General features: G+C 43.9%; 1 protein-coding gene across 3 annotated transcripts; it reads right to left on the bottom strand.

Moving 5' to 3' along the window:
- Nucleotides 1-11,059: 11,059 nt before the first annotated feature.
- LOC120926817 (myotubularin-related protein 9-like) lies at nucleotides 11,060-54,329 on the bottom strand. Of its 3 annotated transcripts, XM_040337045.1 has the most exons (11): nucleotides 54,087-54,329; nucleotides 53,757-54,005; nucleotides 50,168-50,327; nucleotides 45,637-45,762; nucleotides 45,378-45,551; nucleotides 37,978-38,195; nucleotides 37,452-37,613; nucleotides 36,380-36,521; nucleotides 30,287-30,507; nucleotides 12,020-12,171; nucleotides 11,060-11,941 (listed from the first exon to the last, which is right to left on the bottom strand). In XM_040337045.1, exons 2-11 carry the CDS (start codon nucleotides 53,951-53,953, stop codon nucleotides 11,853-11,855), a joined length of 1,641 nt encoding a protein of 546 aa, XP_040192979.1. In that variant the 5' UTR covers nucleotides 53,954-54,005; nucleotides 54,087-54,329; the 3' UTR covers nucleotides 11,060-11,852. The 3 variants fall into 3 exon arrangements, with proteins under 3 accessions (XP_040192979.1, XP_040192978.1, XP_040192980.1); XM_040337044.1 differs by having other exon boundaries at nucleotides 53,757-54,329; XM_040337046.1 differs by lacking the exon at nucleotides 53,757-54,005 and having other exon boundaries at nucleotides 54,087-54,328.
- Between the last annotated feature and the right edge of the window lie 16,976 nt (nucleotides 54,330-71,305).

Genomic DNA, 71,305 nt, shown 5'->3' with positions numbered 1-71,305 from the left:
GTCGGTATATGTATGGGGAGGGCTTGCAATAAGTATATGAATTTGGGTAGAATGGTCATCTTCAAAATGTTGCACCTACCTAACCAGGAGTAAAGACCGGTGGTCCAGCGACTTAGCAGCTGCTGGACTGTCCTAAGCAGTGGGGGGAAATTGAGTTTGAAGATATTAGACAGTCATGGTGGAATTTGTGTTCCCAGATACGTTAGTGCCGTGTCTGTCCATTTTAGATGAAAGACTTGTTTAAGTTGGGTCAGTTGTGGTTGAGAGATTCCCACCCCCATCGCCTCTGATTTCGATAGGTTGATTTTTAAGTTTGATAGTTTGCCGTAGGAGTCAAATTCCCGCATCAAATTTGGGAGGGATGATGACGGATTCGTCATGGAAAACAGCATGTCGTCAGCATAGGCCGAGACTTTATATTGGTTGTTTCCAACCGTTATACCCGTAATATTCGGATTCCGCCGTACTTGTCGCAGGAAGGATTCTAGAGTCAGCGCGAACAGGAGGGGTGATAGCGGGCAACCCTGTCTAGTCCCATTAGTAATTGGGAATGGGTCTGACAGCGTACTATTTGCCCTCACTCTAGCCGTTGGATTCGTGTAGGCCGCTGTTATCCATCGCATCATTTTCTGTCCTATCCCTACATGACTCAAGGTGTCAAACAAAAACTGCCAGCTCACCCGGTCAAATGCATTTTCGGCGTCCGTCCCTACAAAAACACAGGGGGTCTTCGTCTTATTAGCTACATGAAGCAGGTTCAATACTTTGGTCGTATTGTCCCTGGCCTCTCTGGTTGGGACAAAGCCCACTTGATCCAGGTGTACAAGACCAGGGAGATACTTTTGAATTCAGTCGGGCCTCGTGCTTAATGAGAATCCCTCTTACGACCGCCTTGTGGGCTTCCCATACTACCCCCGCGTCGCTGTCTTGGGTGATGTTAGAGTCTAAATAATGTCTCTCTTCCTCAACCACCTCCGTCATGGTATCCGCGTCCTGTAGTAGGCTCTCATTACGTCGCCAGGGTCGTTTCTGGGCTGCATGGGCTTCTGTCAAGGCATATACCAGCGTAACCGGAGCGTGGTCGGACCAAGTAATCGATCCAATCGACACGTCCTCAACCCCCGAAAGGTGTCTGAGGTATCAGGAAGTAGTCAATCCTGGAGTAGGATACATGGGTCTTGAAGTAGAAGGTGTAGTCCTTGTCTCCAGGATGGAAAAGATGCCAGGCGTCCACTAGTTGGGCCATGTGCAGCGACGCCTGTATGCGTTTGCGAGAGTCTCTGGAGGTAGAGGAAAGTCCCGTTGAGATGTCTTCAGCTGGAATTAAAAGAATGTTAAGATCACCTCCTATTATTAGTTGGCCTTCCGCGTAGTGCGCCAACTGTTTTAATTGTCTGGACAGGAAAGCATCTTGGTGCTCGTTTGGGGCGTAGAGGTTCGCAATGGTGACCTGAGTCTGTCCGATTTTGCCCTTCAAAAATAAAAAATGCCCCTCCGTGTCCAATCTAGCATCTCCATGAGACCAGGGGACTCTAGCCGAAAGAAGTATGGAAACCCCCCTGGATTTTGCTGCCGTATAATTTGAATGGTATACCGTGGGATAGTGTCTATTTTTCAGCATGGGTATATTCTCGTCTCTAAAATGCGTCTCCTGTAGCAATACTACATCCGCGCCTAAGCGGCGCATATCATTCAGGAGCATGAATGATATGGGATCTGTCATTGGTGTTAAATGCTCTAACAAGGGCTCCTTTTGAGCCTTTGCATGAAGCTTCCCTGAAATGGATTTCCTTAAAGATTTCCTTCCTTTTGGCTATTATGTCAGGAAGAAGGATTTCTGATCTACAGTCCCTTTCCTGTAGAGTCCCCTTCCTGAGAATTCTAGAGGACAAGGTAGTGATTAGGCCTGATCCTTTCTATTTGCATAAAGTATCTTCTAACTTCCATAGGTCCCAGGAAGTAGTCCTACCTAGTTTCTGTACCTCTCCCAAGAATGCAGAGGAGGAAAGATTTAGTTTTTTTTAGATGTAAAGAGATGTCTGCTTTACCTAGAGAAATCCAGTAGGTTTAGGAGTTCCTCCCAGCTGTTAGTATTGTTCAGTGGCCCCAAGAAGGGGTCCAAAGCATCTAAAAGCTCTATTGCTAGGTGGATTAGGGAAGCTATTTGTGAAGCTTACAAAGCGTCAGGTCGTATCCCTCCTTCTAGAATTATGGCTCATTCTACGAGATCCATGGCTACGTCATGGGCAAAAAGAGCGGGGGCATCATGGGAAGAAATTTCTAAAGCTGCAGTCTGGTCCTCCTCTCATTTGTCTAACATTATAGAGTTCAGATGCTTTTCAGCCAGGACCTAAACTTTGGTAGGAAAGTGTTTCAGACTGTTGTCTCTCCCTAAGGTATAGTATCTTGCTTATGCTCTCAAGTAGCTGTCCTGGACAGTGAGGGGGAAAACCCCTGTTAGTCTTACCGGTATGGGTATTTCCAGGGCAGCGTCTATATTCCCACCCTATTCTACTTTCACCCAGTGGTGGTGTTTTGTTGTTTCTGTTTTTTCCTCTGCCGAGCGCACTTTGGTGGAGGTTTGCTTGATCTTCTAAACAACTGAGCATCAGAGGCCTTTTAAATTGTATCTGATTTGTGTTTCATGTAGAGGGTGGAGCCAATCATCTCTCAAGTAGCTGTCCTGGAAGGTTCCTGGAAATACTGTTACCGGTAAGACTAACGTTTTTTTCTTTATCGTACATCACGGGACACAGAGTCTTAATCATTACTATCTGGGTTATATTCCACCATCAGGTGCTGGACACTGGTGTAATCAATTAGAACAGGAAGTTCCCTCCCTATATAACCCCTCCCATACTGGGAGCACCTCAGTTTTTTCACCAGTGTCTAAGGTGTTGGTCACGAATTAACATGTGCTCTGAGGAGCTCCACTGGAGGGATCCATGCTGGATGTAAAAAGCCTCCATAAAATCCGGATCCGTCCAAGGTGCTTCATAGCCAAAGTGGACGGTACCCGGGCCTCGGTACGAAGAACGAGGTTTTGCCTATAATGCTTCTCTCTGAGAGCTGGACCCTGGGTTCCAGTACATTGGTCGATGTCAAAGACCAAATATTTTTTCTGTTGCCAGGGTGCTATATAGGTCCAGGGGAGAGGTGACCTGCTATGGACCCCAGTCCCTGAAGGTCTGAGACGAAGCCCGCGTTGAGGGGTGAAGGCTGGGCCTCTTGCTTTGCAATACCCTGCAGCGTGGAAAGGTAAGCGGAGGTACCTACGGGACTTGGTCTAACAGTGGGTTCTCCATTGGGGATTATGGGTCTCGCCTATTTTATGCTTCTATGCATGGGCAACTTAACCACAAAGTCTTTTGAGACAGGATGGCTCTGGCACCCATATACCTCCCCTAGTGGGTCCTAGTCCTCCGCTGAAGGGGCTATTGGGTCTTGCTTATAATGCATGTGTGCCTTGGCAAAGAAACCACTATGTATGTTGAGACAGGATGGCTGTAATACCCATAGATCTCCCATTCAGGAGGTTGGTACCCCTACATGAGTATGTCTTATCTGTTTTCCACGAAGGGCCCTAAGAGGACATGCCGGGTGTTTCGCTTGCCATGCTTTCCAGAAACGGAAGCTCAAGGTTAGCTGATCTAGGGTGCGGCCTACTGCCTCTGCTTCAGGCTCTGCCACGATGGGGGGGGTCCCTCGTAGTCTCTACGGCTCCTTGGGGGATCTCCCTCTCCCCCCGCCTCCACCATTCCCCTATGCACGCGTGCGTGAGAGGGGCGCGCTTTGAAGGCGGGGGGACGATGTGGTTGCCGCTGGCGCACGTGCGCCGGCTCATGGTGCAGACGCAGGGCGGCCCCTTCAAAAGGCCCAGACGTCAGAGAAGCCAGGGGGACACGGTAGCTTGAGCACGTAAGCACCTTGTGGAAATTGGATACAGATTCATTTAAGACACCTACTCGGCATCTAGCTGTGTTAGCAAGCACTATTTGCTAGACTAAGTTCAGCTGTTGATGCACCAGGGTTAAAGTTCCTCTGCTTTTTGCTTAGGAATCTTTTGTCTCCCCGTAAAAGAGGGTTCAGGGGTAGGAAGGGGTATCACCACCTAAATCTGGTGGTCCTTTTTATCATGCTTGCATGATACTATCCTCCCCTGTAGAGACTTAAGATAGCTCACATAATTAGCTATCAGCCCTGTCAGGCGTGAGCCTCCCCCAACATTGCAGCACTCTGCATATGTTTTGTTGCATTGCATGTATAGGTCTATAAGAGGTTAACTGCTATATTCACAGCAGCCTCACAAGCAGAAAACAGGGTGTGTCCCTTTCCCTGCTCTAAATCCTCAAACAAGGGATTGAAAGACCTGAGGATGAAGGTTCACTGTCAGAGAACAGATAACAGGTGTTAATGAGGAGAAAACTATCAGAAGCCCCAAAAGCTCTGGTTGCAGCTGCAGTCTTTTCAGAGATCCAAGCTGCATATAACTTCACTTAGCCTAGACGGCCAGAGCCTCTGTCTCTTTAAAGTCCTCATCCTGGTGTTGGCTTCAGGCTAACCGAATGCACAACAGGGGGGGTGCACATTTGCTGCTGTGCACATGGCTAACGTTGCAGGTTTGCGGAGACGCACATCTGCAGAGCATAACTGCCTCTTTACAGTCCACATGTTTGCATGAAGTACATGAGTTTGGAATGTTCAAAATGCATGTGGGGTAAAAACCGGTAACAAAGCATGTTTTATTGTTGATCACATAAAGAGACATGTTATTTTGTTCGTATGATTTTATATGTTCACATAAGGGTGTTTAATCACAGCAAAGTGCCTAAAATCGCATAAAAATGCTTAAGTGCATAAAGATGCGGGATCTCACATGGTTACTTGATAACCCAGGTCCTTGATTACCCAAGGTTATTTAGGTCACACAGAGAGGCTTGTTTCCACAGGAATGCCTAAAATCGCATAAAGATGCTTAAGTGCATAAAGATGCGGGAGCACACATGGTTACCTGATAAACCAGGTCCTTGATTACCCAAGGTTATTTAGGTCACAGAGAGAGACTTGTTTCCATAGGCATGTCTAAAATCGCATGGAAATGCTTAAGGGCTTAAGGATGCGACATCTCACATGGTTATCTGATAACCCGAGTCCTTGATTATCCAAGGATATTTGGTCGTACGGAGAGGCTTGTTTTATACAGGAGTGCCTGAAATCGCATAAAGATGCGGGATCACACATGGTTACCTGATAACCCGAATCCTTGATTACCCAAGGGTATTTGGTCACACAGAGGCGTGTTTCCACAGGAATGCCTAAAATCGCATAAAGATGCTGGAGTGCATAGAAATGCGGAATCACACAGGTTTACCTGACAAACCACAATCCTTGATTACTAGGGGTGTAACGGATCGTCACCGATCCGTGATCCGAACGGGCCACCCCGTTCGGATCGGCACACCCCGCGATCCGCGGAGCGCTCCGGAGCCTAGGCCTAGGAAAGTCCCCGGCTTCGGCCTAGCTCCGGAGCGATCTTGCTCCACCCAGTCTGCTTGCCAGAGCCCAGCGTGACACGCCTCCCCGCCTCCCCGGGGAGGCGTGTCACGCTGTGCACTGGGCTCTGGCAAGCCGACATGGAGAGGGAATAGTAGCAGAGAAGCACTAGTGTGAGAGGAGGAGGGGGGGGGGGGGAGAGCACATTTCACGGGTGGATTAAAGAGGAAGCAGGTGAGGCTGTTTGGGACTTGTTAAAAGTACAATCTTGATGTTTTTACAGCTCTATATATATGAGCTGTAAAAACATCAAGATTGTACTTTTAACAAGTCCCAAACAGCCTCACCTGCTTCCTCTTTAATCCACCCGTGAAGTGTGTGTGTGTATGTGTATGTATGTGTGTATGTGTATGTATATGTATATGTATATATATATATATATATATATATATATACACACATACATACATACATATATGTATATATTACACACACATTTTTATTTTTTTTGCACTGATCCGAAAATGATCCGATCCGTGACTCCTGATCCGAGGATCGATCCGATCCGTGAGTTTTTTGATCCGTTACACCCCTATTGATTACCCAAGGATATTTGGTCACACAGAGAGGCCTTTTTCCACAAAAAGGTCTGAAATCGCATAAAGATGCTGGAGTGCATAAAGATGCGGGTTCACACATGGTTATCTGATCACCCGAGTCCTGGATTACTCAGGCATATTTGGTCACACAGAGAGGTTGTGTCCGCAAAAATGCCAAAAATCGCATTAAAAGGCTTAATTGCAAAAAAATAATTGCTGGATCGCACAGTGGTGCTCGATCATACAAGAATCCTTGGTCCCACAAGGGTACTTGTCCGCACAGGAGTGCTTAAGATGCATAGATGTTGGATCGCATGAAAATTTGCTGAATCGCATAAGAATGCATGTTTGCCTAAAGTTTGACTTAGGAGGCATTATAATTAGGTTTCCTTAATTATACAGGATTCCTTGGCCTTACATAGGCGCATACTTGCTTGCAGGATGCTTGTTCATAGCTCACATGCTATATGTATGCGTGTATACAGCACGCCCCCTTTTTTGTGTGTTTGCGGAAAACATATTCTTATGAACTCACGCTTCTATGAACACACGCTTCCATAGAGGCATATGGCTTTAAAGGTTGCCACATGCACATAGGGGGAGCTATTTGCATGTGTGTTTATTTACAAGGCTGCTAGGGCCCGCCTCTAGCAGGGCTAAAGGCCCAGAGTTTAGCAGTAATGTCATTCCGAGGCAAACCCGTGCTGACAGATCAGTCAGTAGCATGGCTGGGCCTAGGGGAGTCCAGCATGATTAATTATCTGGAACTCCTGGGTTGGGATCCCAGTCTAGAGGGAATATGCTGTCTTTATTCAAACACAGTTCCCTATGCTCAGTTTTATTCAAGGCTGATATAAACTTTGCTCTGTCGGCCTGGAACGAGTGGATCCTAACTTAGCATTATCCTAGGAGTCTTGTCCCAGGGATATGCTGGAATTTCAGTTTAGGGTTCTTAACTGAATGATTGGCAGAAGGGAATATCCTTCATACCCGTTACCTGGGAGCAGGTTGCGAGGACTGGCCTCTAGGGATAGAATCCAGGCCTGGAAGAGACCAAGGCACAGGGAAGGTGGTCAAGCTCCTAGGGAGCCTTATCTGCTAGCTTTCTAGAGCTACAGATGGAGCATCCGGCTTAAGGACCTGAACGTTTAGGTTACAGGGTTGCTCTGTCTGAATACAATCTGACTATGCCTCTCTAGTGGTTTACTTTGGTTACCAGAGAAGAGCTTGTGCCTTGCCTTTTGTCAATTGTCATTTCATGGAATGCTAGATTGGCAGGCGATTCGCTGGAGCCATCAACAATCGGGTCCGGGAGATTGGCCTCTACCCCCCGACTTTTTTCTGACCAAATGTCACAGAAACGTTACCCTGCACATAAAGGGTGTTGACGTCCAGGTTCAACAAGAGATTGAACAACTTTGTGTCAAGGCCAAAGGATCCACCCGCATGCGGGACAGATTTTTTAGTGACCCTGGGGGCCCAGTTGTCGCTGGTTTATGTGTTCTCTCCCCCCAGGGCCGCAACCTTCGTGGCTTCCATGCTACATCAGAAGAGAACGGAAGCTGGCTTAATTGCTCCAGCATAGCCCATACAACCTTACTGCGCAGGGACAGCAGAACTGATCGTAGAGGACCCAGGGTCCCTTACAGCTTGTCCAGGCCTGCTTTGCAGGGTTACATCCTGTCTTGCATACATGGGTATTAATGGTCTGGCTGTTATAGCCTGCATTCTTGAGGATCGGGGCGTACAGAATCAGCGGCAGTTACCTTGATTCATACAGGACAGCTGGCCTCCAGGACCAGATATCCTAGGATATGGAAGGTCCATATTCCTGGTGTGAAACCAAGGGGTGGAATCCTTGGTAGTAGGTCCTAGGTAAAATTCTTACCTTTCTACATTGGAAAAGATATGGATCTGGCCTTAAGTTCCATCAAGGGTCCGATCTCAGCACACTTTTGATCTGGGCCGTTATACAAGGGGTGACGGGTATAAGTCCGCCAGTTAAGGCGCCCTTGTGCTCGGAGGATTGGATCCAGTATGCTGGCTTACAGAGTCAGCACCTTGGGCTGATGCACCATAAATATTTCCCTTTATCCTTCTAAAGAGGGAATTGGTGTTCTTGGTTGCGGCTGCCTCTGCAAGAGAAACTTTCTTTGTATAGAGCCATACTTAATTATTTGTACAAGAAGGGTGATGTTAAATACTCACCCAACCTTATTGGCTAGAAGGATCCAGTGTTCATTTGAATTAAGATATTCTTGCCTTCCTTTTCCTTTTTTTCAGGACCTTGATCCGCGGAAGGAGAGGTTATTGCTTTCTCTTAATAAAGATAAGATCAGTTAAAGATCTATCTGAAGTCTTCAGATATAGAAACCTAACGTTTTGTTGCCAGAAAGCCCCTAGATGGGGCGGGCAGTGTTCAGATCGGCTATTAAAATGGCTATGCGCTCTCTCGTTATAGTAAGAGAGGTCAAGACCTATCTGAAGCGGCTGCTCGGATACGGAAGACTGATGTTGGTGCGCTACCAGGAGGCCCCAGCAAGGGGCAGGCAGCGTCTAAATCAACTATTGTCAAATGTTGATTCATCAGGTTATTATTCAGGCTTGTGGTTTATAGAGAGGGCTTCCCCCTGTTTCTTTTTGGGGTACACCCTACCAGGATAGTAAGCACTTCATGCGGGGTGCATTACCAAGCCTTTATGACTCAGATTTGCCAGACCTGCAACTTGGTCGTTTGTGCTTACGTTCACTAAATCCTATCAAGTGGACATAAGACGGCAGGAGGATGCAGCCTTTTTTTGTTGGCACAATATGCTGCAGGCAGCATTAGAATTCCTCGTGTCTGATGGCAGTCTGCATTGTTGGTGTCTCCCTCCCCTCAGTAAGCATTGCTTTAGGACATCCCAGATAGTAATGATTAAGACTCTGTGTCCCGTGATGTACGATAAAGAAAATAGGATTTTTATAACAGCTTACCTGTAAAATCCTTTTCTTGGAGTACATCACGGGACACAGAGTCCCCACCCCTCTTGTTTGGGGATATTGGGACACTTATTGCTTGGGACAAAAACTGAGGTGCTCCCAGTATGGGAGGGGTTATATAGGGAGGGAACTTCCTGTTCTAAATGATTACACCAGTGTCCAGCACCTGATGGTGGAATATAACCCAGATAGTAATGATTAAGACTCTGTGTCCCGTGATGTACTCCAAGAAAAGGATTTTACAGGTAAGCTGTTATAAAAATCCTATTTTTTTTTTAAATTGTCTGACTTTTTTTGTTAAAAGCGCAAAAAATAAAAACCACAGAGGTTATCAAACACCACCAAAAGAAATCTCTATTTTTGGGGAAAAAAAACATCAATTTTATTTGGGTACAGCTTCGCAGGACCGTACAATTATCAGAGTGCCGTATCGCAAAAAATGGCCTGGTCATTAAGGCCCCTTTCACCGTATGTCCGCTTTTTTCATTCATCTGTTTGCGGATGAAAAAGGGACATACATTGGTCCCTATGAGATTGCGGGTGTCAGCGGATGAACATCCGCTGACGCCCGATCTCGTCCGCCTCCGCAAAGATCCGATTTTGCAGATGGAAGAAAACCCTATTTTTCCTTCCATCTGTGGATCGGATCGGATGAAAACGGACATACGATCCGTGTTCATCCGATTCCCCCCATAGGGGAGAGTGGAGAAAAGACAGGGACCGCCCTGTCATCCGACAGCTCAGCGGGGATCAACGGAGCGATCCCCGCTGATCATTACTGATCCGCCCCGTGTGAAAGGGGCCTAAGAGGGAAAATCTTCCAGGGCTCAAGTCCATTCATTCCAAAATCAAATGTTAAAAGCAAACAAATGTTATAAGAATGTGCTAAGTTTTTTTTTCCATTAATTTTCCAAAGACTTTTCTTTAGAATTTTTATTTAAAATTGTATCCATCTAGGGCCAGCTGTATACATGGCTTCATTAACCACTTCAATACAGGGTGCTTTCACCCTCTTCCTGCCCAGGCCGTTTTTCAGCTTTCTCTCGCACTTTGAATGACAATTGCGCAGTCATGCAACACTGTACCCAAATTAATTTTGAATCACTTTCTTCACACAAATAGAGCTTTATTTTGGTGGTATTTAATCACTGCTGGGTTTTTCTTTTTTACTAAAAGAAAAAAGACCGAAAATTTAGAAAAATAAAATTTTCTTAGTTTGTCAGTAAATTTGGTAAATAAGTAATTTTTCCCCTTCACTGATGACGCTGATGATATGTAGCACTGATTGACATCACTAATCGGAACTGATTGGTGTCACTGATCTGCTTTACTGTAATCAGGGCACTTATAATCGGTGCCCTGATTACTTGTCCCAGTGTCCCCTGCGAGGAGATGCCATTGATCAGCTCTCCTCACCATACACTCTGTCAGTGTGAGGAGATGAGGCGATTACCGGCACTTACGCATTTGCATGTGACTGGCTGTGATCGGACACAGATGATCACATGGTTAAAGAGCCGCGTCAACGTCATATGACATCCTACCAGAACGAGAGCCACTCCTCCGTCATTTGACGGTTGGTGGGCGGAAAGTAGTTAAAGTGATTGTAAATGATCACTTTGTAAAAGGACTCATTCTGTTTAACATAGAAATGAAAGACAAAACATCTGTGTATGGATATAAAAAATAAAACACATTCTTAATCTATTTTTCCCCTTTCTTGTAAATGATTACCTTTCCTCCCTCAGTTCTCAGCTGCATGTGAGCTGGAAGAGGAGAAATAGCAGCACACTGAGCTTCACAGTGAAAGGCTGTGCAGGAGGGGGGCAGGTGTCAGGCCAAGTCTGATCATTGGAGGAGAGCATATGGCGTTTCCAGCACAGCCAGAGAACTGATCACTGTGTGCTCTCCTGCTTAGTGTGGTTGTAGTTTTAAATTGGAAAGCAGAGGGATTGGCAAGAACACCAGAGATTTCACAAAAAGGATTGAATGCAAATCAAACAGGATATTTTTATATTCAAGTACATGGTACAGAAGGCACAGATCAGGAATATGAAATGTTTGGGTAACAAATAAATGAGGTAGTTGACATGCAAAAACCCATAGGTAACTCGCAGGTAAAACAAAAATATGATCTTAGTGCTGCTCTTTTGGCATGGACCCTGAAAGCCATTTAACATTGACAAGAAGGCTTTATTGTTTACTGGGCCCAAAGCACAGCACAGACTAATCTTTTACCTCCAACTAACAGTACACATGCTTTTTCTAACAGAGCTTATGCTCCCTTTAAAGTAAATCAACACCCAAATGGAAAATACAAATGTTGTCACACTAGGACAGAACGTGTGTTTTTAGCAGGTTAACATGAGAAAAAAAATACCTGAAAAACAAAATGAATGCAGCTACTACATCTGAAGACTGGTAAGTAGCTGCATTCATATACTGTATTGCATTTTTGTTTTTGAGTTTTTAATTACATTTTGGTGTTCTTTTCCTATAAAGACAGCAGTTTTCATCCATAATTGACCGCGGTTCAAAGTTTTAAAAAAAAATATATATATAAATATTAAATACAATTACATTTTGTAGAGAAATTTCACTCTTGTGACCATATCTATATTGGCGTGGAGAAAAAAAATAGGGTTTAACGGTAAACACAATCTTTTGTACATTTGTACTGCTTTTTTTTTGTTTGTTTTTTCCTAGAAATGTAAGCAGCATCACAGTGTCAATTTCGAACTTTAAGGAAAGGTGACGACTTAGGTCTGAGAAAATGACCTATTTGTGTTCTTCACCTAAGAGCTCTTGAATTCTTTGCCACGCCATTTCTTTGTGTTCTGTCGGCATTAAATGGCGAAGGAAGAAACCTATAAAGATATTGGAGAATATAATTCAGCATTCAGAAAATTTTCATAAAATATTTGCTATTGTGCTTTGCTCCTCACCTTCCCACAGCTGTAAGCTTTGTGGTGCGACCGATGGCCAGATGACCAGTTGATTTTCTTTGTAGACAGGATTCAAAAAGTTTTTCCTCACTGCAAAGTTATTGAGATATCCCCAAAGAGAATGAGTCTGTTCTCGAACTTTACAAAGAGACCTGTTGAAAATAATGTTTGTAGTTAAAGATAGACAAATCTCTCCTTTTTGTTGCATCACAAAGTTTCACTTTTCTTAAGCAGGTGAATGCGTGTTTTCTCGTTTGTGTAGAATAATAGTTTAGGCTTCTTAATCATACAGTGCTTCAAAGATTGGTCAAATTAGTATTTAGATATTTCTGTACTTCATAAAAAAATAGATTTATCCAGATTGCAAATTATTTCCTCACCTGAGTAATTTCTGATATTGTGACACAATGTCACCTGTTCGCGTAGCTTTAAAAATGATTACTGTATATAGATACTTAAAGCTGAACACAAGACAGATGTAAAATACACTTTATTGCAGCTCAGTATTCATTAACCAGAAAATACTTTTTTTTTTTCCACTTTTTTTTTTCACTTTTTTTTCACAGGTTCACAAATCCTATTCTAGATTAGACTACTTCATTGTCAACAAGCTTCTCCTGCCAAAGATTGTCAAAGCTTACATCCCCAATATAACCTGGTCCGATCACGCACCAATCACACTTGAAATCAACAAATGGCTATCTTGCTCTAATAGCTACATATGGAGGAATCGCACCTATATTTTTTCGCAGGAGAATCACTTGTTGGCTCTGAAAAAAAACTTGGAAGAATTTTTTGCAATTAATGATAAAGAACCGATAAATAGCACTACTCTATGGTGTACACATAAAGCCTATGTTAGAGGCCTCCTTATACAGGCAGCAACAAGAAAAAAAAAAAAAGAAAACCAATACGAGAAATAATATCTTAAAAGAAATAACCAAATTAGAAGAATTACACAAAAAACAATCCCAAGATATTAACCTAGATCGCCGACTTACTCAACTAAGATCTGATTTGAGAGCCATTCTGATATCAGATCAAGACAAAATTTTTAAAAGAATGAAAATTAACTATTACTCCCAGAACAACAAAGCAGGGAAACTACTAGCCTCCCAACTCCGCCAACGCCAAATAAAGAATAAAATCCATAAACTAGCACACCACACCTCCGGTAAAGTAGTAATCAACCCTCAAGAAATAGCAGATACATTTGCTCAATATTATGAGTCACTATACAATCTAAAAGAGGAAAGCAATACCCCCAACCTAACCTAGAAAATATTGCAAAATTCCTATATAATATAAAACGACCCAATATTGACCCTATAGACTTAAAACAATTGAATAAACCAATATCACCTGAGGAAACCCTTAAAGTAATCAAAGAATTGCCCAAAAACAAAACACCAGGAGCTGACGGCCTATCAGCGGAATATTACATAGCCTTTAAAGAAACTCTAGTTCCATATCTAACTAACATGTTTAACCATCTAGCTAACTCTAAATCTTTTCCCAAAGAACTATTGAAAGCAATAATAATAACAATTCTGAAACAAGGCAAAGACCCCTCATCCCCTCTCAATTATAGACCAATTTCATTATTAAAATTCTGACCTAAAAATGTATGCAAAAATCCTGGCCAACAGATTGATAAACATAACCCCCTACCTAATAGGACCAGACCAAGTAGGATTTACTAAGGGGAGACAAGCACTAGACAGCACTAGAAGAATCCTTAAAGGGTCACTAAAGGAATTTTTTTTTGCTGAAATGACTGTTTACAGGGTATAGAGACATACAAGTTAACTGATTCCTTTTAAAAATGATTACAAATAGATAAAAAGCAATCATATAATGTGCCTGCAGGTTAGTTTCACTTTTAAACTGGTTTCATGTTCCTGTGAACTAGCGAGACACACAGAACAAAAACAAACAAATCCAGGGCAGTGTTTTGTTTTTAAAATTAATCTGATTTGTTATGTTAAGTTTTAGACACACAGTAATGACAGCTTAGACCACAGTGAAAAGCTCCCAGTACTGTGGTTATAAGGAAACAGGCAACCAGGAAGTGTGGAGATCACAGCAGAATTACAGCAACTTCAAAGCAAAAACAAACAATAAGGACATGAAACCAGGACTGCAGTAAGGTAAAGGAAGCTATTTAGCTAAAAAAAAAATTCCTTTAGTGATCCTTTAACTTGATTGACCAAATTCACACTGATTGAACTCCATCCGTACTTTTAGCATTAGATGCTGAAAAGGCATTCGACAGAATGCATTGGCCTACATCTCCAAAACTCTAGCCAAATTTGGATTTCATGGATTTATCCATTTGGCAATTATGGCGCTATACTCTCAACCTACGGCCAAAGTATTCACATCAGGTATAATCTCTAAAACTTTCTCCCTTACTAACGGAACCAGACAAGGTTGCCCATTATCCCCATTAATTTTCTCACTAGCAATAGAACCACTTGCGGAATATATAAGATCAACCCCCGACATCAAAGGTATAACTATAGGACGATATGAACATAAAGTAGGGCTTTTCGCAGACGATATTATACTTACATTATCTAACCCTACTTCTTCCCTGCCAGAAGCTCACAAATTTCATAGAAAGATTTGGTGAGGTGTCGTATTACAAAATAAATCAAAACAAATGTTATGCTCTGCCTATGAACATTCCTATGACGCTAATTGATACTTTACGCAAAGAAAATAACTTCAACTGGGACAACTCCACAATTAGCTACCTGGGAATACAACTCTCCTACCCACCAACCAAAATATACAAAATTAATTTTCCCAACCTCTTAGAAGTAGTCAACAAAGACCTACAAAATATACAAAAAACACAACTTTGCTGGGTAGGGAAAATAGCCGCATTTAAAATGCAAACTCTCCCTAAAATATTATACCCATCCCAATCCCGGACAAATTTTTCACGCAACTGAACACACAACTTAAAATGCATATGGAATGGGAAAAAACCCAGAGTGGCATTCTCCATTTTAACTACCAGAAAATCTTTAGGAGGAATGAACCTACCGACATCAAAAACTACTACTTTCCTGACTGACTCCATGGCAGCCTACGTGTGGGTTAATCCCGCCTCCTCTCCATTGATAGGACCTCATACCCATAAAGGTTTACTCACCGCCCAGTACTGGTGTTCCTTTTTTGTCCTCCTCCATGGACCCTAGGAAATACAGATTTGTGCAAATAAGGACATACTTGAAATGGATAGCACACTTTAAGCGGTGCAGCTCGGATCCCAGCCATGGGCGGGTGGAGAGCTTTGCAGCAACTTCCCCTCCGCTGTGCGGTCGTGGCTGCGTGTGCTGAAGATCCGGACTTCCTGGCTGGCAAGGTCTTATTTCTATTCCATGGCAGTCACCTATGTGTTGTGTGTTTCCCATGTGTTGTTTTTTCTGCCTGTATGGCGGCTGGAGCGCTCCTGCGTTCCAGCGCCGTTTGTTCTCTTCCTGGTGTGAGCACCAGAGCCCTTCGCGCATGCGCAGTACCCAATCCCAGAGCGAGGCTTGGTTCGCGCATGCGCAGTCGGACGGGACTCGCGGCGGCCGCGCAGGCGCCGTTGAGCCATTCACCACTGCGCAGGCGCGTACGTGGGCAGCGTCTGACGTCACCGGCGGGGGATTTAAAAATCAGCTGCTCGCCTGTGTACATTGGGGTTCTTCCTGACAGGCGAGCAGCTGATCCTGTGACACTCTATCAGGTTAGTGAGGGATCTGCCTATGCTATAGGCATAGATCCTCTCTGTCATTTCTCTTGCTTAAATGCTTGGTTGGTATTTTTAAATGCTGCATAAATTAATTTTTTAAATATATTTTATTTTCTTGCGTAGCATTTTAAAAATTTTAAATTTTTTCTATATGGTTTTTTAAAAAAATGTTTTTTCTTAAAGGGGCAGTACTCTTATATTGTTACTTTTTATCTGGCATCTTAGGATCTCTTCAGTTGTTTGGATATATATATCTCAAGTACTATGCAGGTCCAAGAAACCACGGACCAGTCACCGTCTACAGGTGGCCAGCCCTCACGCACAAGGTATGTGCGGGTGAGGGGGGGCATAGGGGTGGAAGTCACACTTTATATGTTTTCTGTCTGACTTATTCCCCCTATACATATGTCTCATTTTTTCCTTAGCCCTTCCGGTCCTGATCCTTATGCCGCTATCCAGTCCGCAGACCTTGCCAGGCCACATCAACGTTCCTCTTCAAAATCTAAATCAAAGAGTAAACGAAGATCTCCGTCTACATCTTCCCATCAGAGGAGAAGTTCCCATTCCTCCTCCAGACACCGCTCCCACCGCCACGAAAGTCGCTCTGATCGCAGAGCTTGCTGGGGATGTGATGCTTATGTCCCGGAGGGCAAATCATTATGTGACCAATGCTACGCCCTGGCGGTTGGGGAAAAGGAGACTGAAGATCGTCGTATCGAGTCTCTTGTGGAACGTGTGGTTCAAAAATCTTTGAGAGAGAATGTCTCCCACACGCAAAGTCAAACCGGTACCGTCAGGTCTGGTTCTCCGGCCATTGAGGTCCTTGAGGATCCCGGTCCTTCCCAGCCTCGTGCTGCTTCTCCAGATTCCCAGGAGGGTGAACTGGAAAGCGATGAGGAGAGTCTAGAGTTCGACTTCTCCCAAGTGACACCACTTATCAAAGCAATCAAAGAGGCTCTCTTGTGGGAAGAGCAATCTACTTCTCCAGCTAAACAAAAGAAATATTTCAAACGCCTGGGGAAGGAACGCCCAAGTTTTCCGTTGTTAACCGAATTAAAGGGCATCTTTGAAGAAGAATGGAGTAGAGTGGACAAGAGGTCCTCTATGGCCAACAAGGCCTCCAGATTGTATCCCTTCAAAGCAGATGACGTTAAACACCTGGAGAATATTCCTGTGGTAGACGCAGCAGTGACACGACTGGCCAAACATGTTACACTGCCACTGGCTGATTCAGTGTCCTTCAAGGACGGTCTTGATAGGAGGATGGATCAAGACCTCAAAAGAATCTACGGTCTGGCTGGTACAGCCTGCAAACCTGCTTTGGCCTTGGCAGCTTTATCCAAAGCAATGGAGGCCTGGACGGAAAATGTGGACTCCTTCCTTAAGGGTGTCTCTGAAGAGCTGGCCAGAAGTTCTGCTACTTCAGAACTTAAACTAGCAGTTGCCTTTCTGGGGGAGGCATCCGTTGATTTAATTCGCCTATTGACAAGAATTATGCTGTCCTCTGTTACAGCCAAAAGGGCCTTGTGGTTGCGCCCCTGGGTCGCTGACCCATCGTCCAAACAAAATTGGTGTAAGATTCCCTTTGAGGGATCATCCTTGTTTGGCAACAAGCTGGATGACGCCATTGCTAAAGCTACAGGTGGTAAATCGGGTTTTCTCCCCCAGGACAGGCGTCAGTCCGGTAAGAAGAAACCGCAATTCAGAAGGTATAGTCCGGACCGCACTAGAGAGGCTCGCGCCTACAGACCTGGCGGAAACTTCAGAAGAAACTGGGGTAGAGGCCGTGCATCTTTTCGCAAACCAGCGTTTTCTAACCAAGCGTCGAGTGGACGCGATCAGCCTAAGTCCTTTTGAAACAACGCCCGCCCAGGCGGATCGGGTGGGAGCTCGACTGCTCCTCTTTCGGCACGTTTGGGCGGCCTCGATCACGGACTTTTGGGTCATCAAGACAATAACATCAGGCCACACATGGTCGTTCTCCAGCATTCCTCTTCCAAGGTTTATTTCCACCCTTCTCCCAAGGTCAGCGGAACAGAGAGAGGTTCTTCTAACTTATGTGGATCTACTCAAATCCCAAGGAGCAGTAGTATGCGTCCCAAAGGACGAACAGTTTCATGGAGTATACTCCCCCCTCTTCTTGATGCAGAAGAAAAGCGGTGCTTGGCGTCCAGTCATAGATTTGACCTATCTAAACAAATTTATAAAACACAGAAGGTTCAAGATGGAAACTCTGTCGACAATCCAGCAAGCCATACAGCCAGGCGATTGGATGATCTCGATAGATCTGAAGGACGCTTATTTCCACGTTCCGGTGGCAATCGAGCTACAGAAATATCTCAGGTTCCACGTTGGGCAAGAACACCTTCAATTCGTGTGCCTACCCTTTGGGCTGACAACCTCACCACGAGTCTTCACCAAAACCCTATTGGCAGTGGTGGCCTTTATCAGACTGAAAAAGATAAGACTTTATCATTATCTAGACGACCTCCTTGTCCTAGCCCAGGACAAGACACAGCTCTTAGCGCAAAGAGATCAGGTAATCTCGATCCTGTCCGAATTCGGTTGGCTCCTGAACCTAACGAAAAGCCATTTAGAACCAACTCAATGCCTAGTATATCTGGGAGCCCAGTTCGACACAGTGAAGAAAACCATCTCTCTTCCGGTGGAAAAGATCCCTGTGGTTCAAGAGAGGATTTCTCGAGCGTTAGACACCCACCACCTGAAGGCATTCCAGTGTCTAAGAATCATCGGAACAATGGTTTCCACAAACCCCATGGTGAAATGGGCATTATGGAGACTACGTCCCTTCCAGTCCGGCTTCCTCAAGCAGTGGAAGTCAGGCAACAAGAATCAGCAGATTCGCATCTCAACTTCCATGAGGAACAGCCTCTTTTGGTGGCTTCAGCCAAAAAATCTACGGAATTGTCATTCCATTGCCCCGGTCTCCTGGGTCACAGTGACGACCGATGCCAGTGGCTACGGCTGGGGGGCCCTGTGTGGTACAAACATGGCACAGGGCAGATGGGATGCTCGCCTCCGCAATCCGGGCTCGAACATCCTAGAGCTTCGAGCAGCCTGGTGTGCCCTCCAGTCCTTCTCCCAACTCCTGAAGGGAGAGTCGGTACTGTTGAGGATGGACAATACCACAGCAGTGTCCTATGTCAAGAGGCAAGGAGGGACACGGAGTTCGTCTCTTCTACGGGAAGTCAAACCCATCATGAAGTGGGCACAGGAAAACCTGGTCAACCTGACAGCAGTCTTTATTCCCGGAATACAGAACTCCCAGGCAGACTTTCTTTCTCGCACTCAGGTGGACATCAACGAGTGGTCTCTCCACATCCAAACATTCCAATGGATCTTGTCTCTGGGAGTCAGTCCCCAAGTAGATCTTTTTGCTTCACAGCACAATACCAAGATGGAGAAGTTCTACTCGAGAGGTCATTGCAGTCAGGCGATCGGGACGGATGCCTTGACGGATCGGTGGAGTTTTCAGAGAGCATATGCTTTTCCCCCGATCCCAGTAATTCTGAGATTTCTACAGAGACTTCAAGCAGAAGAGGTCGAGGTGACACTAGTGGCCCCCTACTGGCCGAACAGACCATGGTTCCCTCTCCTGGTCCAACTGAGCTATCGGGACCCAGTACCTCTACCAGTCAGACCGGACCTTCTCTCTCAGGGTTCACTCCTACACCTCTGTCCGGCTCTGATGAAACTGACGGTCTGGTTCTTGAGAGGGAGAGGCTGGAATCCCTTGGTTGCGCCTCTGGAGTGATCTCCACGCTGATGAGCTCGAGAAGGGCAAGCACGAATAAAGTCTACGGAAGAATTTGGGCTAAATTTGTAGAATTCTCTACGGTCTCAGGCAGGTCCTTCAGGAATCCAGAAATCCAAGATGTATTGAGTTTTCTCCAAACAGGGTTAGATCTTCCCCTATCCGTAAGTTCATTGAGAGTTCAAATCTCGGCTCTATCAGCCTTCTCTGGAATTTCGTGGGCAGTACACCCACTAGTCAAACAATTCTTTCGAGGGGCATCAAGGTTGAAACCTCAAAGGAAGCCAAGATTTCCCAAGTGGGATCTCCCACTAGTCCTGGATTTTCTGAGTGGGCTCAGTACGTCGGGGCCTTCCCCGTCCTCTATAAAGGACTTTTCAGCTAAAGTGGCATTCTTGGTCGCTATCACCTCGGCCAAAAGAGTGTCGGAGATCGGGTCTCTTGGTCACAAAGAGCCATTCCTGACCTTCTTCCCGGATCGAGTGGTTTTGATACCCATGCTGGGTTCAAATCCGAAAGTTTCTTCTGTCTTTCATGAGAATCAAGAAGTTGTCCTTCCTACCTTCAGGTCTTCGGATTCCAATGAGACTCACCCTCTAGACATGGGCAAGATCCTTTCTGAATACATCCAGATGACGTCCCCCTTTAGACGTTCAGATCATTTGTTTATCCTGCACTCAGGCAGTAACAAGGGGAAAAAGGCTTCTGCCAGAACAATCGTGGCCTGGATCGTTCAGACAATTCAGCAGGCTTACAGGGCGAAGGGCTTGGCTCCTCCGCAAGCGGTGACAGCTCACTCTACCAGAGGGATGGCAGCTTCCTGGGCGGCAGCTCGTCACGTGGCTCCAGATGTCATCTGTAGAGCGGCCTCTTGGTCTTCTATACATACCTTTATGTCCCATTACTGTGTTGAGCCTGCATCTCTTTCCTCTGTGAATTTTGGTTTATCAGTTTTGTCAGTTGACGGGACAAATTAAAATTTATTTTTGTTCAGCATACCCACCCGTGTGGTCTGGCTAGTTATTTCCCACACGTAGGCTGCCATGGAGTCAGTCAGGAAAAAGGAAAATGTATTATCATACTTACCGTAATTTTCCTTTCCTGATGGACTCCATGGCAGACGGAGTTCCCACCCTGAAATTATGGAGTCGGGATAGTTACGGAACACCAGTACTGGGCGGTGAGTAAACCTTTATGGGTATGAGGTCCTATCAATGGAGAGGAGGCGGGATTAACCCACACGTAGGCTGCCATGGAGTCCATCAGGAAAGGAAAATTACGGTAAGTATGATAATAAATTTTCCTTTATGCAACCCTATTAGATCAGATGAGATATTGGTTCAACAATATGGAAGATAAACTATGGCTAAACATAGAAAAACAAGTCACAAAAAGAAATGACCTGTATGCCCTAGCAATAGCTTACGCTATACTTCCAAAGATTAACATTCCCAATTTACTTAGTATCAGATCCACATTAATAGCTTGGAAACATATACTTTCAAAAACTAAAAATATCCAATATAAAATCAAATTGATGATACCGACAGGTGCATTTAACTATTGTAGAATACGTCTAATTGTAGATGTATGGGTTAAGGAAGGTTTTCATCTTTACGGAAATCTACCCTTGCAATACAAAAAGATCACTCTAACCAAACTGAGGAAACATACCAGACTAAAAGAGTTCAATCCAACTGACCCTGTAGAAATCCCCTTAATTTTATGGCAATTTTTTACCCGCCAAAATCAACAAATAATAAAAGGAATCTCTCTCTTTTACGATCTACTATCTACCCACCCATTTGACAACAAAAACGCACACATGATTAAGTGGGAGAAAGATTTAGAACAAGAATTTTCCTGGGACCATTGGAAAAAAGCAATCCATAAAGCTAGCAAGTCATCAGCATGTATTGAACACTGGGACAATGCACAAAAAATAATAAATAGGTGATACCTGACCCCATATAAATTAACGAAAATATATCCCTCAACGTCTAATGAGTGTTGGAGATGCAACGATCAGATAGGAAACCTTTTACACATATTATGGAGCTGTAAAAATCTACATAACTTCTGGAATGACAAGAAAAGGGGGCAATTTTACCCCCCTTTTCTCCATGGGAGAGCGACGGGGAACAGTGGTTCTTCCTGGGGAAGGGGGGGGGGTTTGTTCCCCCCCCCCTTCCTCCTGTGAGGAGAATGGCCAGTGGCCTCTGGGTGACCTTTCCTGGGCTGAGTAGTTTGCCCGGGAAAGGTCGGTTTAAATTTAGTAACTTGCCCTCCAGGTGACCTCTCTCTGAGGGAACCTGGCGGGCTTTTTTGAACTTTGAATGACCCTCCTGGGCTTCTGGTCAGAAAGCCCGGGAAGATCCAGTTTAAACTGGTCGGAACCTGTTGGATTATAGCCCGTTCTGGGCTATTTAAAGCGGGTTCCGTCCAGTCCAGGCTCATTCGCCTCAGAAGACTTGGAACTGTGGTGTTCTTCTTTGAGCAAACAGCGTCTTCTGAGGCCGGAAGAATGAGCCTGCTTCGTCGGCTGATTGAGAGAGCGGGAGAGGACGGAGGAGAGGACTGGATCCGCCGGTGTCTGGACCTACCTTCGGGTCAAGAGGCTCCGGTGGGAGCCGCAACGGTCAGCGGAGGTTCCGGTTCGTCCGTCGCCGATCCGGAGCGGCGCTCGCTGGAGGTCCGGGATCCCGCCGAGAACCAAGAAGAAGCCATGCCGAGGATGGAGGTCGAGGTTCCGGTCCGGCGGCAAAGAAGAAGCGGCACCCCCGTTCGTGCTCCGGAGCCGGCCAAAAGAACGCGCACTCCGCGCAGGGTATACTCTCCCTCCCCTCCCCGTGCAGCCAATTCTCAGAGAGCGGGTCCTTCTGAGGACCTTAACACGAGTTCCGGAGGCAGGGCCAGGGGCGGAGCTAGAGGCAGAGCCAGGGGGGGGTCCGCGGGAATTTCAAATTTTTTCCCATACAGGAATTCCGGGTCTCCGGTTGGTGAACCGGAGGAAGATCATCAGGCAGATGGGCTTCCTCACAGCCATCGCCAGCACCACAGATGTCACCTCAGAGGACGACGGGGGCTGCCTCCAGTTCTATGGCAGCTCCTGCTACTGATGCCGGAACAGCGCAGAATGTCCCAGTGCCTGCTGCTATCCTGGGTCCTTCAGATAGACCAGGTATGAACGAACCTACTAACACTCTGTTGTATAATCTTGCTGATTTGTTGTCACAGGTTGCTAGGGAACTGAAGGCGAATCCTCAGGCCGCACAGGGTACTGCAGCTAGTGAGCCTTCTGCTATTAGCGTATGGTCGCCATCTAGTGGCGTTTTACCTAACTGCGATCAAATTTCACAAACTAATGTTAACCCTGATTTTTCTTTCAGCTAGATCCCAAAATTTACCTGAAACTTGCTTAAAGGAGACTATGGCATGTGAAATCTCTCCGCTAGGTTTCCATTTATCCAGTTCAACAAAGGAAAGGATATGGCGGGGGGAGTTCATAGACATATTGTCTTTGTTACCATCTGCAAAAGAATTTGTTGCTAAGTCAGATAAGAAAGATGAGGAAGAAAGAAGAAGGCCTGTCTCCAAAAATTTTAACAACTGGTTACAGGCCTTCTGCATTTTTTCGGGGACTTTATGTGAAAAGTTCCCGGAAAAAAGCGCTGGGTTATTTCAGCATCTAGATATAATCCTAGAGGCTTATAAAAATTTTGGTGGTATCTCCTGGTTTAATTACGACGAAGCCTTTCGTCAAAAACTGTCAGTTCACCCTTCTCTAAAATGGGGAGTAAAGGACGTAGGTCTTTGGTTGAATCTTTTTCTCCCCCAAAGACCAGCCTTTAATAAGTCAAACGTCAATGTACAATCCAGTAGTACAAGCAATTCCGGTTACAGAAAAGGGATTTGTTTTAACTACAATGACAGCCAGTGCAGATGGCCTAACTCATGTAAATACAGACATGAGTGCGCCTTTTGCGCAGGGGGTCATTCAGTCGCCAAATGCTTTAAAAAAATGTCTGCAACCAATCAGCAGTCAAGTATTTACAAAAGCAGTAACCCCGGTGATTCTGCGAAATATGTACCCATGGCTCAGCCGGTACCCAGACCGGTTGAAGGCTCAGCTCCTCATTGAGGGTTTTAGAGATGGTTTTACGCTCCCAAGTTATTCCGGGCAAGGTTGCTTGTTAGTAAATAATCTTAAATCAGTTGATAAGTATCCAGAGATAGTTAAAAAAAAAATTGAGACGGAAATTATGGAGGGAAGAGTGGAGGGTCCTTTTTCTGCTCCTCCTTTCAGAAATTTCAGAATTTCCCCGTTAGGTGTTGTCCCTAAGAAAGACAAAGGTTCCTTTAGGATGATACATCACTTGTCTTTTCCTAAAGGAAAATCGCTTAATGATCAGATTGATGACGGGTTATCTTCAGTCTCATATGCTTCATTTGAAGATGCCCTAAAAAAGTTAAGAGGTTTAGGTAGGGGGGCTTTGTTGGCTAAGGCCGACATTAAGTCTGCCTTCCGTTTGCTCCCGATAAATCCAGGTTGTTTTAATTCGTTAGGTTTTTACTTCAGAGGGAAATTTTATTTTGACAAATGTTTGCCCATGGGTTGTTCCCTGTCCTGCTTTTATTTCGAATCTTTTTCGTCATTTCTGGAGTGGTCTGTCAGTTTTGAATCAGGTTCGGAACTGATAGTCCACTATCTTGATGATTTCTTATTCTTAGGCCCCCCAGATTCACTGGTTTGCTCCAAGCTGCTGGACACATTCTTTAAAATTTGTACTAATTTTGGTGTGCCATTAGCTATGGAAAAAACAGTCTGGCCAGCCACGTCTCTAGAATTCCTGGGTATCAATATTGATACAGAATTGATGGAATTTAGACTTCCTGATGAAAAAATAGATAAGCTTAATCGATTATTATTGTCATTAATTCGGAAAAAAAAAGGTTATTTTAAAAGATATGCAGTCTTTATTAGGTATGTTAGCCTTTGCCACTAGGATTATGCCAGTCGGGAAGATTTTTTCCAGAAGACTTTACATGTCAATCTCTGGTCTGAAGTCCCCCTTCTCTCATGTGCGTGTTTCTCACGACATGAGGGAAGACCTCTTAGTCTGGCTGCAATTTCTCATGCATTTTAATGGTCGAGCTGTTTGGCAGGGGGACTTCATTCTAGACAGAGAATTTTTTCTTTTTACTGACTCTGCAGGATCGGTGGGTTTTGCTGCAATCTGGCAGACCCACTGGTGTGCGGATCTTTGGCACCAGGATTGGAAAATAAAAGGTTATGTGAAGAATATAGTTCTGTTGGAACTATTTCCAATAGTGGTAGCCCTGGAGATTTGGGGGTCCTTTTTCAGTGGGAAAAGGATTTTAATAAGAACAGATAATAAGGGTGTTGTTTATGCCATCAACTGTTTAACATCCAAGTCTCCGCCGGTCATTGTCCTTTTGAGATATTTGGTTTTCAAGTGTTTGAGTCTAAATATCTGGCTCAAGGCTGTTCATGTAGCAGGGAAGGACAATGACCTGGCGGATTCGTTATCTCGTCTGCAGATGGACCGGTTTTTCCAGCTATTTCCAGAGGCGGATCGTGTGGGATCGGCATGCCCTCACAATTTATGGGATCTGGTGTAAGGCCCATAGCAGAATACATAGCTAATTCAGTGGCTCCATCAACCTGGGCGGGATATCTGTCAGCCTGGTAGCTTTATTTAAGTTTTTTGGAATCTGTACATGAGCAGGCTGAGGCTTCTTCTGAAAATTTAGCTTTACGTTTTTTAAGTTTTTTATTCCAGAAACAGTATTCTTGGTCTTATGTACACAGAGAACCCTCTCTGGAATTTCATTTTTTCTGAAGCTAAATAATCTTCCTTCTCTGATGCAGTACTTTTCGATTAAACAGGCGTTGAAAGGGTATAAAAGAGCAAATTTCTCAGCTGATTCATGTAAGCCCATAACCCCAAAGGTTTTAAGTGATTTGTGCTCGGTAACAGATAGAATCTGTTTTTCTTCGTTTGAGTCTGTTCTGTTCCAAGCTGTTTTTTCCTTTATGTTCTTTGCAGCTCTGAGAGTTTCCGAACTAGTTGCTATCAGAGCATCAGATGTCATTATCACAGAGAGATCTGTTGAGATCCTAATTGGGAGGTCAAAAACTGATCAATTAGGCAGAGGTAGTTGGCTACATTTAGATTCTTGGGATAACTCTAACATATGCCCAGTCCTGCTGATAAAAAAGTATTCTAAGATTAGACCTGCTGGGAATTCAAAATTCTTTTTGCATGAGTCAGGATTGCCCCTAACAAAGTTTCAATTTGTTAGTGTCTTTAAAAAATGTTTAAAGTTTTTGAAGTTGGATCACCTTCAGCTGTCATCTCACTCCTTTAGGATTGGGGCAGCAACTGAAGCAGCCAGATTAGGTTTGGAAGTTAACAAAATTAAAAAAAATAGGCAGGTGGAGATCGGATAGTTATTTGTTATACGTCCGTCCTAATCACTCTTTTTAATTTTTCAGAAAACCCTCGGATCATTTGGATCGTCGGTCACTCGTTTGTGCACTGGGCGCAACATAGAGCAAAACACAGAAATTATTCGGTTAATTTAGGCTTAGATTGTAATAAATATAAGATTTTTTGGAGTGGTAAGAGGGGCATGGTATGGTCTGAGTTATGTGTAGAATTGTCCCAACTTTGTCTTCGTTTCCCCCCACCTGACACGCTAATTATTCATCTTGGGGGAAATGACCTTGGAAAACGCAAGACTTTGGATATAATTTTCTCTATCAGAGATGATTTACAAAAAATTAAAACCATATTTCCAAAATGTGTCATTATTTTCTCAGAAATAATACAAAGACTGGTATGGCTTTCTCCTCCTTCCATGCGTCCTGTAGAAAAGATCAGGAAAAGAGTAAATAGGGCAGTGTCAAAGCTTCTGGTAGAGGTAGGAATTTTTTCCTTTAGGCACACGGAGCTGGAAGGAGGCATTCCGGGTCTATACAGATCCGACGGAGTACATCTTTCTGATATAGGCTTAGACATATTTAATGCAGACTTAGGCTCCTGTGTGGAATGGGCCGCGGTATTGGGGTCTGTGGCTGGTGGTTTTGAGAACCACCCGCCTTGTGGGTAATTGTGTTGGCAACCTGAGCTGTAATGGCAAGGTTAGCTTTAAAAGCTTTATATTGATGATTATTTATTTACACGTTGTTGATATTAATTATCACAATATTTTGAAACCAATATTAAATAAACCGCGGCCTTTAAAATCCAGCAGTGGTCTTTGTCTCTTATTTATTTATTTATTGTTTACTTAGTTATTGAAGTGTAAGGTTATTCCGTCTGCTATCCCATGACAAGAAAAGGGGGCAATTTTACCCCCCTTTTCTCCATGGGAGAGCGACGGGGAACAGTGGTTCTTCCTGGGGAAGGGGGGGGGTTTGTTCCCCCCCCCTTCCTCCTGTGAGGAGAATGGCCAGTGGCCTCTGGGTGACCTTTCCTGGGCTGAGTAGTTTGCCCGGGAAAGGTCGGTTTAAATTTAGTAACTTGCCCTCCAGGTGACCTCTCTCTGAGGGAACCTGGCGGGCTTTTTTGAACTTTGAATGACCCTCCTGGGCTTCTGGTCAGAAAGCCCGGGAAGATCCAGTTTAAACTGGTCGGAACCTGTTGGATTATAGCCCGTTCTGGGCTATTTAAAGCGGGTTCCGTCCAGTCCAGGCTCATTCGCCTCAGAAGACTTGGAGCTGTGGTGTTCTTCCCCCCCCCTCCCTCCCCCTTTTTTGTCAAAAAATACCTTGTCGCGGTTATTGGTATGTGGTAGTGTCACCTTTGAAAAAAAAAAAAATTGTTTTATATATATATATATATATATATATATAATAAAGTGTTTTTAAAAAAAAAAAAAAAAAATCTTTAAAAAGCAAAGGGGGACTAGCTATGCTCATATTATTTTATCCAGGAAAGTTATCTGCTATAAAGTTGGGCACCGTTGTTCTAGCTGGGTAATTGTGTTGGCAACCTGAGCTGTAATGGCAAGGTTAGCTTTAAAAGCTTTATATTGATGATTATTTATTTACACGTTGTTGATATTAATTATCACAATATTTTGAAACCAATATTAAATAAACCGCGGTCTTTAAAATCCAGCAGTGGTCTTTGTCTCTTATTTATTTATTTATTGTTTACTTAGTTATTGAAGTGTAAGGTTATTCCCGTCTGCTATCCCATTCAATAACTTCCTTTATAGCAGATCTCACAGGCATCCTAAATAAACTAAACCCTGCCACAGCTTTACTAGGTATCAATTTGGATATCTATCCCAAAGAATATAGAACAATTGTATTCCACACACTAGTAGCAGCAAGACTCACTATAACCAGCCTGTGGAAATCCAAGGACGCGCCCAACTTATCGACAGTTATAGCAAGAATCAAAATACAGGCCCAATACGAATTAATGCTGGCTTATAAAAATTATTCCACTACTACATTCAGAAAGAAATGGTTAGCTTGGATCACCCATCCTAGAGCATCCAAATACTTAAAATAGTGTAATATTTAATCTATAGTCAAGTTTCAAATACGTCAAAGTCATATATATGCTTACCCCAGATGTAATGTATTATCCTGGACCTATTTTATTGATCTGTGTAGCAAGTTTTGTTAAGTTCATTTAATTTCTGTGTGTGTATATATATATATATATATATATATATATATATATATATATATATATATATATATATATATATATATATATATATATATATAATTAGACATGTGCACAGAAATTTTTTTCGTTTTTTTTGTTCTGTTTCGTATCGTTCCGTAGGTTCGTTTTTCGTAAGACGCCCGTTTTCCTGTTCGTTCCCGGTCGTTTTTCGTACGACGAGATTTTTTCGTATTCCGATCGTTTCGTATTTTCGTTACCGTTTTATTTTCGTACATGCGGGATGGTTCGTTATTCTGTTTAATTCATGTTTATTACTTGTTAGACAATAATTTTCGTGAATTTTCGTCAATGATTTGCATTCTGTGTTTTGGATTCCTTTTTCTGTTCGTGTTTTCGGTCGTGTGTTCGTGTGACATCTATGACAATTTGTTGTGGATGTCATGTGGGCATGCGACTGAAGATACGAACAGAAAAAGGATTTTCGTCATTTTGTACTTTCGTAAATATATCGCGGGATTTGCGGCACTTTCAACACGCGGCTCATCCATATTAACGATTGTTAAGCCCCATACACTTGGTCAGACTTTTTTAACAACAAACATAAAAACGTTCGTTTTCCGTTCGTTCTCAGAAAATTTGTTTGTTTTTAAACTCCATCAGAAAACCATTTTTGGGTTCAAAAGTCTGGCCAACTGATCTCCCTTCAGATGAAAATCCACAGAAAAGTTTATTTGGCTTTACTGTACTACTCAGCACAAAAGAGAAGCTGCTTTACTAACTACACTCACTGCCCATTCAAAAAAACGAAAATGACATCTATAATAAAAGATTTCTATTCTGTATTTTGGGTCCTTTTTCTTTTGGTGTTTTCGGTCGAGTGTTCGTGTCACATCTGTGGCAAAAGATTTGCATTCTGTTGAATCCAAAATACAAACAGAAAAAAGGAATTCAAAATACAGGGTGCGGGTCTTTTGTTGTGGATGTCGTGTGAGCATACGACTGAGGGTGCGAACAGAGAAGGGATTCAAACAGAATACAGAATGCAAATCTTTTGTTGTGGATGTCGTGTGAACATACGGCTGAGGATACGAACAGAGAGGGGATTCAAACAGGATACAGAATGCAAATCTTTTGTTATAGATGTAATTTTTGTTCTTTTGCCGTTTTCGTTTTGTCGTATTTTCGTCAGATCGTTCGTTCGTATTTGCGGTTGTTCGTTATGCAGCTCATTCGTAATCCTGTCGTTTTCGTATTTTGGTGCTTTATTTTTTTCGTATGTACACATTATTCTGCGGGTACGAAATTGAACATTTTCGTACGAAAATAACATTCGTACGAACAGGAATGCACATATCTAATATATATGTGTGTACTGTATGTATGTATATATATATATATATATATATATATATATATATATATATGTGTATATATATATATGTGTATACATTTTATGTTTTCTTTATGATTTTTTATATACAAATAGTTAACTCAATTGGAGGCCTAACCATGCCTACAGATTGAACCCGATAGGGGTAGGCTGGTACAGGCTACCAAGTACTGTATTGGCATAAGAACAATCTTATGAACCAAGGTAACTCGGTTGGTTACTAAGGATTAATATGACAATTTTAACCTGTACTGTTAAGTAAATACTTTCAATAAAAATATATCGTTTAAAAAAAATGTGATTGGAGTTTCAACACAATACAAAAAAAAAGAAGATATTTGAGTTTAGATGTACAGTACATTGTTGGCCACAAATAGATTGATTGCTGTCTCCAAACAGCTCAGTTACAGCCAGTGCTAATTTTACTACAGGAGACCTAACTCTGTAGTGTGATTACTAAGGACATGACTTATAAAGCAGCAGTATGACAACATACTGATTTTAATAACATATGCTATGCTTTTATTATTAAAGTGGAATAGAGCATTACTGAATTTAAGCCTTGGGGAAAAGGTTTCCCCACTTTACTGAAAAGCAGATGTGAAGGCACAATTGTGCTATGTCGACTGAGATTTTCTGGGGGAAAAAAAATACTGATTAGCTATCAATCCTTACTCACCTTTCTTTTTCATTATTGCACAAGAAAGTGCCATACTCTGAACTGTATGCATGGGTTGCCAGCATGCACAAAAATGTCTCATTAAATTCCATTGCCCTAGGAAATTGGCGAGTAAGTTGCCAGCAGCAGTCCAGGAAAAGCAGAAAAGTGGGCGACTCCTGCTGAGCCCGCTCCTGTGACCACCCAGATCGGGCACAACGCAATTGGAATGGGTGTCCTGCCTGAAACCAAGAAAAGTGAATCAACATTATTCAGCATTTAAATGGAATACAGTTGAAGGTGCTACTCCATACTTTAGGTTTTGAATAGATTAGGGAAGATTTTTATCCTCTCAAACACTAGCAGCACACTTCTTGGTATGTGCGTATTAGGAGACTGGCTTGTGCGGATCTTTTGCCTACAGAAAACAGCTAAGAGGAATTGTATCTGGGCCCCAGCCATGTATAAGAGAACTATTAGAGCTGCCCTGCGAATTCGCGGCAACGTGCGTGCGCGCACCCGCGCGTCCCTTGGCGCCAAACAGCCTATTTAAAGGGTGCACTGACCCTAGCCTAGTGCTGATGGATCTCAGCGGTTCCGGTCCCTGTTTCCCGTGCCTGTTCCTGTGCTCCCGGTTACTGAACCTCAGCTTCCTTGACCTTGCTATTGGACTCGCTTCGCCTCTGACTCTCGGTTCCTGATCTCGGCTTCCCACGTGACCCTGCTTCCTGCCTGATGACTTTGTGCCTTGCTGCTCGCTCGCTGCTGAACCCGGTTTTCCATGTGACCACCCTCCTGTCTCCTGTTTTGCTCCGCTCAACTTCCCGGGTACCTGCGACTTCGTCCCTGAAACCTGCTGCGACTTCGTCCCTGCAACCTGCTGTGACTTCGTCCCTGCAACCTGCTGCGACTTCATCCCTGCAACCTGCTGCGACTTCGTCTCTGCAACCTGCTGCGACTTCCTGCCTTTCAAGATTCGCATCAACTGCTGCGGGCTTCCGGAGTTACATCTGCGGGCACTCGTGTCTCCCCTGGCCCTTGGTTTCCCCTGTCTCCACTCTCAGCGGGACTAGGGCCGGAGATTCAAGAGAGGCTGACCTCGTCACTTCAGACTTCACCCAGGTACGTGACACCATGGCTCAGTGACAACAGAGAGGTGTATCAGGAAGAAGAGGGTTTCCAAATCAATTTATCTGGTAGAGAGGAACCTCCATATAGCTCCCCTTGCACTATATCCCCTAGGTGTCAGTTCCTTGTGGCTCAAATTCCATTTACCTATCTGGTCTTTCTACTATGTCTGGGGCAACTCCCTCCAGTTCCTTTGTGTCAAGCAAGGAATTCTCATCTGCTATTACTGGGTTAGTTCACTAGTTTTCTGGCATCCTTTCCAGATTAGACTGTCTTGGTTGCAAATGGAAATGCTCGCTTTCTTCTCCTCCCTCCCTCCTAACAGAAGAGGAGATTACTAAAGACCCACCAGAGTGGAGAGCATGCCTCTTCAGTGAAATCTACTCCTGACCCAGTGTTAGGTGTTATCCTAGACCCAAAAAGCCTTTGTGGGCTTTGTCACAGAAGTTGTCCGGACCAACCTTAAACTCTTGCATGGGATTGGGACAATCCCCAATCTTTTCCTGTACATCCTCACTTAAAGAATATGTTATGGGCAGACTGGGTTCATCCTGATAAAAGGTTTAAGGATGCTTAGGAAAAAATGCGTGGAAGCTTTATTTAACCACTTGCCGTCATATGACGTCCTCAGGATTCTTAGCCGCTGCGCGCCCCCGGGGGCGCGCATCGCGGCGATCGTTGTTGCGGGGTGTCAGTCTGACACCCCGCAACACCGATCTCGGTAAAGAGTCTCTCACGGAGACTCTTTACCACGTGATCAGCCGTGTCCAACCACGGCTGATCACGATGTAAACAGGAAGAGCCGTCGATGGCTCTTCCTCACTCGCGTCTGACAGACGAGAGTAGAGGAGAGCCGATCGGCGGCTCTCCTGACAGGGGGGGTTCGCGCTGATTGTTTATCAGCGCAGCCCCCCCTCGGATCGCCACATGGACCACCAGGGATGCCCACCAGGGAAGGGCAAAACAAAAAAAAATGAGAAAAAAAAAAGTCAAAAAAAAAAAAAGTCAGAAAAAAAAAGTCTGGGAAAAAAAAAAGGATGCAAAAAAAAAAGATGCCAATCAGTGCCCACAAATGGGCACTGACTGGCAACAAGTAAATCAGTGCCGCCCCACAGTGTCCATCAGTGCCGCCCCACAGTGTCCATCAGTGCCACCCCACAGTGTCCATCAGTGCCACCCCACAGTGCCCATCAGTGCCACCCCACAATGCCCATCTGTGCCACCCCACAGTGCCCATCTGTGCCGCCCATGAGTGCCCATCTGTGCCACCTATGAGTGCCCAGTGCCGCCCATGAGTGCCCATCAGTGCCGCCCATGAGTGCCCATCAGTGCCGCCCATGAGTGCCCATGAGTGCCGCCCATGAGTGCCCATCAGTGCCGCCTATGTGTGCCCATGAGTGCCGCCTATGTGTGCCCATCAGTGCCGCATACCAGCGCCGCCAATCAGCGCCACCTCATCTGTGCCCGTCAGTACTACCTCGTCGATGTCCATCAGTGCCATCTCATCTGTGCCCATCAGTGCCACCATATCAGTGCCCGTAATTGAAAGAGAAAACGTACTTATTTACAAAAAAATTACAGAAAAAAATAAAAACTTAATTTTTTTCAAAATTTTCGGTCTTTTTTTAGTTGTTGCGCAAAAAAAAAAATCGCAGAGGTGATTAAAGACCAACAAAAGAAAGCTCTATTTGTGGGTAAAAAAGGACGCCAATTTTGTTTGGGTACAGTGTAGCATGACCGCGCAATTGTCATTCAAAGTGTGACAGTGCTGAAAGCTGAAAATTGGAAGGTACATAAGTGCCCTGTATGGAAGTGGTTAAAGCCTCTTAACCGATTCCCGACCGGCTTGCGCAGCTATACTGCAGCAGAATGGCTCTTCTGGGTGAAATCCCGTATATATACGGCTTCGCCCAGGAGAGCGACAAGAGGGTTCCAAGCAGAAGCCCCAATCCCAGTACCGTAAGAAGAAGACATGGACTTCCAGGACCTCTAGACCAAGTCCTCTTTGCAATGAAGGGGCAAGTGGATATTGGGGACGACTGAGTCTGCAACATAGTCATTTGAAGTTCCAAAATTGAATTTTACAGCTTTACCCCTCCATACTTTATACTTTCAAATGTTTCTTCGATTTTTCAAAAAAAGGTTGTCCTTTTTTGGGCACTTGATCATCTGCTACCTCGGTAAAAATTTAAAGGTTTCACGGTTTCTACTTGAAACGTTCACGATTCCCAAAGCTCACATGGATGTCCACCAAATTCTGTCTCTCAAGAGATTCAACAACTTTCTCTGGGTGCAGAAGTTCCAGATGAAATTGGGGCAGTCAGTGGTTGCCTACCTCCAGCAGGGAGATGTTCTGCCATCTGTGGATATCAAGCATGTCTATCTACACATACCATTCCTGTGATTTGCGGGGGAATACTGACACTTTTGTGGCCCTTACATTTTTTCTGTCCACTGCTTTCAGTGTATTCACCAAGGTGCTAGCCCCTAGTCTTGGGGCTCCCACAGACTCATGGTGCTCCTGTCATAGATTACATGGATGACTTGCATCTGAGGAAGCAGTCCCCTTCACTTCTGGAGCTCAATGTGACACGGATGGTGAAAACTCTAGAGCGGTTTGCATAGGTTCTGAATTTTCAGAAGTCAGCCTTAGTCCTAACCTAAAGACTGCAATATTTAGGTCTGTTGGACACGATTCACTTGAGAGTGATCCTACCCCAGATCAAGTGTCTGGCTTTTTTTCAAACTCTGGCAAATCCTTAAATTCTGCTTTGCATTAAGGTCATAGGAAAGATGCTAGCCTCTTTCGAGGCAGTCTCCTTTGCCCAGTTTCATTCCAATCCGCTCCTGGGACTGGAGAACATAGTCGTTCAGGATCCCCTGATGCAGTTACACCCCAGAAGGAGACTGTGTCTGGATTGGTGGATCTCCTTGTGAATGCTGGAAATGGGAAAATCATTCCTCCTTTTGTCCTGGAGAGTCCTGAGGGCAGATGCCAGCCTGGTGGACTGGGATGGAGTCTGATTCCCTCTTTGTGCTTCCTGAAGGAAGGGTCAGGCAGCTTCCAAATCTACCATTTCCTGATAGATTTGTCAGCTTAATTTTTAGGCTTATGGTCTAAAGGGCAAGGTTCCACCATTTTCAGTGATGGCTTTTTAAACTAGGAGTGTTGTGGCAATTTTACACCAGACTTTCATAGCTCAAAGGGGTTGTAAAGGTTTGTTTTTTTAGGTTCCTTGAAGCTAGGGCATTGTTGGTTCACTTACCTTTTCCTTCAATTTCCCTTCTAAATGTTTTTTTTCTTTGTCTGAATTAATCACTTCCTGTTCCTCCTCAGTAAGCTTGCCCCCATCATCTGAGCTGTTCTGGCTGGGGGTTAGTCAGCGTCCTCGCACCCTCCCTTGGGACTACATCCCTGTGGGGAATACAGCGTCTCCCCGCAGGGATGTAGTGCCAGGAGAAGGGATGAGCACGCTGACTAACCCCCAGCCAGAACGGCTCGGATGATGGGGGCAAGCTTACTGAGGAGGAACAGGAAGTGAGAAATTCAGACAAAGAAACATTTTTTTAGAAGGGAAATCGAAGGAAAAAGTAAGTGAACCAACAATGCACTAGCTTAAAGGAACCTATTTGGAAAATAAAAAAATTACCTTTACAACCCCTTCAAATTTTTAAGGCTGCTGCCTTGCCTTTCATACAAAGCTCTACCAAGTGGATATCTGAGCCTCTGAGGATGAAACTTTTGGTCAGGAGGTTTTTCAGGCTGCTGGTTGAGGTTCTAACCTGCTCTGGTTTGGTTGCCAATCAGAGAAGCTTTTTCCCTCACGGGGCGTGCTGGAGAGGAGTATATCTGTGACAGGTGTCATGTGTTCTAAAATCTTCGCGGGGTCCCCGTTCCAGATGTGGCATCCACCTTCAGGGTGCGCGCATCCATGGACCCCGCCGGCGCGGCCCACCTGGCCAAAATTGCAGACTACTTGGAACCTCATCTGGAGGTACAAGGGGACCCCAGTGACTTACTGGGTTCCCGGTTCTATTGAGAGGATCCCAGGCTGGGTGCCGTTCGATTGGGGAGTCAGTTTGAGGAGGACCCGGAGGCAGGTTGTTCAACAGAGCCTGAACAAACCAATTGTGGATCTGGTGACCAGAGTACTGACAGGTATGTTTGCTGTCATCTGGTGACCAATGCAAAAATCTACTGGGAGGATTCGCTCCATTTATCTATCTAGCTTAGTTATTGTAATTGGCCTGTGGCAGGGGGCCCTAGAGCCAGGTCTGTGAGAAAGGCCTGTTCCTCCCAGAAATCCTAAGTGACATCTCGGCTGCCAGGCCTGTGAGAGTGGGTCTGTCCGGGGGCACTTTACCCACTCCAGTTGGAGTGGCGACGAGTTACAAATTGGTACTATACAGAGCAGTACTGACTGCTCCATTTAATATCCAGGCCTGATACTGCAAGGTTCTCTCTCTCTCTCTCTTCATCAACCTTGTTCTTCCCAATTTATGTTGATGTTGGCTGTGTTGGCCTGGAAAAATAAAGCATTGGAAAAAACTTTTATTCACTGTCTGGACCTTCGCTCACTGTTTGTTTCTACAACTGCACCCCTGGGCCATATCAAGGTAACTCAATATGCCGATCCCAAAAACAAACCAGTGGCTCCTGCGGGGGTAGCGCTACACGGTTAATAGCTTGCTAAATAACTGAGACTTTTGCCTGGCTGGGAGGAGTTATGCCTTTGAAGGGATTTCCTGTCTTTTTTGCCAGTGTCCAATGTTCTGAAGGTGACAGCATGACCCTCTTATAATGTAATGTCCTATGATGCGTGACGCAGGACAGGAAATGAGGGAAGAGCTGCCCAATAGAGACACAGACAAAATAAAAAACAAACATTGAGGATCTAATTCTACCCCACTCTTTTCAAAACCAGAAGTTTGGTTGGAATTGCACTCTAATGAGTATAACATATGGGAGAATACAGCCTATATTACCTGTAACCATTCACGTTCAATAAGGTCCTGGAAACCAGCCAAGGTTCGACAGTTATGGGACAGAATCAGTTGAGCAAGGGAAGTCACCAGCAGGGTATTGTCAGTACCTTCATCACCATGAACAAGTACACAGGTACCCACTCTGTAGCAAAATAGGTAATTTTTAGAAAAAACAACCATATTGGTCAGCTAAATTAAATATTAGCATTTCCTTTCACAAATTTCTATGAGTGGATAGATATATAAACTTTTGTTTTTAAAATGTACTCTGAGACAAAGACCTTTGATGTTATTTGATGCAGTTTCCCCTTTTTCTGTATATGTATTGAAAAGCCCTAAATTAAAAAAATAATATTTAAAACATTTACTATTTGACATTAAAAAAATATTTTACTATTATAAACTATTGAATCAATGTAAGAAGGAGATCATCCAACGGTTCCAACCTGTTAGATTTTGCAGCCAAATGCAATCTATGATATAATGCATTTTATGGTCTCTGCAGATTAAAAATATGATTTCATGATGTAGGGGATATAGATGTGCTCTGCATATAGAACCCTATGATAATATCTTCTACTGTATTTGTGTACTATTCATCTCAGGAAGTATGCCTGCTTGCCAAAGTAAACCCAATATGACAGCTTATATTTTCATAAATTATAATAGCAAACAGATTGGATTTTTTTTCTAGTTAATCAGAAGCATAGCACAATTATTCAAAAACTATGACTTCCAATTTACAAGGCCTTGGCTAGAAACTGACACACTTTAGGTTGTTACAAAGGGGTATACTATAAAAAAAACACTAATATAAATGCCCATCCTATACAGTAGAATTATAAAAAGAAAACAATTTAAAGCACACATTTTGTTTTATTGCTATGATGATGGTACATGCATACGTCATGGTACAGTATATATACTTTCAAGCATAGTAGCTTAAAGCCTGAGTTTTGATAATTTATTGCCCATTTCTGTTCATGAATTCTACTTCCGTCTTTTTAACCATAGCTATTCCATGTTCATCCTTTATCTATCCCTTTACACTTCTATGCACCAACCACCTCACCTCTCTAAACATTCAGCAGCCAGACCTGCAGTGCTCAGAGCTTCTTTGACGTGGGTCATCCAGCGGGAAGTCAGTAACCTAGTAAGCCAGCGGTTTATTCCCAAACAAGGTTCATAACAAGCAGCAATGAGCCGCGTCAGGCTAGTCTGCAAAGCACGTCCCCTAAAAGTACAAAAATTGATTAGTTTCAGATGCAGGTTCTTACACTTGTTAGGTAGGTCATCAATGGTCCACAAATCAGGCTGTTTAGGACTACCTCAAGAGGAAAATTACAAAAGCTACCAATCATTGGAAGTGCTCATTACTGTTCACAGAGATTTTCTAGATCTATATGCAACCTGGCCAATCCTTCCCTTCTCTCAGTGGGGTGAAGGAAGAAAGACTTTACCTGCGTATAGGTCATATTAGTCCGTAAGGGGAATTACACTAGAAACAGTGGTGGGTTCTGATGCTACAGTCAATACCGGCAGGCAGGTGTCTACTCGCCCATCTTTGTAGGTAGGTATCTGGATATCCTTAGACTTACCTTTCCAATGGGTGGTAGAGCACCTTCCAGTCAGGGTACCGATCCTTGTTCTCAGTTCCACCTCCCATGCTTCTTGCTTGTCTGGCATCATGCTCACTGCGAATGTCAATGATAAACCCACATAACTGCCCTTCTAGGGTAACATTCAGCAGCATCTCATCTTCTTCACACTTACGATGTGTTGGACCAACCAGTGGCTGAGCAGAGCGTAACATAACCTAAAAATTGAGAAGAGAATAAAGAAGAGGTAAAAAGAACAGTAGATATGTTATGCTCATGTACATCTTCAAAATGCTATTGATTTTTGGGCACCAGTTCCCCAAAAAAGTGTAATTTAACTTGAAAGAGTGCAAAAAAAGGTTAACTATATTGTTCAACATGACATAGAGAGAGTACTAGCATTTTCGTAAATGTCAGCAATGGCGGTCTCTGTATTACTCTTAACAAATGTTTTCCATTGTACACTAATGCCGCGTACACACGGTCGCTTTATGTGATGGAAAAAAAACATCATTTTTAAAAATGTCATTTAAAATGACCGTGTGTGGGGAAAATGTCGTTTTATGTCTTCTGAAAAACGAAAAAAAAAAAATTCGAGCATGCTTCAATATGTTGTGTTGTTTTTCAAAACGTTGTTTTTTGTGTCAAAAAATGACAGTGTGTAGGCTAAAACGACATTTAAAACAACGTTTTTAAACCCGCGCATGCTCAGAAGCAAGTTAGGACGCGAGTTTGAATGGAACAGAGTGCCGTCGTATGTGCTAAACGTAACCACGCTTTGCTAGAGCTTTTGGGAAAAAACTATGGTGTGTATGCTACATCATTTTTGAAAATTAAGTTTGAAAAACGTCGTTTTTTTTCATCACATAAAACGCCGTTTTTTTCTATCACAAAAAACGACCGTCTGTCCGCAGCATAACTTTAGAGAAAAGTTGCCTTCATATACAAAACCTTCTGGTTCAATTCCATTGATTTTAGCCAGAGCTAAGTACAACTTGTATAAAATAAAACAGTAGCCTTAACTTCAGGTAGACATACAAGGCACAGAATAATGCAGCTCCGTATTCAATAATATATAATTAAATGTATATTTTCTTGCTGCAAGAGGCTTGCTGATAGGAGGAAAGAGCCGAATGACAGAGAGATGAGCTCAGTCTGCTGCTTCTCCTTTCACCATACATTCACAGCCTATGAGAGGGACTACACCTGTAAGTGTTACCTAAAGCAGTGTTCCACCCAAAATGGGGCGCTCCGCTTGTTTGCATTCCCCCCCCCCCCCCCTGCCACATTTGACACTTTTTGGGGGAGGGGGAGTCGGTACCTGGTTTTGACAGGTGCCCGCTTCAACTTCCTGGTAAGATCGCTGCATGGCAATCTGCATTATGTACGGCCCCTCCTCCTTCCCCTGCTGCCTTCTGGAACCTGTGTGTGTCCCAGAAGATGACAGGACCATTTAGAAAGCACAGCGTGACTCGCGCATGCACAGTAGGAAACTGGCTGTGAAGACTGAAAGCTTCACTGTCGGTTTCCCTTACTTGCAATGACGGTGCCTGCATCCAAAGCCAATGGACGAATCGGCTTGGGTGGCGATATCACAGGAGAATCTCTTGACAGGTAAGTCTCCTTGTATTAAAAGTTAGCAGCTACAGTATTTGTCAATATTGACAATTGCTCGGTCGTGCGATATGGCTCCCAAACAAAATTGACGTCCTTTTTTTCCCACAAATAGAGCTTTCTTTTGGTGGTATTTGATCACCTCTGCGGTTTAATTTTTTTGCGCTATAAACAAAAATAGAGCGTCAATTTTGAAAATAAAGCAATATTTTTTACTTTTTGCTATAATAAATATCCCCCAAAAATATATATAAAAAATGTTTTTCTCAGTTTAGGCTGATACGTATTCTTCTACATATTTTTGGTAAAAAAAATCGCAATAAGCGTTTATTGATCGGTTTGTGCAAAAGTTATAGTGTTTACTAAATAAGGGATAGTTATATTGCATGTATACAATTTTATTTTTATTTTTTTACTAGTAATGGCGTGATCAGCGTTTTTTATCGTGACTGCGACATTATGGCAGACACATCGGACACTTTTGACACATTTTTTGGACCATTGTAATTTTTACAGCAATCAGTGCTATAAAAATGCACTGATTACCTTGAAAATTACACTGGCAGTGAAGGGGTTAACCACTAGGTGGCGTTGTAGGGGTTAAGTGTGCCCTAGTGAGTGATTCTTACTGTAGGGGGGATGGGCTACACGTGACAAGACAGTGATCACCGCTTCTGATTACAGGAAGCGATGATCACTGTCATTGTCACTAGGCAGAGCTGGGAGATGCTTATTTACATCAGCATCTCCCCGCTCTAACTCGCCGTTAGAGGATCACAGGTATCCCCACGGTGATTAAGTCCACGGGACCCGTGGTTGGGCTCACAAAGTTCGTGGTGGGCGCGCGCGCGTCCACAATGCCGTGATTTTAAAGGGGACACACAGGTACGTCCTTCTGCCTGTCCGAGGCATGCTGTCGACGTATAAAATTGTGCGTTGGTCAGCAAGCAGTTAAACAAACTAGACCAGCATGACAGCCAGGCAGCTAGCAATAATTTTAGAATGCAATCTGTCTGCAATAGCAGCCTAGATATTTCCCTCACCATAAATGTCCTTTAAAGTCCAATTCTAGGAAAAAACAAAATCTTCCTTTGCAGCTGTTTCACACAGGCTTCAGTTTGTATAATGTGTGAACAGCAAACTTTGACAATGCATTTGCAGAGCTTTCATAAAGCTTTGTTGAAGCTTTTAATGTACCATTCAGCTCCAGCTTGTAAACGTTGAACACAGATGCGAATGGGAGTGCTGATTGCCATTGCCAAAGCGAGCGCTCACACAACCGCAGCCGCCCAATCTGCTCCTTTCCCTGCATCCTCATTGGCACGGAGAAGAGCGAGTTGCAGGAAGGACTCTACGAGCACTGTGGGGGGGGGTCTCAGTTACTAAAAAAAACAGACTGATTTCTCCCATTCTTAGGACAGGAGAACCAGCCTGTAAATTCCGAGAGTGGTGACTACAAGCTGAGCCGAGTGTCGGTCTATGACACTCTTTCACTCTCCTCACATACGAGCATGGAGGAATACAGATCCTCCTCCTTCCAGTCCTGCCCACACTATCCCGGCATGCTGTATCTGAAGAGAGGGGATGTGTGGGCGGTAACTATGAAAATCAGCAGCATTCCTGGCTGTGTGTGAATGATGCCTGAGATTCTAGCCTAGGCTGTGGGTAAGTGTGTGCACTGATGTGCAGTAAGTGTGTGCACTGTCTGGAAGATAGTGGGCTGGGAGAATCAAATCAGCAGATGAATATTTATGCAGCCCTGGCCAATCCCTTGAGAGAAGTGCCTAGATGGTGGCTGGGAGAGTGCATACAGTAAATACTCTGAGACCTGGAGCAGAGAGATTATTGTCCTAGAGGAGAAGATCCCAGCCTGGAGGGCTGCTGCCTTCTTGGGCTGACTTACCAAGTGTCCAATGGTGTCCCTAGGGGGGGCCAGAGGGGGCCCTGACCCCCCCAACATTATGCTGTGCCCCACCATGTGCCCCCCTTACTGTAATCACTAAACTGCATTATCTCCATCCCTTCTCTCCCCCATCTGTCTCCCTCTCCTGTTCTTTCAAGACATTCACAATTTACTTTCACTTTCAGTTAGGCAGATAATATACGGTGCAAATTTCTTTCCTGCATCCACAGATTGCAGGAAAGAAACTTGTATGATTCCCCCATCAACACAGACAGTGGTGACAGGGGAATATCCCTCCTGCCCAGCAATTGTATTCTCCCGACAAACAGTGATTATCACTAGTGGCTATACAGCAACCACTAGTGATAATCATAAGAGAATCTGCTCATTAATGGTTCAAATCTCAACCAGTTCCTGCTGAACCAGCTGAGATTTAAACTGTCTATGGCTGGTCTTGCCTCTCAGGCAACCCATACATTGATCACTTTTTTCATTCAACTATTAGGTTGAATGAAAAAAAAAAAATTATGCAATTCCTCCATCTACACATTATAGGTGGACGGGGGAATCCTCCCAGTGTGGACCAGTAGTGAAACAACCAGAGTCGCTGTCCTGTCCCGGCTATTCAAAGCTGGTCTCTGTCTCCATGGCAGCGGAAGCAGCACATTGGAACCCAGTGCTGGTTACTTTATGGGGCTGATGTACAGGAGGGCCAGCCCACACTGCACATCGCTAATCACAGGCAGTGAGACATTTACCGATCCGCAGCTGCACAGATCAGGAAATGTCTCACTGCCTGTGATTAGCACTGTGGAGTGTCGACTTCCTGGTGGGATCGGGCATGTGGGATTTCAAACACACCCGAGCCCATCTCTATTGGTTGTAGACAGTTGAGCTCCATGCAGGTTGCTTAGCAGCAGTGGAGCCTTCTCTGACATGCTGATCGGGATGCAATCCAGGTGATGCTCCTAGTCAAATCCTAGTGTTAAAACAATTTCTGTCCGCTCCGCATGTGTTAACCTCGGCGACATGTCAATGGTTGTAAACAAAGAGAAACTTGTAAATAACTCATGAAAGAATAAAGTTACATTAAAAGCAAGCACACTATTGTTTTTCTTGTGAAATTCCAAATAAGTTTGATGTGTCACATGACCCTCTTCCTATTGAAAAAACAAAAGTAGGATTCAAAATGGCCAACTTCAAAATGGCCGCCATGGTCACCACCCATCTTGAAAAGTTTCCCCCCTCACATATACTAATGTGCCACAAACAGGAAGTTAATATCACCAACCACTCCCATTTTATTAAGGTGTATCCATATAAATGGCCCACCCTGTATATATATATATATATATATATATATATACACATATATACACACACACACACACACACACACACACACACACACACACACAGTGGGGATTGAAAGTTTGGGCACCCCAGGTAAAAAAAATTATTAATGTGCATAAAAAAGCCAAGGAAAGATGGAAAATTCTCCAAAAGGCATCAAATTACAGATTAGACATTCTTATATGTCAAAAAAAGTTAGATTTTATTTCCATCATTTACACTTTCAAAATTACAGAAAACAAAAAAAATATGTCTGCAAAAGTTTGGGCACCCTGCAGAGTTAAGATCTTGTACTGCCCCCTTTGGCAAGTATCACAGCTTGTAAATGCTTTTTGTAGCCAGCCAAGAGTCTTTCAATTCTTGTTTGAGGTATCTTTGCCCATTCTTCCTAACAAAAGTCTTCCAGTTCTTTGAGATTTCTGGGCTGTCTGTCACACACTGCTCTTTTAAGGTCTATCCATAGATTTTCAATTATGTTGAGGTCAGGAGATTGTGAAGGCCATGGCAAAACCTTCAGTTTACGCCTCTTGATGTAACCCCCCGTGGATTTTGAGGTGTGTTTAGGATCATTATCCATTTGTAGAAGCTATCCTCTCTTTAACTTCAGATTTTTCACAGATGGCATCAAGTTACCATCCAAAATTTGCTGAAATTTTAGTGATTCAAATTTTCCTTCTACTCGTGAAATGTTCCCTGTGCCACTGGCTGCAATACAACCCCAAAGCATGATTAATCCACCCCCATGCTTAACAGTTGGACAAAGGTTCTTTTCATTAAATTCTGTGCCCTTTCTTCTCCAAATGTACCTTTGCTCATTCCGGCCAAAAAGTTCTATTTTAACCTCATCGGTCCACAGAACTTGTTTCCAAAATGCATCAGGCTTGTCTATATGTTCATTTTCAATGTTCAAACGCTGATTTTTGTGGTGAGGACGTAGAAGAGGTTTTCTTCTGATGACTCTTCCATGAAGACCATATTTGTACAAGTATCTCTTTATAGTGGAATAGTGTACCACAACTCCAGTGTCTGCCAGATCTTTCTGGAGGGATCGTGAGTTTTGAATTGCTTTTCTCACAATCCTGCCAGCTGTTCTGATATTTTTCTTGGTCTTCCAGATCTTGCTTTAACTTCCACTGTTCCTGATGACTTTCATTTCTTAATTACATTCCGAACAGAGGATATTGACATCTGAAAACGCTTTGCTATCTTCTTATAGCCTTCTCCAGCTTTGTGAGCGTCAACTATTTTCAGTTTCAGTTTTCTAGACAACTGCTTAGAAGAACCCATGGTGCTGATTGTTGGGGCAAGGTCTGATGAGGGCATTTAAAACCTTAGAGATTGACATCACCTGGTCTTCCCAGACGATGATTGAGAACAATCCATGACACTGGCAGGTTTTAGCTTTGCAAAGGGGGCAGTGCATGCTATAAATTCTGCAGGGTGCCCAAACTTATGCAGACGCCATTTTTTTGTTTTCTGTAATCTTGAAAGTGTAAATGATGGAAATAAAATCTAACTTATTTTAACATATAAGAATGTCTAATCTGTAATTTGATGCCTTTTGGAGATTTTTCCATCTTTCCTTTGCTTCGTTATGCACATTAATACAAATTTTTACCTGGGGTGCCCAAACTTTTGATCCCCACTATATATATATATATATATATATATATATATATATATATATATATATATATATATATATATATATATATACACAGTATATATAAAATTGCATTTTATAGTTGGACCCCTACTTTTGTCCCTGTCCCCCCATGTGCCCCTCCTAAATATGAAAGCTGGAGACGCCGCTGCATGTGTCGGCTGTTCATTGAGGTCCCAGTTAGGCTAGCTGGGGGGGGTCAATTCTGCTAGAAGAAAGGGATCGGGTCTAGTATCACTGGAAAAGGTGTCTGGAAGATATTGGAAGGAGGCGCCCAACTATCTAAGGACATTAGTCAGTACCTACTGGAGTGAGAGATCCTTGAGACTGTATGTTGCTGCTATCTCTTGGGTGCTAAAGTCAGCACTGCTGAAAGGGGACATTGTATTTGGTGTCCCGGTACAGTTCAGTTCACTATGTGCTTGTGTAAGGACTTTTGCAAGGAAGATTAGTGTCCTCAAGTTGCTACTAAAGTTACTGGAGTATCCCACAGTTTCTCTACTCCTATCCAAGTTCAAGTTCCACAATAAAGCATCCGAGAAGCATACCCCTAGACTGTTCATTGAGTCAAAGGAGTGACTCTGTGCCTGGCTGCGGGTGCAACTATAGGAAAAGACCCTAGGGACCTTAAACTGCTGGCTCCTGTGGGAGTGAGCGCTACATACCATTTCAGGATGCAGACAAACAAGACATCTAGTACTACATAACCCAAAACAGTACGATGAGCAGCTGCTTGCTGGGATTTTAATATAATTCAAATTATCAAGTATTCTTGTCATCTAATACACAAAGATAGGAAAAACATTGTAAAAAGATAGAATCTCTACAGTCTAGAGATAGTTAAGAATAATACTATGCCTAACATACCACTTTATTGCGCCGGTGGTGGTAACTAAATATGGGAAACCTGTGTCCCTGCCTGAAAGTTGCAGCCTTCCTCAGAGAATCATCAGAACAGGATACGGGTACAATAACCTTTTCTGGGTAACTAGAACAAAGTCTAAAACCGGCATTTACATGACTCAATCTCCAAGCGTCTGTCTGGGAAGAAATACAAAAAAACATATTGTAAGTAGCATACTTTTACCATTTCAGCATGCAGAAAAAAATGTAGACAGTTTGTCACCTCAGCCTTTAGCTTTTGGTAAAATGTTTCCATGGTGTCCCTTGGCCATCCTTTACCCAACTTGCATCCAGCAGGTCTAAAGAAAAATGGGTAGGTAAGGGTAACAGAATCCAAGGAGGAGAGAGCCTGTGGATGTATATGAAGGTATAGTCATTACATGTTGGCTGGAGATAACCTATAAGGATACTCATCATGAACATGGAGGATACCATTGCTGACTTCTATTTACAAAGATGCAAGTTCCCTGGATGTTATTGTAGTTCACAAAACTGTGAATCACTAACCAGGGACATTTTTAACATCGTCCATGGCTATGTCTTATTTTTTACTGTAAAAGTGATCAGCTATAGAGATGTCCAGATCGCTTTTACTGAACAGCCAATTTTCAGCTGATAAAGATGACACCAAGCTCATGGTGGCAGCCAGTCCAGGACATTTTAAAACGTTAACATACTGTAACAGCCAGATAATAAACATTTGCAGAAGGTAACCATAGCTGTATTAGTGCACTTGGAACAAACACAATTGAAACTGAAAACGTGATAGTTTTTTTTTGCACTAACATTCAAATTTCTAGGACAAGCTTATGGGGTGTACCTCCTTCAAATGTCCAAGCAGCGCTAATAGCCAATGGTTGTCTTAACATTCCGCTTTGTGTATTAGTATTGCTTGGGACTAAGATAGGGTGACCAGACATCCCCGGTTTGCGGGAACAGTCGCTGGAGCCAGTCTGTCCCTGGATTTGTCCCCGAATTGAAGTGGCATGGAGGGCATCTGGTACTCTCGCCCCGGGTGCAATATTTGGGGGGGGGCGCAAAACCAAGTGTGCTGTGTTTCCCCTCCGCCCAGAAACTCCTGTAGTCCAGCCTGTCCCCCATGATCCCTCTGGTGCGGTCGGCCTGTGTGTGTGTGAAAACAGCGGAGGGGAGGGGCGGTGCAGAGCGTAAGGCTGCTATTGGAGAAGCTCTTGGCAGGGGATACTGAGGAGCGGCTGGGAGTCGGGAACTGTATATAAACAAAAAAGTCAGTGCTACTACCCATACATCACATAGAAAGCAGAGCTCCCGGGTGCTCGATCCACAGTCACTGGCTGAGTAAAGTAATGAGGAAAAGATGATCTGTACTCCGGTCTTGCTCTTTAAAAAATCGTCATATTTATTAACAAGCCACAGTGAACAAATGCAAATAAGAAAAGTGTCGGGAACAGTACCTGGTGCTAGGGAGAGCCCTGCTCCGATAGATTATCATGGAGGCCATGGAGGGGTGAGCAAAATCAACTGATATACACTGATCATGTGGGGGGGCAGGTGGTGTAGTGCAGGAATGAGGTAGGTCAGTGTAGTGGTCAGTATAGAACTCAGGTAGGTCAATGTAGTGGTCAATATAGGAATCAGGTAGGTCAGTGTAGGAATCAGGTAGTGGATAGTGTAGGCAGGGCCGCCATCAGGGGGGTACAGGGCACAGGCATTACACCTGTAAGGGCCCCGGATGCCCCCCCTGTAATCGGCGTGATGTGGGAGAGAGTGGAGAAGAAGAGGAGATGACACTTTCAGTTTCTTGGCACCCCCCCTGGTAATCGGCGTGATGCGGGGAGAGGGGAGAAGAAGAGGAGATGACACTTTCAGTTTCTCGGCAGCACCGTCCCCCTCGCCCCCCCGGTTCTCAGCCCAGGCCTAATGCCGCGTACAGACGGTCGTTTTTTGTGATGCAAAAAAACAACGTTTTAAAAAACGTCATTTAAAATGATCGTGTGTGGGCAAAACGTTGTTTTATGTCTTCAAAAAAACGACCAAAAAAAAAATCGAACATGCTCGATTTTTTTGTGTCGTTTTTCAAAACGTCGTTTTTGTTTCACAGAAATTGACCGTGTGTAGCAAAAAACTAGGTATAAAACGACGTTTTTAAACCCACGCATGCCCAGAAGTTAGTTATGAAGTGAGCTTCAATGGAAAAAAGTGGTGAAACGTAACCTCGCTTTGCTAGAGCATTGTGAAAAAACGATGGTCTGTATGCTATGTCGTTTTTGAAAATGAAGTTTCAAAAACGTCGTTTTTTACATCACATAAAACGTCGTTTTTTTTACATCGCAAAAAACGACCGTCTGTACGCGTAATAAAGCTGTGTAAGGGGCCCCAAAATGTATAGGAATCGGGTAGGTTAGTGTAGTGGTCAGGTAGGTCAGTGTAGTGATTAGTGTAGGAATCAGGTAGGTTACGTGGTCAGGTAGGTCAGTGTAGGAATCAAGTTGGTCAGTAATACTGTACTAGTGGAAGGGACTCAGTGAGTGCTAAAAGTCTGGCGGGGGGTGCAAATTTCTTGCTTTGTCCCGAGCGCTGACATCCCACGCTACACCACTGACTGCGTATATAGTTTGAGGAAAATATGCATATAAAATAGTTTACAATTTGGAAATAAAAAAAAAATATGTCCCTGGATTTCATTTAAAAAATCTGGTCACCTTAGACTAAGACCCCTTTCACACCGTGGCGGATTTCAGGAGCTTAAATAGCGCTTCAACAACACCCCTGTCCATTGAAATGAATGGACAGCGCTTCCAAAGAACCTTAAAAGCGATTTGAAAGCACCGCAAAATGGGTCTGTCTTTGTTTTTTTTAAAGTCGCCCCGCTAGGGCCCCGAAAAGAGCTGCAAAAGCGTCATTAAATGCAGCTAAAACGTAGCTAAAGCACCGCAAAAACGACTGGCACTTTAGCGGCTGTTTTAGCAGCTCTTCAGTGTGAAAGGGGTCTTAGAACAGGGGGTACACCCCAAAAGCTTATACTGAAAATGATAGTGTTAGTGCAAAAAAAACAACAACAATGTCATGGACAGTACTTAAATGTTTTTGTTTCATTTGCAGAAGGAAGTCAGCAGGGGCAGTCCTCCTAATCCTCTAATTACAGAAGACTCATCAGAATAACTTTGCTACATCACAATAACGGAAAAAGAACTTGCAATCGTTGGCATGAAAAATATATCTCTTTAAAGTAAAACTAAAGGTAAAACTTTTCTTTCTAGTTTTGGATAGACCTGTCAGGGATTTTTATTTATTTTTTGCTGTCTGTGTTCCTGTTAGGGTGTTCCACTCTCTCTACTTGTCCTGGGGACCGCTATTACTGAAAGTGAAAGTAAAAGTAAAAGGAAATGCCAAAATGCCAAATGCCACCAGAACAGGAATAGAATGGAAAATTTCCAGTGAAGACACTAGTCCTGGTGACCTTACTGACTACCAAAATTTCCTCCCATCTTTGACAGGGGTTATAGCGAGGGGTGTTGCTGGGTGGGAAAAAGACCAGGGGCTTCATCCTGAATGTAAATTTGATAACCTCTCCCACATAAAGCAAGTCCAGCCCAAGCTCCACCCAATGCCCCACTCACACCTGCCCAATGGGCTGCAGTCTGTTCCAGTGCTGTCCAGCGGGCCTCAGTGAGAGCACACCGAGTCTGGGCTGAGGGCTTGAGCTGGCTGTAGAGTATATGCTGCTACGGCCTGTTGCTGTGCTGTCAATTTCAGTTTGTCGCCACTCCAGTCAGAGTGGGTGAAGTGCCCCCGGACAGACTCCTGCCACAAGCCTGGCAGCCGAAGTGTCACTTTAGATTGCTGGGAGGAACAGGTCTCTCACACAGACCTGGCTCTAGGGCCTCTGCCACAGGCCTATTACTTTGGATAAGCTAAATGGACGAATTGAGCGAATCCTCCCAGTAGATTTTAGCAGAGGTCACCGGATGACAGCAAAGTGTACCTGTCAGCATTCCGGTCACCAGATCCCTGATTGGTTCGTTCCAGCCCTGTCAGACAACCTGCCTCCGGGTTCTCCTCAAGCCGACCCCCCAATCGAACGGCACCCAGCCTGGGATCCTTTCAATAGAACTGGGGACCCAGTAAGTCACTGGGGCCCCTCTCAGGAACATGGAACTCCGCATAGAATGTGACCCCGGCCTGGTAGGCCATCGCCGGGGTCCGTTGGATGTGCACACCCTAAAGGTGGGTGCCGCGCCTGGAACCTGGAACCCGCGAAGGACATGAAAAAATGTCTGCCACAGATATACTCTCCCCCAGCATGCTCCACGAGGGAATACTCATCTAATTGGCTGCTGGGGAAAAGTGGCTCTGCCAGAACCCCTCTAGCGCCACCTGTCGCCCAGGGTTCGGAACAGCATCCCTGGAGTGCAGACTGACCTACAGGACAGTTCAGGAATGACAGCAGCCCAAATTTAGAAAATTGTGAATGGGAGCAAAATAACTCTCCCATTCCCCACTAACTTTAGCGTAGTGCCCATACTGAAAGTAAGGGGGCGCTACATAATATAAGACCCGGGCTTATTTTTGGGGAAACACGGTAGTATATCTTTACAAAGAAAGGTTGAATAGTTTATAAGAGGAACACTACCTAATTTCAGTGATGGTTTAATAAATGAGTATATTGTATCTACTGTTAGAATTGTTATATGAAAATAATATCATGCAATTATTATAATAATGCAACATTGTAAAATGTACTAATGTATTTTAAGTGCCACAATGTTACTGACCTTCACAGAGCGGGCAACATTAAGTGTCTCCTCCATGCCAGGTATCTCTAGCTGGATGACCCTCAAGTCTTTACACCTAAGAGTGACAATTCCTGAACTGGTGCTGCTTTCCCCTTCTTGGCCATTCTCCTTGTTCTTTAGCACTGCTATGTTGTGCACACTACAAAATGTAATAATAATAGAATCTAAAATACAGAATTAAAGAAAACAATAGAAGAGAACACAGGTTTGCTTTCTAATGTAAAGCAAATGACATGAATTCAAGAAATGTACTTTACGTGCTGATATAGTACCTATACTGTATATTCTACAAAGTCTTCTAGAGAACAAGTAACCCATCCATACTTCCCCCTATGGAATTAACAATGCCCCTACCACCAGTGTTGCCAACCGTCCGTATTTTTACAGACAGTTCGTTAAAACGGGCACCTTTTTCCCATGTTCGTAAATGTCCGTGGTTGCAGAAATGTGCCAGTAAAAATATCCGAGATCGGTTCAGCTTGGGAGATTGGAGGCAGGGGGTGTTAGTGGCAACACAGAATGTGGGGGATGGAGACAGGGGTTGTTGGTGGCACCGCAGAGGGTGAGGGATGGAGATAGAGGACGATGGAGGCAGAGGGTGATTTGAGGCAGGGGGCCTGGCGGAGATTGGAGGCAGGCGGTCTGGGGGAGATTGGAGGCAGGGGGAGATTGAAGGCAGGGGGTGTTAGTGGCAGGGGGTGATTGGAGGCAGAGGGGATGGTGGCATCGCAGAGGGTGGGGATGGAGACAGGGGTTGTTGGTGGCATCGCAGAGGGGGATGGAGGCAGGGGACGATGGAGGCGGGGGGTGATTGGAGGCAGGGGGCCTGGGGGAGATTGAAGGCAGAGGGAGATTGGAGGCAGGGGGAGATTGGAGGCAGAGGGAGATTGGAGGCAGAGGGAGATTGGAGGCAGAGGGAGATTGGAGGCAGGGGGAGATTGTGGTACTGCAGAGGGGGGTGAATGCAGGGGGTGTTGGTGGCAGAGGGGGATGGAGGCAGAGGGTGATGTGACTAATTAATTAGCCCTTATTATATCGAAAATAACAAAAATTATTTTTTTTACCTTAATATCTACCTTAAATCACATTGCTATTTGCCTAGTGTACTTGTTTGTATCCTAAATACTGAAATTTGCACCTAAAAATGTAATTTAGTAACTTTTGTGAAATGCCAGTAAAAAAGTGGCTGCACCAGTAAATTTTGGGTATCGTGCCAGTTAATTTCAATCTAGTAGGTTGGCATCACTGCCTACCACATGCACACACATTACGGACATTTGAACAGAACCCTATTAACTTGCCTTTTGCGGACTCTGATGTTGCAGAGATTTCCTTTCACTTCCTGTTTGGTTATGAAACAGGAAGTGAAGGTAAATCTCTCAAATGTGATATAGATGGCAAAAAAAAAACCTTATGGGGGTTGCTCTACTCTATCCAAAATGGAAAAAAAAAAGTTTTGCCCATAGTTCTACTTTAATGTATCTTTAAACAAGACCTTTTTTCTTTTGAATAGAGTGGGAAAGTGTTGGACCATCTCTCGATTTTTTTTTTCCCCATTAGGTAGTTGCAACAACAGGCCAGTGTACATGACTAAATTTAACACCAGTGTTTTAATAAATAGATTAAAAGAGCAATTTCAGAGTTTGGATTGTAGGACTGTGGATGAGTTTTTTTCTCAAACCCTCATGCCCTAGACCAGTGTTCTCCAAACTGTGGCCCAAGGGCCGTATGCGGCCTTTTGCTTGCCTATATCCGACCCTTGAGGGGCTATTTCCCCCACGGAAGCCAATAATGGGGCACCATTCCTCCCACTGAAACCAACAATGGAGCACTACTTCTCCAACTAATGCCAACAATGAAGTGCTGTTCTTTCCACTAATGCCAACAATGGGGGACGCTAGTCCTCCCACTGATGCCATCAATGGGGTGCTATTCCTCCCACTAATACCAATAATGGGGAGCTATTTCTCCCACTGATACCAACAATGGGGCGCTATTCCTCCAACTGATGCCAACAATGAGGCGCTATTCGCTATTTCTCCTACGAATACCAACAATGAGGAGCTATTCCCCTCAATAAAACTGATGATGGGGTATTACTTACTCCCATTGACTGAATGTCATTTTTATTACCACCAGTGCCAGTCCTGTTCCCCTAAAGCCTGAAGGACAGTAAACTGGCCCTCTGTTTAGACAGTTTGGAGACCCCTGCTCTAAAAGTTAAGACACCTTTGTTTAAAACATATCTAAAGTAGATCTAAAGCATAGAGTAGGGGAGGGGAAAAACCCCAGCCAGGTTATATTTTCTTTTTTTTACCATCTGTGTCCAATTGGGGAGATCTTCCCTCACTTCCTAATCAGTGAACACAACGGAAAGTCAAAGAAATGTTGGGTGTTATCTACTAAAACTGAGAGTGCAAAATCTGATGCAACTCTACACAGAAACCAATCAGCTTCCAGGTTTTATTGCCAAAGCCTTATTGAACAAGCTAAGATTAGCAGCTGATTGGCTCCCAAGCACAGCTGCACCACATTCTGAGTGCTCCAGTTTTAGTAAATCTACCCAACTATCTCATACAATTGTCGTAAATGAAAGTCATTTGATCATAAATACCACTTTAAAAACAAACAATATTAAGTTTAAAGTGGAGGTTCACCCGAAAAGTTAATTTTTAAGATTAGATTGATGCTCATTTTGTCAAGGGGAATCAGGTAGTTTTTTTTAAATCGAAGCAGTACTTACCGTTTTAGAGAGCGATCTTCTCCGCCGCTTCCGGGTATGGTCTTCGGGACTGGGCATTCCTATTTGATTGACAGGCTTCCGACGGTCGCATACATCGCGTCACGATTTTCCGAAAGTAGCCGAACGTCGGTGCGCAGGCGCCGTATAGAGCCGCACCAACGTTCGGCTTCTTTCAGGTACTCGTGACGCGATGTATGCGACCGTCGGAAGCCTGTCCCGAAGACCATACCCGGAAGCAGCGGAGAAGATCGCTCTCTAAAACGGTAAGTACTGCTTCGATTTAAAAAAAACTACCTGTTATGTTCACAAATGACAGCTATTTCAATAAAAAAAAGGATGACATTTGTAATAGAAATCACTACAGAGACCGAGCTTTGCATATTATGTTGAACATAATAGTTCCAGTACAGTAAAAAATAGACACATATAGTATATATATATAAATATATATACATATATGTATATATATATATATATATATATATATATATATATATATATATATATACATACAGTATATAAACATATACATATAATACACACTGACATATTTAAATAAAATGCACAAATATATAACAATAGGAACCACTACAGAGACTGAGCTTTAAATATTATGTTGAGAGTAATTGATCCAATATAGTAAAAAAAAAAAAATATATAAAATATATATATATATATATATATATATATATATATATATACACCATATATAAATATAAACATATACATATAATACACACTGACATGTTTAAATAAAATGCACAAATGTATATTTCTCATTTTCCTTACTTATGTAACGTACAATCTCTTATGTTCTATATGTACCTTTTCTCTACAGAATCCACAGCACAGTGCAGAAGCCAGAGTTCACATTTCTCCAGTCTTGCGCCCTCCAGAGGATGGGCAGAGAGTAGCAGGTGATGGCTGGTCACACACAAAGTCCCAGTGACTGGAGGTTGTGGAGGGCAGTACATTCGTACATTTTCCACTTGGGAACACTGAATAAGATGTGAAAGCTCCATGTAGTGGTGATGAAAAAAAAAACCCTGCAAACTGTAGTTCAAAAGCTGTACACTTTGAGATAAAGACAGCTTAGTGTAAATGTGAGAATCCAGAAACAGATAAATCAGAGAAGGAATTCTTGTTCATACAAACCTGTTCAATGTGAATCTCTTCAGAAAATCATAAAATGCTTCGGGAATAGTTAATAGTGAAGTAAATCATTGGAATATCCTTTAGCAGATAAGGGACATTTTATTTGAAGCAAAGCATAGAGTTGTCATATAAACTCTTGCATATAAGAAGGGGGAGGAATGTCACTTGTTGCAAGAAGGAAGCTGTGGTTCTTGTGACATAGATGGTAAAGGAAACAGCCTCCAAATTAACCCTTGCACAATCATGTTTTTACTAGATGGACAGAGCAATATTGAGATTAGATTTCATGTTTGCTCTGCCTCCTGCTGCCTATGAACGTACACAGGTAATCCTACTAGCCAGTGACACCAAAAGCCTACTTAAAGCGAGGGTTCACCCAAAAATACATTTTTAACATTGCATTCAGCCGAGTTGTTCTAATGACAATCGGCTGTTTTTTTTCCCCTGTACATACCGACTTTCACCGCCGCTTCCGGGTATGTCTTCTTCGGGACTGGGCATTCCTATCTGATTGACAGGCTTCCGACCGTCGCATACAGCGCGTCACGAGTTGCCGAAAGAAGCCGAACGTTGGTGCGTTGGCTTCTTTCGACAACTCGTGACGCGCAGTATGCGACGGTCGGAAGCCTGTCAATCAGATAGGAACGCCCAGTCCCGCAGAAGACATACCCGGAAGCGGCGGTGAAAGTCGGTATGTACGGGGGAAAAAAAACAGCCGATTGTCATTAGAACAACTCGGCTGAATGTAATGTTAAAAATATTTTTTTTTGAGTGAACCTCCACTTTAAAGTATAACTCCACTTTTGTTGAGAAAAAAACGTTCCCCTCTGGGTGATTGATGTACATTGCAAAGATTATAACAACCTTTGTTGCAGATTCCTACCTGTGTGTTTGTCTGTGTCTATCTACTGAGTGGGTCTAATGGGAGTAGTTTCATAATTAACTATCAGGTGTGCCGCTGCAGAACACTAATGAGAAAGTCTGCTGGGCCTGCATCCCTTTAGACATGTTCCTATTGAAAGTATCTCTCCAAAAATGACATTTTTGTTTCAGGGGATGCCTGAAATCTGAATTGTATCTTAGGCAGACTTCTGGGAAAATTTGTGAGCCAATCACACAAGCAGGAAACTATGTTTCTGGGGTGTGTTCAGTACACACTCTGTGTACAGAACAACTCCAAGTAGCCATATTGCATTGCATTCTCAGAAATTTACAGTGGCTGCAGATTGAAAAGGAAAGGTAATTTGTAATAACATTTAATTACAATATGATTAGTGTCACAATTATATGTGCTATAGTGCCTAGATGCAGGAGATGCCACAAGAGCATTGTTTGGGATTAAAGGTTGGTCCGAACGATGGAGGCGGTGGTGCGGGACGGATGACAGTTCGTCCTCAGGTACCCGCACTGCTGTACCTACCTATAGGCTCAGTTCAAATACGTCACTGCACGGCTTCGGCCGAACACTTCATGTAACTGCCATTTCCATGTGTGTATCTGCCTATGACAACTGTTAATCTGTGTTTTCGCTGTGGTCCATGTGGGCCGGTCTTCTATTTTGTATAAATAAACAAATTAAAAAAACAAAACAAGAGAGTCATAAACAGCAATAACAACCTAACAGAAGTACTACACATTTTATGGTCTTGTCGAAAATGTTGTTGACCCTTCCAGGACAGAGATATCACCTGTACAGTGACTTCAGTAGACCCAGGAGCATTTTCTAAAGAATATATAAAGCTGAAGAGAGCAGATATACAAGTAAAACTTATGTAGGGAGATTTGTTTAATCTCTGTGTATCATCTGAGGCTGTTCACTTCACTGAGTATATATGAGGGACAGTTTACATCCACTTTCATTTAAATCTATACATCAATAAGGTGACAACACTGCAATAATTTCACTGTACAATGAACATAGATGTTACCCTGCCAAACTTATCAGATCTACTGGTGTGATCAAAACCGAGCTAAACTATGTCACAGGAAGGACTCAGATAAACATCAAATGCTTTGTTAATACTATTGACAGACTGCGTCATATACAGTATGTTGTTTTTTCCTTTGACCATAGTTTTATTTTAAAATTGTAAAAATAGTGATTGTTGTGACTTTAGCTGTTAAACTCTCTCATAAGACTGATCCCGCGTACACACGATCATTGTTCGGCATGAAAAAACACGTTGTTTTTCAGCATGTCCAAAAAACAACGTTTTTACAATTTCATCATTAAAAACAACGTTGCCCACACACCATCGTTTTTAAAAAATTATGAAAAAAGCGTGGTGACGTACAACACGTACGACGGCACTCTAAAGGGGAAGTTCTATTCGCCTTTGGTCTGCTTTAGTTGATTCCGTGTTAGTAAAAGACGATTCGCGCTTTTCTGTCTGTTACAGCGTGATGAATGTGCTTACTCCATTATGAACGGTAGTTTTACCAGAACGAGCTCTCCCGTCTCATAACTTGCTTCTGAGCATGCTCGGGTTTAAAACGTTGTTTTAGCCCATACACGATCATTTTTTACTACACGAAAAACGAAATTTTTTAAAACGACGTTAAAAAATGCAGCATGTTCGAGTTTTTCAGAAGCCGACACACGATCATTTTAAATGACGTTTTTAAAAACGTCTTTCTTTTTCATGCCGAAAAATTATCGTGTGTACGCGGCATGACAGTTATACACTTTAAAGTTCAATGGGGGACATCTATTATTGTTTTTAGGCTGCATTCACACTAGGGGAAGATTTACTAAAACTGGTACATACAGAATCTGGTGCAGCTCTACATAGTGACCAATCAGCTTTCAAGTTTTATTGTCAAAGATTAATTGAAAAAGCTGAAGTTAGAAGCTGATTGGTTACTATGTACAGCTGCACCAGATTCTGTGTCCACCAGTTTAAGTAAATCCTCCCCCATGTGCGGCGACCAGCGTTTTACTGCATTGTAAAACGCCAGTCACCCCTAGAACACACAATTGTTTTCTGTGTGTTCTATTCACACTACAAAGCAGCCTGAGCAATAAAATGCAGGTATACTGTATTTCATCACAACGCACTATACAGGATCGCATGTCACTGCACATTTTGATCCATGTATGAGTACCCTGGTTTAACACAAGTCGATCTACAACCAGCCTTATGTTTTTTTCAAATGATTAGTACTGCCAGCTATAGCCGGAAACACAAATTATTGTGTTCTGAGTAATTTTCCACCAACCTGTGGTGTGTTGAAAGAAAATGTTCTAGTCTATGGCCCGGCTTAGGATGATCTGGACTATGTGCACATGAGGCAATCATGGGACCTAAAGACAGGGACCAACCACAAACTTTGATTCAAGGTTCTGAATTTAATTTCATTACGCTGTCTCCTAGCATATAACATTGCTGATCCATTTGCTTGCAAGTTCGTCATGTGAACTGAGTTTGTAAGGAACAAGTGGTACAGACTTTGAATTTCTTAATCCTGTGTAAATACTTGTCAGACATTCAAGAGTTTTAAAGTGCATATCTGCACAAATGAATACTTGACTCCAAAAAAATGTAAATACTTTGAGATGCTTTTTAAATAGCCTTCCTATAATGCACTACACGCAAGATATATGGACTTTTTCATTAAATAAGTACATTAACTTATACCCCTGTTGAACAAGAGCTATTCAAATGAATCACGCTGCCCTGCAAGCGCCCCACAACCACTAGCAGGCAGTGAGGAGTCAATATACCTCCTCACTGCCTGTCATGTGGTCTCAAGAGCAATCCAAATGCTGACTGCTCTTTAGACAGCAAAGTACATGTGAACGAGCCCTTCTTTTTTATTTAATTATTCTTTCAATTTTTTTATTTTATTTAATTTCATTAATTTATTTTTATTTTTAACTGCCTCTTTGTGGGGGTTCAGTGGGCTGGTGAAATATTTAAACAGAGCTCAGATGTCTCACTTTTGAGACGAAGAAAGGGAATGAGGACATTGATTCCTCTGTACCTTTCTCTCAGTCTCAGCTGTACAGCTGCTAATTAAGGGGAGTGTTTAATTGGTAACAGGTGAGTATATAAGTGTCTGTAAAAACTCCATAAGAGCTGGCTCCTTGCTAAGAGTAGATCTGTGGAATTTCTGATCAGAAGTGGGATTTTTGAATACAAGTGATGAGTTAAAAACCAGGAGTTTAAAACAAGAGTTAAGACAGGAGTCTTCTAAAACTGTAAGTACCTTCTTAAACTTCCTACAAGTAATTGTATTGTAACTGGGAAATGAGTGCTAGCAGGGTTGAAGGGTTTGCTCAGTGCACAGTGTGTCACATGTATGCAAAATTGGTGCAACAGCTCCAAGATGGATACCGCTGTGACAGATGTGAGCAGGTTGCCCTTCTGGAAGCTCGTATTAGAGATCTGGAGGAGCAAGTTGCAACACTGGGTAGAAATGACAACCTTGAAAGGGGTTCTCTGCTCGCTGAGCAGGTGGTCAGTAAGGTTGATGTGGAGGGTGGAGGGGCAAGTCAGGATTATCAGATAGGGAGATGGGTTAATGTAGCTAGAGGGAGTGGAAGGGGCGTGCAGAAAGGGAAGGCCAGTCCTGTATTTGTGCATCAAAACAAATTTGCCAATTTGGGTGATGATGTGGAGGTGGCAAACACAGAGGTGGCAGCCCTAGATGTTACTGCTACCCCTAACAGCCGGGAGAGCAACCCATCTAGTAGAGGTGGGGAGGGGAGTGCAGGTAGGCCTAGACAGTTGGTGGTAATAGGGGATTCTATAATCAGAAGGACTGATAGAATAATTTGTCGCCAGGATCGCTTGAACCGAATGGTTTGCTGTCTCCCTGGTGCCAGGGTTTGGCATGTGGTGGACCGGGTGGATAAATTACTGGGCATGACCCAGCTGTCTTGGTCCACGTTGGAACCAATGACAGTATACATGGAAGGTGGAGGCTCCTTAAGAATCAATTTAAAGAACTAGGCTGCAAGATGAAGGGAAGGACCTCCAAGGTGATATTCTCTGAAATATTGCCTGTGCCATGCGCAACACAGGAAAGGCAGGGGGAGATTAGAGAGTTGAATGCATGGCTAAAGACCTGGTGTAGGAAGGAGGGATTTGGGTTTCTAGAGCACTGGGATGACTTTTCATTGGGGTGCAACCTATATGCTAAGGACGGTTTGCACTTGAATGGAAGGGGGTCTGCTGTGCTGGGGGAGAGGTTTATGGGAATGCTGGAGGAGTATTTAAACTAGGATTGAGGGGGGAGGGTGAACTAGAATTACATCGGGTACACAGGTCAGCTAGGGGTCAGACATTAATGGAGAGTGGAATGGGGATAGATGGGGGAGGGTCATGGCAGGTGACAAGAAAGTTCCCATGTTGCAAACAGCCATTGGAAATAATAGTGCCATTTGTACTACTATAAATTATATGAAAAACACTAGAGAAAAATGTAACAATACATTTAAGTGTTTGTTCACCAATGCCAGAAGTCTGCCAAGCAAAACAGGTGAGTTGGAAGCTCTGGTGCATGAGGAGAGCTATGATGTAATCGGTATTGCTGAAACTTGGCTTCAATCCTCACATGACTGGGCTATTAATATTCCTGGCTATGCTCTCTTTCGGAAAGACAGGGTAAAAAGGAAAGGTGGAGGGGTCTGTCTCTATGTGAGAAGTGACCTCAAAGCAAGCGTGAAAGAGAACCTGGTTGATGGAGAGTGTGGTGAGGCTGAAGCATTATGGGTGGAACTGCATACAGATGTGCGTAGTTCAAAATTAATCATTGGAGTTTGTTATAAACCACCCAATGTTAATGAGGAGGTGGAGACTCAGCTCCTTGCACAAATGGAAAGGGCTGCAAGGGCTGGGACGGTGATAATAATGGGGGATTTTAACTACCCAGAAATTGACTGGATTAATGGCACTTCTGGGACAGTTAAAGGACAAACATTTAAAAACCTATTGCAGGACAATTTTATGGTGCAGTTTATTGAGGCCCCAACTAGGAATGATGCTCTGTTGGACCTGATAATCTCAAACCATGCAGAGCTTATTACTAATGTTCAGATAAAGGAACACCTGGGTAGCAGTGATCATAACATGATTTCATTTAATGTTCACTATAAGCAGGAAATACATACAGGAAATATTAAAACACTAAATTTTAAGAGAGCAAATTTTCCAAGGATGAGGGCTGCTCTCCAGGACTTGGACTGGGAGGGACTATTGACACAGATGAACACAGAACAGAAATGGGAATTTTTCAAAAAGACTGTGTGGAACCTCACTGCAAAGTATGTTCCCATGGGCAATAAGTTTAAAAGGCTAAAAATAAAACCTATGTGGCTCACGGGCAAAGTTAAAAAAGCTATAAACAATAAGAAAGTAGCTTTTAAAAAATATAAAAATGAAGGAACACTAGTGTTGTTTAAATGTTACAAAGAATATAACAGGATATGTAAAAAGGAAATCAAGGATGCAAAAATTCAAAATGAACGACAGATTGCAAAAGATAGTAGGACAAACCCCAAAAAAATTCTTTAAATATATTAATAGTAAAAAGGTGAAGTCTGAGCATGTAGGCCCCTTACAAAATAATCTAGAGTGGGTGACTGGGGACAAAGAGAAGGCAAATTTATTAAATGCTTTCTTCAGCTCTGTGTATACAATGGAGCATGGGGGAGCTCATGTCCAAAATGGGGGTGGGAGTGACACAGCCCCAAATCCACAATGGCTCAAAAGTGATATGGTCCAGAAATATTTAGACAGAATAAAGGTGGATAAAGCACCTGGACCAGATGGCATCCACCCACAGATCCTAGGTGAGTTGAGCTCTGTCATTTCAAAGCCACTGTATCTAATATTTAGGGACTCATTAATGACAGGAATAGTACCACTGGATTGGCGTAGAGCCAATGTGGTGCCTATATTTAAAAAGGGAACAAAGTCTTTACCAAGTAACTATAGACCTGTTAGTCTAATTTCTATAGTTGGGAAGATACTGGAACGTTTAATAAAAGACCACATGGATGAGTTCTTGCAGGAAAAAAACTATTTAAGCAGCAGACAACATGGATTCATGAAAGACAGAAGTTGTCAGACAAACCTGATTTCCTTTTATGAAGAGGTAAGTAAAACCCTGGACAGAGGCGTGGCTGTGGACGTGATATATTTGGATTTTGCAAAAGCGTTCGATACAGTTCCGCACACACGGCTCATGTGTAAGATAAGGTCTACAGGATTGGATATATCAGTTTGTAAATGGATAGAAAATTGGCTGAAAGCCAGAATTCAGAGAGTCGTGGTTAATGATTCTTACTCTGAATGGTCCAATGTTATCAGTGGTGTACCCCAAGGTTCAGTGCTGGGACCCTTACTTTTCAATATATTTATAAATGATATTGGGTCTGAGATCAAAAGTAACATTTCTGTCTTTGCAGATGACACCAAGCTATGCAGTGGAATAACGTCCTTGCAGGATGTCTCCAATTTACAAGCCGACCTCAATGCTCTGTCTAATTGGGCGACTGAGTGGCAGATGAGGTTTAATGTTGATAAATGTAAAGTTATGCACTTGGGGGCTAAGAATATGCATGCATCATACATACTAGGGGGAGTACAACTGGGGGGATCTGTAGTGGAGAAGGATCTGGGGGTTTTAGTTGATCATAAGCTCAATAATGGCATGCAATGCCAAGCTGCGGTTTCCAAAGCGAGCAAAGTCCTTTCTTGTATTAAGAGAGGTATGGACTCCAGAGACAGAGATATAATTTTGCCCCTGTACAAATCATTAGTAAGACCTCATCTGGAATATGCAGTTCAGTTTTGGGCACCAGTTCTCAAAAAGGATATCGGAGAACTGGAGAAAGTGCAGAGAAGAGCAACCAAACCTCTGATAAGAGGCATGGAGGAGCTCAGCTATGAGGAAAGATTAGAAGAACTAAATCTATTCACTCTTGAGAAGAGGAGAATTAGGGGGGATATGATCAACATGTACAAATATATAAGAGGTCCATACAGTGTACTTGGTGTTGAGTTATTCACTTTACGGTCAACACTGAGGACAAGGGGGCACTCTTTACGTCTAGAGGAAAAGAGATTTCACCTCCAAATACGGAAAGGTTTTTTCACAGTAAGAGCTGTGAAAATGTGGAACAGACTCCCTCCAGAGGTGGTTCTGGCCAGCTCAGTAGATTGCTTTAAGAAAGGCCTGGATTCTTTCCTAAATGTACATAAAATAACTGAGTACTAAGATTTGTAGGTAAAGTTGATCCAGGGTAAATCCGATTGCCTCTCGGGGGATCAGGAAGGAATTTTTTCCCCTGCTGTAGCAAATTGGATCATGCTCTGCTGGGGTTTTTTGCCTTCCTCTGGATCAACTGTGGGTATGGAGTTGGGTGTATGGTATTGTATTGTGTTTTTTATTTTGTTTGTTTATTTTTTTGTGGTTAAACTGGATGGACTTGTGTCTTTTTTCAACCTGACTAACTATGTAACTATGTAACTATGTAACTATAAGAAGTGCTCAGAGGCTGACAGCAAAGGTGGAAGTGAAGTTTGATGTTATATTAGAAGAAGCAGTAGAATGAGACCAGGAGGAGATGGAAGCTCAGTTAGCAGTTACAGGGGGAGATAAACTGCTAATGTTGACGGAGGAAACTGCTGTCCCCTCCCCGCTCTCTGCAGTAGAAACATCTGTAACCCAGGTTTCGCTGCCTGCCCTCTATGCCAACAACCCAAACCTTCACTAACCCACCGCTTTTGGTCAGTCATATCATTCATATACGGTATAACCCTGCTGAAACTACCAAAAGACCCACTACTTCTTTCACGGCAGAAAAACTGCCAGGCGAGATTTTGGCTGGGAATCCCGGCCGTGTGTATGCTCCCTAGCAGTTTTCCCGACAGGAAAACTGCCCGGAAAAAATAAACCTGCTCTCTATTTTTCCGTCGGGATTCCCGGCAGAGTGTTTCCTGCCGAGAAAACCAGTCGTCTGTATGCTTACCTGCAGGGGAGAAAAAATGCGCATGCTCGATAACAATTCGACGCATGCGCGGTAGCATACGTTAGTGTGGGGTGTAGCAAGATGGCAGTGACGGAATTGAATGTGACGTGACGCGACTCGTCGTAGTCGATGATGTCACCGTGTTCTTGTCATTCAAAAGAATGCAGGTTTTTGTGTGGCCGTGTGTATACACAGCTTTTGTCATGAATCAGATACGATCAGAACTGTGTGGACTGCACAAGTGAACCAGACGTATATAGGTGAAAAAAGTAATAATTTATTAATGTAATGTGAATAATATGTAACACAACCACCTCCAATAATACACAGAGCACAACAAACCAATATTAGATAAGACCCCAAAGTAGCAAAAATCAGATGAATAAATATAGCCAAAAGGGAATACCGGAATCGTAGTCTAGCTAAGCCATGGTCATAACAGGAGATCAGCAAATGGGGGACAAGGAGCAATGGACAGGGAGAGGGTGGAAGGGATCAGATAGCAGGGCAAGGATCCAGGGATACAGGACTGACGGAAACAGGTACAAATAGGTTTGGAATCAGGATTGTAATCAGGATCGGGATCAGATAACAGGTTCAGGATCAACGTTCAAATCAGGGCACAAGACAAAGCCAAGGCAAAGTATGTTGAACTTGCCAGGTTTTTATACCATTACCTGCTATCAAGTTCAGGTGATTCCAGGTGATTCCTAATTGCAGGAGGAGATATCTGCTCCATCCTGCCAGGATCCATGCAGTACTGATGTCCACCAGCAGGTGTCTCCTGGCAGTTTGGAACTGTCAGGAGAGCCTTTCCCTGCTGGTGTTATGTGATCTTGGATGCCAGTACTGTGGCCCAAAGATCACATAACACCAGCAGGGAAAGGCTCTCCTCACAGTTCCAAACTGCCAGGAGACACCTGCTGGTGGACATCAGTACTGCATGCCAAATATCGGATGGTATCACCAGCGAGTGGAGCATTTCCTGGCAAGCCTGCCAGGAATCCGGTTGGGAAAACCAATGTTTTTTTTCCCGACGGGATTTCCAGTGGTCGTGTGTACAGGGCTTTATCTTTGGATATTGGGACAAACTAACATGATCTCCCTACACTCACACCCCACACAAAGACTGCATCCTGATAAGTCTCCTAGTCGCAAGAAAAGCCATTCTAAAGAACTTGATCAGAGAGACCTTTGCCAGCCAAAGGTCTCTCTGATCAAATGAAAACTCATCCACCTGCTATATAAGGACAAACTCAACACCGATTTTAAACATGAAAAATCCAGCAATCGTCTCTACTCATGATGGCAAGCTTTCATGGTATCATCATTATCTTCAGAGGAACTTAAGAACTTTGAAAACTCCTTCTCCTACTATGGGGCCTGTCAACCGACTCGGGTCAGTGGACACCTCCATCAATTAACACCTGCCTGGAGGATTTTCGAAATCCTCCACACTACAACTAAGGGTCCGCCCTACCCCTCACCTCACAGGTATCTCAATCATTGAAACTCCCCTTCAAGAGTACCCTGCTCTGTTTTCTACATTCTCAGTGTCATTATGCAATGTAACCCCACCCCTCCTTACCTCCCCCTCCTTTTTCCTCATTTCAACCCTGTTTTTATTGTTTCCAGGAACCCCCCCCTCACAGAAGATCCATCCAGTTATCTCTGCATGAGCGTTCCCTCTCTCATATGTTGTTGTTCAGTATTGACTTTGTTATGTAATCTACCTATACACCCAAAACCGAGGCTACTTTGTTTGATTTGATTTATGTCCATTATTTTATGATAAAAATGTATTTCATCACTTTTTGCCATATCCTGTAATGTAATTCTACTCAATTAAATCTATGAAAAAAAAAAACATCGAAAAACGTTGGAGAGTCTATTGCGTCCATCCGGCAAGGCCTCGCCTGTTGGTAACCCTCTCCAGTGGGATTTCTATGCAGACTGGAGGTGCTGGCTGTGTGGCCAAGAAGGACATGTGGCCAGCGAAGTCGTATAGCATGACATTTTGGCCAGAAGGAAGACAGAGCCTCTCCATGTAAGCTGTTTAACTAGGTGTACACCAAATGAAAAACAATGTTTTTCACTTATTGGGCGCCAGACACTTCTTGGATGTAAAAGAGGTTTTTATTTCTCTTAACAGTAATTTATGGCAGACTCAGAGATTTCAATAAGAGAACAGCCATGCAGGGAAAGGCCTCAGCAAGAAGCCACATCTGCACCTTCAGGATTGCTGTCTCCTATGGCAACAGACTTTAACAGTTCCTAACGCAAACGTAACAGTCCTTTCAGCTTCACTACAACTGCCTCTTGTAGTTCTTCAACACTGAGCTCCCGGTCTCTTACTAAACCCACTGATTCATTGACTCTAAACCCCTAGAGCTCCTCCAAGGTTTGTGGTTGTATCCCCTCAAGCGTCACCCCCGCTTATCTGTTGGATCCCTAGCTTGGGACTCCAGATAATTCTCAAGCTTCGCCCCTGCTAACCAGCTCGGTCCCTCGCTTGACTCACAAGGCTGCTCTGCAAGCGTCTCCTCCGCGGGTTGGGTCCCTGACTTGATCACCGCCTGAAGTTTTCCTGATCCACCGTGCCCTTTCAGTGAGAATATGAGTTCCGGTACTTGCTTCAGTTATTCACTGTGTTCCCCGGTAAAGGTGGGTGGCCCCTTTTTGGCAACAGCTTCCCTTCTACCTTCTACCTGCAACCACTGACAGGTTCTCCAGCTGGCAGAACCATCACTGTTGGTTGGACTGCAAGCTTCAATCCCAACCCTGGGCTCTTACTTCTGGATAGGCCCTCACACATCCTGGCAGCCAGATGCCCCTGGGATAGGCCCAATCTCTGGCCTAGCAGCCCGGGGCGTACGACACACGTCCACCCAGACAGTCATCCAGGTGGCACAGAACACAGATCACCTGACCTCACCTGAATATATAGGTTCTCCCAGCAGGCCAAGGGATTCAAGAAAACCCTTTCCATTGGCTCATATACCCCATATACCCATAACCTGACCTTGGGTTGTCATTCTCATATCTAGTACCACCAAGTACCCGGTCACCTAGTGGTAGAAGAGAAAAGTGCAACAAGGCCAAACTTAGGCAGAAATCAATAGATCTCTATTAATCGACCAAGATAACTTTTACTCCTGGCAAGTAAATTTGTGAGGAGCTCCTTGACTAAACCCCAGGGTGCTACATCTAGATTTATCTAAACAATATAATATGAGGTCAAACCTAAACACTTTCAATTTGCATGCAATCAGGCAGGCCCTTGCACTACATAGTTAAAGATAAATCTAAAAGGGAATTGAAAAGTAAATTGTATAATGTATAGCCAGCTTTACACAGTGGAGCCAGTCTAGCCTTGGGTACAGAGATTACTGCCACACCTCCAGCAGAAGCGGTCCTCTGTTATCAGTGAATTGTAAAACATACAATACACCGCTTACAGGCGAGCTGAAGTATCATACCATTGGCTAATCATTGTTACTGTAACCCTGGTCAACTCAATATAAAATCTTCAGCGTGTGGTTCCTTCTGAGTGGGTACCCTGACTAAGGACCTGCTTACAGGGTCCCTTAGTAAAATTTTAATGTGGTCCCCCAACTTGCTACCTTATTGTAAACCTCTCTCTGAGGCGCCCAGTCTGTATTGCACACCTTATTTTAGAGTCCTTTAACACTAATGACCAGCAAATTTATTATAGCCCCCTTAAACATATTATCGCAAATTAATCCCCTTCAACATTAGGGTCTGGTGGCCTATATAGTAGCCAATACCATTAATGGCCACTGACTAACTAAAACTGTTATCAGTTTATGCAGCTAAACTTTGCCTGTGGCACACATTCACAAACCCTTAGGCTGCATTCACACCTAGGCGTAGGCGATTTGCGGCGTTTTTTACCGTGATTTGCCGTGACAAAACGCAGCGTTTTTAGCCGCGGTTTTGTATAGGTCATTGTCGGGTATGGAGAACGCCGAAGCCGCCCGATATGCCGCGACAAAAAATGGTCCGGGACTTGTTTGAGCTTCAGGCGTTAGGCGTTTCGGCGTTCGGCGTGGAGATGTGAACCATCTCCATAGAGAATCATGTTATTTCTCCCCTCCAGCGTATTGTAGCGTCGCGCTTCAGGCGTTTTGTCGCCTAGGTGTGAATTCAGCCTAAGTGCACACAAAAAATAGAATACTATTGCCAACCACTAGGGGGCAGGTGGGGTTGTGTAAGAGGGGACTCAGTAACAGACAAATAAATGTTGCAATTCAAAGGATACTTTGTAAGCAATAAGGTTGTTAGAATAAACAAATTGTATTCAACTATCAGGGTTGCCAACCGTCTGTAATTTTACAGACAATTTATAAAAAACAACCCTTTTTTCTCCCATCCGTGAATGTACATGGACAGAACAAACTGTCCCTAAAAAAATTGAGGCTTGCTTCCCATGTAGTCTCAAGAGCAGGTTACAGTCTGAAATCCCACCTGCTACAGGAGAGAGGGGATGGTAGGGAGGAAGTGAGGGTATGGGCATGGCCGAGTTATCGCACGGGCACCCGTGGGCACTGCCTAGGGGCTCCAGGTGCATAGGGAGCCCCTGCAGTTTCTTCCCCCTTCATCGCATGTGGATACTGGACAGAGTGGACAATCAGTACGGTGTGTGGGAGAAATAACTAGAACTGTTCTTCTGTGGCTCTCCCTGCAGCAGCTGCAAGCCAACTGGAGGGAGTAGGAGGTGCCAGCTTTCAGCTGCTGCAGGGAGAGCCACAAAGGATCAGTTCAAGTTATTTCTCCCACCTGCTGCACTGATCACCCACTATGTCTGTCATTGGATTCCCCCTGTGTGCACCCGCCCCCCCCCCCACCTCCCCCCCACCAGATCTTCCAGACTCCCTTCTCTCCTCTCCAGCCAACTGTGGGGATCTTCAGGATGTGGGGCCTGTAAACATGTAATTTACTAGCCCCCTCCTTTTCTGTATGAACATAGTGACTTACTGTGTTCATTCATAACTGAAGCACAGTAAACTGTGTTTACTATGCTTTGGTTTATGAATGAACAGAACCAGGGCTGTCTTAATAAGAGGGCACACCTGGGCACTGCCCAGGGGCCCCAGCTGCATGGGGGCCCCTGCACTTTCCCCAAAGCAGCTGGTCCTTGAGCCCACGCTGCCCCGAAATTGGGGGGCCCCATGATGGCACTGAGAGTGATAGATACACAGGGGAGGCAGTCTGCCTCCTACCTACTTGATGTCTGTTTACCTGCACTGTCATCATTGTAGGGGCCCCAGAGCATTTCTTTGCCCAGGGGCCCATGATGCTGTTAAGATGGCCCTGAACAGAACCTCTTTCTCCTGTTAATTTTCCTACAGAGCAGCTGAGGCACCAGAGAAAAGGGACTGAGGGAATGTGTTTAGACCCCTGATATTTCACCAAAGGCCCCTAACAGCATTGTGAAAAAAATAAAAAAAATGTATTTCAATTTTTTTTTAAATGTAAATAATAAAAAAATTGGAAAACATTTCTAAGATTTTGTAATCAGACTAAAAAGCCATGCCCAATATGTAGCATAATTTAGCCACACCCACTGTTTGCCACAGTCACCAACTCAGCCATCTCCCTGGCCAGGGACCCAGTGTATGTGTTTGCCCAGGGGCCCATTATACTATTAAGATGGCACACCACATTTTTGTGCACTGATGAAAACTATGACAGAAATTTGTTAATAAAAGAAAACAAAACGAAAATGTGAGGCAGGGACTTTTACCCTTGTGAACTTCCAGTTTCCATGGAGCTCCACCTGCTTCTGTTCCCAGCAAGCACGTGACTCGACTCTGTAGTGTGCTTCACTTAGCAGCAGTTAGCAGCACTGTGCATCCAGCATTACAAGCCTCTGAGTCCTTAGGTGACCATCCAGAGCAGCACTGTGCATAACAGGCCTCCCAACGATCGTCCAGAGCAGGGGTCTCCAAACTTTCCAAACAGGGGGCCAGTTTACTTTCTCTAAGACATTAGGGGGGGCGGACTGTGGCCATTGGGAGTAGAAAAGGGCCCAACATCAGTGGAAGGAGTTGTGCCCCATCCTTGGTAGGAGTTGTACCCCATCTGTGGTGTCCTTTTGCCCAATTGTTGGTGTCATTGGGAGGAATTGTGCCCCCTCAATGGTCTCAGTGTGGGGGGGGGATTAATGTTGGTATTAGTGGATGAAATGCCCCAAGGGCCTGATAAAAGCAAGCAAAGGGCCGCAGTTTGGAGACCACTGGTCCAGAGCATAGAGCAGTGAGTCTGTACATTACAATTGCAGGCCTCACCTCAGACCACTGTCTGTGCACTGTGTGTGCATTACAGGTCTCCTCTGACCACCGGCATCCAGAGCACTGTGCATTACAGGCCATCCCTCAAACCTGGGACCACCATCCAGCACTGTGCAGCATTACAGGTCTCTCATGCCGCGTACACACGACCGTTTTTTGGGTTCTAAAAAAGTGATGTTTTTAAGGGTCTAGAAAAAACGACCTTTTTTTTAACCCGATCATTAAAACGACCTTGCCTACACACAATCGTGAAAAAAAATTTGCTCTAGCAAAGCGCAGTGACGTACAACACGTACAACGGCACTATAAAGGGGAAGTTCCATTCGGATGGCGCCACCCTTGGGGCTGCTTTTGCTGATTTCGTGTTAGTAAAAGACGATTTGCGCTTTTCAGTCTGCTACTGCGTGATGAATGTGCTTACTCCATTACGAACGGTAGTTTTACCAGAACGAGCGCTCCCGTCTCATAACTTGCTTCTGAGCATGCGCATTTTTTTCACGTCGTTAAAGCCCACACACGACCATTTTTTACAACCTTAAAAACGTCAATGTTAAAAACGTTGTTAAAAAATAGAGCATGTTCGAAAAAATGTTATGCCCATTTTTTAGATCGTGAAAAATGCTCTGGAGCCCACACACGATCGTTTTTAATGACATAAAAAAAAAAAACTTCATTTTTTAGAACCCGAAAAACGGTCATGTGTACGTGGCATCAGAGTCAGACCACCATCCCAGAGCACTGTGCATTACAGGCCTCCCCTCAGACCACAGTCCGGAGCAATGTGCAGCATTACAGGCCTCTCATACCACCATCCAGAGCACAGTGCAGCATTACAGCCCTCTTATACCACCATCTAGAGCACAGTGCAGCATTACAGCCCTCTTATACCACCATCTAGAGCACAGTGCAGCCAGGGCTCGAGTCCTGCGGTAAAGGCGTCCCTGCACTTTTTTCACAGCAGGAACGTCCTTCCCTTTGCAGGACTAGAGCAGCCGCTGCCTCGAGCAGACTCTGTCAGGAGCTGCGGACCGGAGTCAATGGCAGAGTGAGAGCTGCTCTCTGTGTTCCTCCTGCCCCCACTCCCGCCTGGCAGACCTGTGTAGCACACAGCCGAGTGAAGTGTTCTGGCTGTGTGCTGAGTCTGATAGGCGAAGACTGTGTTGCACGTCCTCTGTGTGATCAGGTAAAAAAGAACACGGTGGAGAGAAGGGGAAGGGGGATTCATATGTGCAGACTGCAGAGAATTGCTGGTACAGAGGTGGACATGGGGGGGGGGGGGGTACAGAAGTGAGAGGTGGACATGGGGGGGGGGTACAGAGGTGGACATGGGGGGGTTACAGAGGTGGACATGGGGGGGTTACAGAGGTGGACGTGGAGGGGGTACAGAGGTGGATGTGGAGGGGGTACAGAGATGGACTGTCACGATCAGGCGTCGGGCTTGAAGGCCAATCGCAATAGCAGTGGCAGGACTGGAATACATGTAGTCACTTCTGGCAGATGACACAGGCTTACCTGAGGTGCGGAGTCTAAGCGCTAACCGGTGTTCACCAGAGCTCCTGATGGTGGAGATGGATTTTGCGGCTATTAGCACCAGGTCGCGGTCCTCAGGATCGCCCCACCAGGAGGTGAGCAAGCCGGGGTCCAGTAGCGGCTAAACAGACAGGGAAAACAGCAGCGGGGTCAATAAACAAGTAGACAAAATGACAAGCCAGGCCAGCACCCTGAGACCAGCCAGTCCAAAACCGAGTACCCCGAGGTGTGTGTGATTATTCTGTTAGTTTGACAAGTTAACTTATTTTGTTTTTGTAAATTGGCACTTTACAATAAATGTTGCACTGTATTTTCGGTGAAATATATATGCATATGAGCGTATCATTTTTTTTTGGTGGGGGAGTGGATCTTGGGTTGGAGTTCCCACACTTTTT

This window comes from Rana temporaria, chromosome 2 (assembly GCF_905171775.1).
Source record: "Rana temporaria chromosome 2, aRanTem1.1, whole genome shotgun sequence".
Classification (NCBI taxonomy): Eukaryota; Metazoa; Chordata; class Amphibia; order Anura; family Ranidae; genus Rana; species Rana temporaria.
Note: the sequence above shows the minus strand (reverse complement) of the source record. Positions and strands in the feature narration are given on the sequence as shown.

Excerpts from the sequence above, each read along its gene's own strand:
- LOC120926817 (XM_040337044.1), bottom strand. The coding sequence starts at position 53,953 with ATGGAGCTTTCACATCTTATTCAGTGTTCCCAAGTGGAAAATGTACGA. Across the intron at positions 45,763-50,167 it reads ATGTTGCCCGCTCTGTGAAG|GCTCTCTCCTCCTTGGATTC; the intron begins GTCAGTAACATT and ends ATACATCCACAG. Across the intron at positions 45,552-45,636 it reads ACCAAAAGCTAAAGGCTGAG|ACAGACGCTTGGAGATTGAG; the intron begins GTGACAAACTGT and ends ATTTCTTCCCAG.